At 34.8% G+C, this 72,089-nt stretch overlaps 2 protein-coding genes and 1 long non-coding RNA gene across 7 annotated transcripts; all 3 read left to right on the plus strand.

The window, feature by feature from the left end:
• Positions 1–19,353: 19,353 nt before the first annotated feature.
• On the plus strand, positions 19,354–48,534 carry LOC123710759 (glucose dehydrogenase [FAD, quinone]-like). 5 transcript variants are annotated; one of them, XM_045662917.1, is made up of 5 exons: positions 19,354–19,647; positions 40,127–40,429; positions 45,806–45,963; positions 46,501–46,615; positions 46,729–48,531. In XM_045662917.1, the coding sequence occupies exons 2-5, from the start codon at positions 40,130–40,132 to the stop codon at positions 48,085–48,087; spliced, it is 1,932 nt and encodes a 643-aa protein (XP_045518873.1). In that variant the 5' UTR covers positions 19,354–19,647; positions 40,127–40,129; the 3' UTR covers positions 48,088–48,531. The 5 variants fall into 5 exon arrangements, with proteins under 5 accessions (XP_045518873.1, XP_045518875.1, XP_045518876.1 ...); XM_045662919.1 differs by having other exon boundaries at positions 19,354–19,642; XM_045662920.1 differs by lacking the exons at positions 45,806–45,963; positions 46,501–46,615; positions 46,729–48,531 and adding exons at positions 40,946–41,103; positions 41,619–41,733; positions 41,851–43,270.
• Positions 48,535–54,054: 5,520 nt separating this feature from the next.
• Positions 54,055–55,225, plus strand: LOC123710635 (glucose dehydrogenase [FAD, quinone]-like). The gene is given in 3 exon segments (XM_045662659.1): positions 54,055–54,087; positions 54,149–54,772; positions 54,775–55,225. Coding segments are annotated over 3 exon segments (1,101 nt in total). The 3' UTR covers positions 55,219–55,225.
• Positions 55,226–63,566: 8,341 nt separating this feature from the next.
• Positions 63,567–69,035, plus strand: LOC123711036. Its single transcript, XR_006753895.1, has 4 exons — positions 63,567–63,796; positions 63,911–64,853; positions 65,566–65,732; positions 68,066–69,035. It is a non-coding gene; the product is annotated as an uncharacterized LOC123711036 (long non-coding RNA).
• Positions 69,036–72,089: the final 3,054 nt, after the last annotated feature.

A 72,089-nucleotide genomic window follows, 5' to 3' on the forward strand; every position in this document is an offset into this window, starting at 1 on the left:
AAAACACTAAAAATAGCCCGTTTCTTTTTCCCATACAATTGTTTTCTAACTAAAGTGTAGATGCAATTTGAACTTTATTGCTATTCAATAAAGTTCATATTAAATTACAACCACTCACTGTTGTCTAAGCAATGTGTGTTCCTAACGTCAAAGAGTCAATTCGCACTTTACTATCGCTGCACGCAGTTCAAATTAAATCATATCTATCAAAACAGTGTGCGTGTTCGCGGAACTCAACAAAAGTGATAATATCGCAAAACCGACCAAATTTACTAGTCAAAAAATGTAAGAGCTATATATCATTAGTACTGATTTTTATTTTCGTTAGCTTCGCGATATTGTTGCTTTTGTTTTAGTTTCGGCACGCGACGACCAGACACTAGGGCAGCCCTCTAGAAAACATCCCAGTCGGGGTTTTTTAGTCTGTCACAGAATGGAGGCTGAAGTTCGTGGAAGCGAAGATACTTTGGTCATCCGAGCTGAACCTCAGACCACCATCATCAACGATGACAGTTCTGTTCAGGAGAATTTTTTGCGCCGACTATAAAATAGGTAAGAACAAAAAACTGCCACATTCCAAATTTGACAGAAGGAAGTCTGTCGGGTCCTCTAGTTGTTTATACAATTCTATCAAAGATACTTAAATTGAACAAGATAATGTTAAACTCAATTCAATGTAAAATTCACAATACAGTCTACACAATAGATTGCAACAATGCATTGTACAATATGCAATTATATCGAGAAAAATATTTATTGCATATATTAGGTCCTTACATATGAAATTGGCGTATTTCGTACTGGGCACTTTAATCACGATGTTCTCCTCTTTGGTAAGGAATTCCAAATTCAAATTTGTACAGCTATTTACTCATATATTTGTGCTTCGATGACCGTCATTCATTTGTTTTTTTCTTCTGTTTTTTTTCTGTTTGTGTCACTCATTTTACAAAATGGAAAACTTAAAGTATCGCATTATTTACGACTACGACTTCCGCCGTGGCACTAGTGCTGCGGAAACGACTCGAAGGGTGAATGATGTGTATAGCGGTCATGTTGCAAAAGAAAACAAATTTTGACCTGCAGAACAAGCCCCGTGGACGGCCTGAGACCCAAGTTGATAATGATGTATTGAAGGCTATTGTGGAAGCGGATCCATCGCAAACCACGTCCGAGTTAGCTGCAGGCTACGGTGTTAGTGATAAAACTGTTTTAATTCACTTGAAGCAAATTGGGAAGATTAAAAAGCTTGAAAGGTGGGTACCTCAAGAATTGACTGAAGCAAACCGGCAAACGACGCTGCGTTACATTACTGAACCGGCACAATAATGAAGGTATTTTAAACCGAATCATTACCTGTGATGATGGAATGAAAATGGATTCTTTACGATAATCGAAAGTGCTCAGCGCAATGGTTGGATCCTGGCCAGCCAGCCAAATCCTGCCCCAAACCAAAATTAACCCCAAAAAAGTTACTTGTAAGCGTTTGATGGACTTGTGCCGGTATTGTTCATTGCAGTTTTCTCAAATCTGGCCAGACTATTACGGCTGATGTCTATTGGCAGCAATAGCAAACTATGATGGAAAAGCTAGCGGCTAAACAACCTAGGCTGGTAATCGCTCCACGCCACTGCTACTTCACGACAACGCTAGACCACACACTGCACAACAGACGGCTACCAAATTAGAAGAGCTTCAATTGGAATGTCTAAGACATCCTCCGTACTCCCTGGACCAAGCTCTACCTCCTCGGTGGAGCAAGTCCAACAGATTACCATGTATTTCGAAATTTGGACAACTTCTTGCAAGGGAAAAAAATTAAGTCTGATGGGGCAGTCCAAATCGCCTTCACAGATTTTATTGATTCCCGTCCGACTGGTTTTTTTAAGTAAAGGGATCAATGAACTACCTATGGCAAAAGTGCATAGAAAACAATGATCCATACTTTGATTAATTAAATATATTATATTTAAAAATATTCGACTTTTTGTTCCTCCCATACAAAACGCCAATTTCATATGTAAGGACCTAATATTTCTATGCACTATTGTTATTAAATTAGTTACTACGGTTGAGTTCTCCCACTCTGGCTAAAAGTATTACTAATAGTACTTGTGACCTTATCAATAATAAGCTATGTAGACAGTAAAGTAATGAAAGGAAAAACTTAAACCATCTCCACGAATTATTGATTAGTTCTGTTTGGTAGTTTATCGCGTGTATACAGACTGGGTTGGTCGAAGGATTTTGGAATAAATTGTTTGTTGACGGATAATTGTCGGAATTCATTAAATAATTTCATTTATTACTTTTGAGGAAGGTTTTGATGTAAGTTTTTCAAAGGTACAAGATAAATGTATCATTCTCTGTGTGCAAAAACACTTGCTCGTCAGGTGAATGAAGATATCATGAGAAAACCAGTCAGCCCTAGAAAGCTTAGCATCAATCAAAAGTCATTCCATAATGGAGGGTTTGGGTACATACGATCTATATGTATCAGTTCAGATGTGTTCCTCCTGGTTAAATAAAGCATATTATGAAAATACTACATTATTTTTAGTTAGAAAATATTAATTAACTACACAAACTCTTATGAAGTACCAAGAGAAATGTAGTTCTCAAATCATGAGCGTGAAAAAGATGAGAAAAACAGGCAAGAAACTCTCTGGCAGTCTAGGTTCACAAAGGGTAAGAAGTTGTAACCTTTAAGGACATCTTGCTCCACATGATATGGAATGAATCATAAAAATAAATTTAACTTCTATTAGCTACTGCAAATTGCTTGCCTCCTGGCAAAGCGAAATAGGAGAACTTCTACCAGTGTTTCCCAACGTGGGAACCCTATAGGGGTTTATGTGACTGTTAAGTTATTCGAAAATTTACTAAAACTATTTAATATTTGAATTTTCAGTTTATCATTATATTTTGTTTTTCGATAAAATAATCCTAGAAATTTCTTCCTAAAACGTTACATTTAATTAAGTGGTATTTTAAAAATTATGTATGTTACATAGGAATTCAACTTTTAGAAAGGATTGGAAACACTGTCTTGTAGTGAGAATAAACGAATTACCCTTTATGGATTTATTTATTAATACGTGAGACAGTATATAATACATACACAATACATTTGTACATACATATTAAATATATTATTATCGTCGCCGTTTCAGATGCCAATCCGCAAACCGAATAGGTTTACTAAGCCAAATATATTATGTATTAGGCTTATGGTTATCTTGATATATCTACTATATGTACACCTTAGTTCTATACCTAAAATACCAGTTGTATCTACGTATTCTAGTATAATAACTACAATACGGGAGTATCATAGACAAAGTTCAGCTGATGGTTTAGAAATTTATCGTCTATCATTCCTAAGGTCGTGGGTTCGAGCCCCGGCTGTGCACCAATGGGTTTTCTTTTTATGTGCGCATTTAACATTAGCTCGAACGGTGAAGGAAAACATCGTGAGGAAACCGGCTTGCCTTATACCCAAAAAGTCGACGGCGTGCGTCAGGCACAGAAGGCTGATCATCTACTTGCCTATTCAATTCACAAATGATCATGAAACAGATACAGAAATCTGAGGCCTAGACCTAAAAAAAGGTTGTAGCGCCATTGATTTAAATTGTAATTGAAGCGTTATTAAATAGGTCATAAAGGACTTTATTCGATGTCTGTCATATTTCATTGTTGGATATTTTATAACCCGTTTTATATCGCGCCCTTTGATACTTGTAAAGAACTGATGTAAAGAATGATACTAAAGATATTCGAGACTGTCTGCTCCATAAAGTCTATGCGTATAAAATTTACAATCCGAACATATAACGTCTTGAAAATATGAAAATCATTTTTACATTTTGTTATATATGTCGAGTTATTAGCACCCACCGAAACCTATTGACAATCCGAGATTTTTCGAGATTACGTGATACCCTAAAACTCGGTAACTGAAGATATTCCGACAGCTAAGGATGTATGCTTTCAAATACAGATACGTATAAAAATCTGTTATAGAAAGGATATACATATATAATTCGTAATATTAACTTGTTTAATCAGTTCAAAAGGGCATTAAAGATATACCTGAATTAGCCAAGTAGACTAAAATTAGGACGGCTGATGGACGTGTATCTCGTCCGTATATATTAAGTTTGTCGTGTAAATAAAATATTTTGGAGGGAATAATATATATGGAGGGACTTTATATAGTACAACTTCCTAGTCTTTCCTCCTTATAGATTCGAGAAAGAGCAGCACCTTCCATGACGAATTATTATTGATACGATTGGCAAATTATGATTTAGTACTATATTATTCAAGGCCCAAGAGGACGTTAAAAAAAATACAACCAATATTCGTTTAGTAGGTAATTCAAAGAAATGTTACTGCATTAATTTCCACACTAGACTCTTTTGATTGTATAATAACGCCACTTGCACAAGCGCATAATACTTAACACTTATACCCTTCCAACCTTATTTATCCATATAACCCGTGTCACCTTGACCTCTGTCGTTCCACAACTGAGCGTTTTTGCCGCACACTACCATTTTGTTGAACCAGCTGCCCACTGAAGTATTTCCGAATGAATTTGGTTAGAAAATATCGTATCTATTCTTAAAAGGCCGTCAAAGTACACGCGAGCCCTCTAGCATTCAGAGGTGAGCCTCCAGCCCGTTTACCCCCTGTACTATAAAAAAATATAAGTAAATAAAATAATACACAACTTTACTGTTAACAGTTTATCTATATTTACTTCGGAATATCAAATGTTTTATATTCAATTGTTCAACTATATATCTGACAGACAAAGCCTGCTACAATTTTCGACACAGGGATATAACATAACCAAAGACTGACCTAGATTAAGATTTAGGCCTTAAAATATGCTATATCAGCAAAAATCACTCCAAGTGTGAAACCGGGGCGCATCTGTAGTGAAATAAATAATTTATGCACTAGATAACCTTTGTTTATCGTTCAAAGGATTCCTTTTTATTGCCATTAAAGCTACTTTTAATTTGGTCTTCAAAAATTATCAATTGCGTTATTTGGGAGTAAAAGTTCTTTCGAAGAGTTCATGACACTCTTTTATTTCATATCGACTCTAGGCCGATTTCAAATGTTGAGGATTTGTTCTCCGTCATGACATCTGTGAGGATATTGAAAAACTAACGAAGTTGTATACAATGAAAGAAAATATCTGTATCATATTACATTTAAATGAGCAGACAATATTTGATCGATATTTGTTATGTAAATAAAGAAATATAATCAAATAATACTTCTCTACGGCAATTAATGTGCGTACTTTATTCACTTTACAGCAATTGTCATCAGCGGGAGACTAGCAGATACCTATTTAAAATTATGATTACTCTACGAAATGTTGCCACCGCCATCTATTGTCTTTGGTTAACATAGCTAAGACAATTTTTGACCACGCACGCTGTAAAGCACGTGAAACGTCGGAGAAAATATATGCTATATTATATTCATTATTATTCACTTACATATGTTTTTATTCAAGAGTCATATGTTTTAGAGTAAATGGGTTTTGTTGAAACGTCAAAATCTTGAAGGCATTGACGTTCAAAGTATGAAATACGTTATACATTGGCTATATACAAAATCCTGTACATTTAGTGGACTTGACAGTTCGCCTAAGGGGAATTTAAACCCAAGTGCAATCTAATTGAAGGAAAGACTGGCAGACATCGACTGACTTACAGACTGAAAAAGGTTTACCTGTATAATAGAGCCCACAAATGGAGTATTTGAATAAGGATTTGTAATGAGGAACTGTTTGTAATGTAGATTCTAAACTAGTTCATTGAATGATGATATCGTACTTGAGGGACTATGTGGCTGGGTCTACAATCAAAGCCATCTGTTCTTCAGAGTGGTAGCAAGACCCGACCCACTAAAAATACCACAGCCACTCGCCCTTAAGATGGGGCGTCTGGGTTCGCCAAGGAATTAAACTCAAGAGAACGTTTAGCATGCTACATTATCAGTGAGTACATAAGATTATTTATATCCAAAATAAAAAAAATGAGAATCTAGTACAGAGATGGAACATAAATACATCTTACTTTCGTCACGTGGTATTTGACCAATGCAACGAAATTTGTTGATAAAGAAGGAATATCCCTGACGTTTAATTTGAATGAGAAGGTTTTTGAAACATTCACTTGGAAATTAAATATGCATCTCAAGTTCCACACACCCGAGCGTAACACTTTTACAAAATGTTAGTTAATAGGAAGGCTATAGATGTATATTAAAACAACAAGCCACCGATTATCGATACAGGGTTGGACACACTGTAATTCATGTACACATTTCTTAACCATATCATATCCTGCTCAATCTTTATTAAGTAACTCTTGTATTACTTATTCTTTTGTATTGCAATTCATTAATCCGTGAGGTAGCTTTTTGGTTTTTGTTCTATTAATATTTTTTTATATTATTTTTGATTTAGGTTTTATAATTTTACCCATTATATTTTTTATTTTAGTATTTCCCTTACCAGGGTTGGAAGAGATCACTTGATAGCGATAAGACCGCCCGTCGCATCCCATATATATTTTAAGAAATTATTTGTTTTTGTATAAATGTAACGAAGTGTGAATAAATAAATAAATAATGTAGTGCACGGCGCTTCGTCTCGTTCCTGAATGTTACCCATAATCCTAATTAAAGCGACTTATTTACTTACTTATATTCGTACTTATCTTCCATTAATGATTACAAACTATGTAAACAATTAAAAAATAATAAAGTAAAATCAAATCAAATGAATTATGATTCCTATAAGTCATGGTATCTCATTGCAAATAAAACGTGAAATTTCTTTATGACCTAATTTTTCGAAAAATGATCTACTATATGCAAATCTACAGAAATTGGTTAAATAATGTGAAATAAGATAAAGTTTAACAAAAGGCTTTTATTATACAATTATTTCATTTTACCGTATTACTGCTAATATTATTACAGAATTTCATTAATTGTAATAATGAATTATTACTATTATTGTTATCGAATCAACCGTGGTAGAAAGAAAAATATGGCGTGTAACGCAAAAATATGACGCGCAACGGAATAATGTGACGCGTAACCGAAAAACGGTGACGGTATAGAAGTTTCACTTATAAATATATAAAATAACGATTTATTTTTATCAATACGTTATTAATTTGGCAGTGATCGAGATAATCAAAGGCTTCACCCTTTTTATTACTTGATTCAATTAAACAAATTTTTGTTCAGCGGTTATAGTTTTTGTTAAAAAGTAGCTTATATAATTAGTAAAATTAGGTAGAAACGTTTAAGCCTATAACGAAAACAGAGTAAACGATAGTTAATGATAATAACTCGCATTATGCTTCGAGCAAGTTTAATCGATGATTATGCAAATATCCGTCAATGTTTCGATAAATTTTATCGAATCAAGTTAATCGTATTCCGGTCGATTCAATAATGTGTTGTCTGTTGTTTGATTGACTCAAAAATGATTCCGTAAAACGATTAAAGCGTCATAATTTCATCAATCAAAATAATCTTTCAGCTTTATGTTTGTAATGCTTTTATTGTCAATATGCGTTGGTCTAATGGCTTGAGCATGTGACTCCATGAGGTCATAGGTTCGATCCTCCGTGCGCCAATGGACTTTCTACGTGCGTATTTACTATTCGCTGTAACGGTTAAGGAAAACATCGTGAGGAAACCGGCTTGCCTTATGCATATGATGAGATAAAGTCACAGGAGGCTGATCACCTACTTGCCTAATGACAAATGATCATGAGATATATTCAGAAATCTGAGGCTCAGAGCTAAAAAGTTTGTAGATCCACTGATTTATTTTATTTTTATTATAGTCGATATGAAATATGCATATATACATGTAGAACAACAACAAAATTTTATTCAATGTAAATATTTGTAAAGTTTAAAAATTTCATTATGTATTTTTAGACAGCTTTGCCTTAAGAGATTTCCATAGCAAAAGCAGTACAAAGTCGAAATAAACTGATCAAGTGACTCGAGAAGCGAACGTAAGTGTATTTCTTTAGAGTAAAGTTGTTTCATTCGATTTTCAAACTGCTGCTTTAGTTTTGGATTTCATAAAAACTTTTTTGAACGCGACATCTTTATTTAGAAATTGTGAGATGGCGACCGGAAACTAAGCTGTCATGCAATTTTTAAAAGTGGAATTTATTTCTACTACATAAATGTATGAAACATCGCGGCCATTGTTCAAAACTATGATGGTTAATTCAAAAATAATAACGAGTCAAACTGTTATGAACTGAGCATGAAACGTAACAACCTAATCAGTTATTATTATATCAAATTTGTTTCTTATCGTGACGAGGTGGGATCATTTTATAGGTAATGTATTTATATCTACAATATTTCTAACATTTTCTCATACTATTTTTTTCTAAAACGATACATACAGTCTCTTAAGGGATTTATTATTGATCTTATCATATATACGTATGTAATAACATGTAAGAAAAAACTAAAAAATATAAAAATAGTTACGAGCTAAGTAACCTAACATTAGTTAAGTAACATTTATGTATATATATTTCAATAATTAAAAACGTATATAAAATCTAAGCAAAGCCTTGCACACTTGAAGCCAATATAAGCCATTTATTTTTATCACCGAGGTCAAAACTTTAATCAAGAGTTCACTGCCTCAAAAATCACCAGGTCTCGACGCGATCTCGAACAAGGTCTTCCGATGCCTCCCGCCCCATTTTATATGCTTACTAGTGGCCATATTCAATTACCTCCTCGGAAACTGCACCTTCCAGGCACAGTGGAAAGAGACCATTGGTATTCACAAACCAGGCATCTCCGTACAAACTCCACCAGTTACCGCCATATCAGCCTCCTCAACACGCTGAGAAAGCTGTACGAAAAGGTACGACCGCTCAATGCGCTATCGTGTAGAAGGAACGTTATCGTCCTCTCGACCCATTAGGGACCGAGTCCCTCAAGGCTCAGTCCTCTCGCCCCTTCTGTTCACGCTGTTCAGCGGCGACGTCCCAAGGTCTCCCAATGTGGAGTTAGTCTCCCCTCTATGCTGATGACACGGCTCTCTATACCACCCACAAAGCTAGGTGTTATCGTGGACAGACTCCAGACCGCAACTACGTAGTTAGGCGAATGGTTTCGGAAATGCAATTTGCCAGGGGCAACCCCGGTGCTCTCGCTTATTCTCAGGAAAATATTGTCTCAAAAAAAGAGGTAGCCCTATACGGGTAAGCCATCCCTTGGCAAAAGTCCAATCTAGGAGTCACACTAGCGGCATGTGTTTTCGTAAGCATATAGCCACCGGTCGCAAGAAGGTCTCTTTTATCTTCCTCCTCCTCGAAGAAGAGCGCACCCGCGGCTTTCACTCAAAACTTGGAGATTAAACAGAGAGGCGGAGAGTTTCTCGCCAGTTCGTGCCCACTCTCCGCCATTGACTTGCAAACTGGTAGTAAATGTAAACTTTGACTCAATTTAACATCTCGTCTATTGACGTTCATAAGTGTACTTGGTTACCTATATGAATATAGCTATTTTGAGTTTTGTTGTGTTGAGTTTTACAAAAGAGTTTATATAGATATAGGTTCATATACACATCACCAGACTAATAAAAAATCCTTTTTACAAAGTACAAATACGCTCAAAGGTAATTAATGTCATATGAACTAACCCTCGGGCTAGTAATTATATAAAGCGAAATAAATACTTTGATAATTTGGTTTCAGTTAAAATTTTCAGTCTCCCTTTGAAGAGTATTTATATGTCACATTGTAATAAATTTATCAACATTACTTTACTAAAAAGAAAAAAAAATATTTTAATTAATTCAGTATTTATTATTGTATCAAGTCCAGTAATTTATTATATTAAGGCAAATAATTCCTAAAATAAACTTAACAATTATTTTAGAATTTATTTTAGATATAGATATTGGTCTACTTACTGCAGGTTACTCGGAATATTGGATTATATAAATATGGTGTTTAAAAAACTTTTAGTTATATTTTTGAGAAATGCGCACGCACACAATTAAAACATTTACAAAAAAATATACCAATAAATATAAACAAAAGATATAATAGTGCGCAGCGTTAATGCGACCTCAGTACCTTCGTTGAGTAGATAGGGTAAGCCTTGTGACCAAAACACTAATTTTCAGCGTGACCATAGAGTATATTTATAGGGTGTCTATTAGCTCTAGCAATTAATTAAAACATGAATAATACTTAAAAACGGAATGACACCGCACATCAAAAGTAAAAAAACATAATCCAAATTCAAATGCAGTGCATTATAGACAAGTAAGTATAAGTGGACAGCATCACGACTTTCCAACATAATATATATATGAAGGAAAGTACGGGATTGACAAAGTATGCCTCCTGCTAATAGAGGACAAATCTTTGTTTTTTTAATTTATTTTATTATTATTAATTACTTAAGATGTCATATGGAACATGGTGTAATGGTTGCAGCTCCTTACAAACGTTGTGAAAATCAAAAAATTGGCGATTAAAACTGTATAAAAATAAATTTATATACATTTCTGTTTTTGTCGTTCGTGTACATTGTGTTACCTATATAAATAAATCATTTTGAATTTAATAATAATAAGTATAGTATTATATATAATTCATATTAAATATTTAATATAAATTAAATAAATTATATATATATATATATATATATATATATATATATAAATTATATAATAGTATATTATTACAGCATGTATGAACATTTAATAAAACGAAATCTACTTGATTTAAATTTCACTGCAAATGAACACTGATTGTTTGAACTATTGTCAAACGTCACTAAGAATTTTACACGTGACAGACACTGACAGCTGATGAATTTATTTAGAGAAATCCCGTATTTATTTTGATAGATTCCCTCAATATAGCAGCGTAATTGCGTCTAGTTTTTAATGTTTGTGTCTTTAATGATTTATTCTGTATCTTAAAACGTCGATTGATGCACTCTTACAATGAATCCGAAAGGTATTTATCACAGCCAATCCTTATATCATAGCAATAATTAATTATACATACATATATGTGTGTGTACACATTGGTGTACACAGACTAGCCATCAAACAGAACAACCATAAACAAATGCCAAGTGGAGGCTGTAGGATACATTATACGGAATATTTTTTTAGTGGCAGCCCAAATTAATAATTGTAGGTAGTAAAAGGTTTTGTTGACTTTTGAGGGATAAATAAACACCAGTTACCTCGTCTATTTCTCAATATTGAAGAATATATTATGTTCTAACCTTTAATCTGATATAATATGGGGCTGCTAATTAATCTCGCATAAGAATATGTATACGAAGCCCCTGAAGGCACCGATACAACTGAATAATATATTGCGACGGGCGTAAAATTAACGAAAAAGTCGAAGCCGGTGAAAAGACGGGGTTGAGTTTAAAAACCAAAAACGAAATTTAGTTTCAGAGAGAGTTACTAGCTATCCTTGTATACAAGAAAGGCTCTGCCGCCAGGAAAGGAAGTGTATAACGACTTGCGTGCTTTTGCGTTTTCTGGACGCTTTCGCTGGGGGACGCTCATTTAACCCCTTAGTAAGAAATCCAAAATAATGTCTCAAAATGCTTTAATACCAGAAATAATATTTTTTTCTAGATTTAAGGACTGGACTGAGATAAAACAAGCAAATCAAATGGCAAAGGACTGTTCAGTGCAGTTCGAACTTTCACCCGAGTACGTCAGACTTCCTATAACTACCTATTTATTATTATTATATAAAAAGAAAATTTTCTTGAATGTAGTGTTCAAATAACAGCCTCGGTACACTCCTAACATAATTGATGCCTTTCAGATTTTACAAGACATTAAACTCAAAAGAACGCTATCATAAGTCTTAACAGGATACTTTCTGAATATTTACATAGATTTGTTTCAAATAGCCACTTTAATTGCGTGTGCCATGGATGTGTTAATTCTAAACTCCACTTAGTACTTAAGTTACCAAGATCAGCCCGAGGTCAAAAGATATGTTCTGCTTAACGGTTCTTGGTTAAATAGTCTTCAGCGTTGTAAAAGCTGGGTGCAAAAGGTAACAATTCATACAAAAAAGAATACGGATGTGACCTACATTATCTTTTTGGTTTAACAATGGGCACGACCATTTTTATAAACAGTCTTCAGTTTACAGTACTACCAATACCAAAGTGTATAGAAGGTATCTTCCAAATGTGAGAATCATTGACCAGTCTCAACACTGGCGACCCAAAGTCCCATGTGGCAAGTCGAGATCTTGTTATGAAATTCATAGATCAATTAATGATGCTTAGTTATTATAGATATATAATCATTATATGAATTGTATATGGACAAAAATATTCAATTTATTTTTTGCTTAGTGTTAATTTTTTGGAGCAGTGGCTAGTGGATTCGTGTGACTCTCATCCCTAAGTTCCCTGTTGTAAACCAATGGAATTTATTTCTATGTGCACATATAACATTCGCTCTATGGTGAAGGAAAATATTGTGAGGAAAACGGCTTGCTTCAAAAAGTCGACGGTGTGTATCAGGCACAGGAGGCTGATCATCTACTTGTCTATTAGATTGACAAATCATCATGAAACAGATTCAGAATCTGAGGCCCAGACCCAAAAAGATATTTTAAACACTATGGTTAAATGTTTAAATAAATTATAAATATCTCTTATACATTTACCCTCTCATATGGTCTATCAATTAAAGTGTAAATAAACTATAACCATATTACTCCAGGACCTAAATACATTACACCCCAGGCGTCCGATACGTCCCAATAAGGTAGATCAATACCCCCGGCTGGGACCATCAGTTACTTAGCAATATCGTACCTTAAAACAACCCTGCCTTGAAACTTCATTTGTGATTCGATTTTATTGAAAATTTTATCCATATCACCTGTATGTCCGTCGCTACTAAGTTCTTAATATTGTTTACGCGACAATTATACACGAGATATTTTATTTAAATAAGGTAAACCACATCAAGTTAATAAAAAAAATATTTTACTTAATATGCATTCCTATCATTCTTATCGCGAAATCGTTTATAATACGTCACTTTGTAAACACTTTGGTTCGGCATAGGAAGATTAAGAGCTGTGTTGCTTGGTTCCATATTCTGGCTGTCAGGCTCGTGAAGGGGTCTTATCCCGTCCAGAAACTCTTCCGCAGTTACCCGTCCACTTTCTGATGCCAATGCTTCCTTAGATCAGACTTTTTTCTTCATCTTAAGTAGTACCATGCGATCCCGGTGTCTGTGTATTAGTAGATCACTTACCACCAGAGTTTTACATTTTGATTTACATTAGTTTGACATTTTAGTCCAGAAAATGGTTTTGCCACCTTCCTGATCATATCAGAGCAGTTCTCGAAGAACAAGGTTAGAATACACACATACAAATGAAATAGTTTTTTGCAATTTCTTCTTTGTACTTTATGTACACGCGATAGAAGTCATACTACAGAGTTATACTATAGAAAAAACGACACTACCAATAGAATATAATATTAAATACTGAATAAATTCAAAGCTTTATTATAACGCATTATCCAGTAAAATAAAGTTTATTTAAATATCACAAAATAAAATGTTGACTATAGCTAACTTCAGGGTGTCGGTTGTTTATTACGGTGTGCGTCGTAAAAATGTATTCTCATAATTTTCCCTAACGCGCCAAAAGAAGTATAACTTAAAAACTAAACAAAACAACAAAAACGCTTTTATTAAAAAGTAAGAAATATGCTCGTTATTTTGTTTTTAAACTATCAGGTACTATAGAACTATTGTGTGTGCTACGAGAACTCTAATTGTTTGTGCTCTGATGTTAAGTGCTCTGCTAACTTCACTTCAAGCGACATCAGCGATACGAATATTGTGAAAACTATATCGAAATTTTATACAACGCAGAGATTTCTATTGGAAGTTACAGAGTACCGGGGCAATGCATAACTAAATGAGCATGTTCTAGCTCAGACTGTTTTGAGATATACTATTAATCAATACATTTAATGTGTGTATGTATCATGCTCCGACTTCATCCGTCCCTTCTCAATATGCGATGCTCTGTTTAACATAAGATACTGTTTTTTATAGGATACGATGTCGAACAAGTCTATGTGATGCCCAAAGGGGGCATTCATAGCAGACGATAAATATCCATTTTAATGAGTGAGTTGCCAGACTTTGAGGGAGGAGTATACTTTTGAAAAAATTGGTGATCGTGTCTCTTAGGGAAGACCTCCACCGGGAGTCGATTCACATAGTTGGTTGTTTGCGCTTTAATCAAAGAAATCATACAATTCGAACAAACCTCTTTACACAGTTTGTAATAGTTATTTCAGCTTTTATACATATCATATGAATATATTTATGTAACGTAATTTTTTTGTACGGTTAGGGACTTAAGTAAATAAGATCGTAAAAATTTTAAGCTTTTTCGTATATTCTAGACATTGTTGCGGAAAATTCACACAATGTAAGGCTAAATTGAAATGTTTTATGTTTGAATCAAATTTCAATTTGTGTTTTATATGCAGGTGTGAAATTGTCATACAAATTGCTCTATTGTACTTTGTTGCTATTAAATTTTGTTTTTTTACGTTTTATATTAAAACAATGTTGAATGGCTTCAGCGTGCGACTCTTATCCCTCAGATCGTAGGTTCACTGTCCAGCTGTGCACCAATGGACATTTGCACGAACGGTGAAAGAAAGCATCGTGAAGAGAACTTAGACCCAAAAATTTCACGTGTCTCGGGCACAGAAGGCTGATGACCCACTTGCCTATTACATTGACAAATGATCATGAAACAGATACATCAATCTGAGGCCCAGACCTAAAAAAAGGTTGTAGCGCCACTGATTTATTATTTTGTATTAAAAACCTACAAAAAAAACACATTTACAAGAAATATTTCTGTATGTCTTTCTTGATATATTTTTTAAGAGGCAGAAGTCTGTTGTTCCTGGGACATGTCATCTTTTCAGATTTTTGGGCATGCCAATTTACCAACGATGTTTTTCTTATTCAAACGGACGAACGGTTCAGTCGCGTGCGTACTCAACATAACGGAGTAAATTTTTATAATTTTATTAAGGGACAAAATTCAAGTATTAAACATCAATTTTATACACTACAGTGCGAATTAGATTTGGTTTTAAGATATTTTTTATGCGCACATTAAAACTGTATCGTATACTACAACCCTGTTAAATTCAGTACTATTTTATTTGAGGGTACTTACATCGATAATTGAATTTAATCTTCATGATCCGATGTAAGATACTGACGACACGCTTAACGAGAGCGATCAAAGACGTAGTCTAGGAGCAAATGCTTCATATTTTTGTAAAATGCAAAGTTATTAATATTAGAATAAAAATAGCTTGGTAATATTTATAATTTTGAGAAAGGAAGAAATGCCTACGTGGTGGCAGATAAAGTCTTAACTAGCACAGTCCATGAGCAGCTTTTTATCAATACGTCGGTGGCCTTTGAGAGAAGATTATCTTCTTTTTTTAAGTTAAAGGTTACCTTAGAAAGGGAACCCTCTATATTGTGAACATAAACTACGTTTTGTACCCTGGTTTTTTCTTTATTGTTGGCAGTAGGGATGTCTACCGATACAAATTTAATAATGTGGAAAGAGCGATACTTGTATCTTATATTCTATAATAAACAAATTTTTATAATACTGTGTTAGCTTCTAATATTTATTTAATTAAATTCTGAACATGTTTATAAAACATATTCTTAAGAATCTTGCTACAAGTGCGCATGTGCAATAGTTATTCATTTGACTCGTTCGGTTGTTTACGAAGAGTTACGAAATGACTTGAAAATCGTCCCGAAGTGGGATGGTCGAGTCGGAGTAGGGAAGTTGTGATTATAAAAGAGGTTGTGACACATGCGATCGGGCTATGCCTTTGTACAAGTTTGAAGTCATACAGTTCACGTTCACGTTAACGTACAGGTAACGCCCAAGAGGTATGCGATATACTTTTTTTCCATTTTGTGACCTAAAGATGTAGATACAATTTTTTTTATTATACTTTTGAGGGTACATTAGTTACATTTGTTATGCTATCAAAAGTAGCTTACGAGTATAAAGTTATGTTCCTTTATTAACGGAAGTCTGTGCTATTGCGTAGGAAGTGTGGAACTGTGCTAGGTTTTAGGATTTTTAAAGCTTTTACCAATTATAACCTCTCGGTCCTGTCTTGTCGTATTACTTACGTCGATATATAATCAAAGCTTCCCAACTGAAGGCCTTGATACCTACCTAATATATATGAAAGAAAAGAAGTCCTATACTAGTATAATTTCTTGTTTAATTGTAGATATGTTCTTGAATTGTTTGATTTCTTTTTAACCCCCTAGAACGCAAAGAACATTTTACGTTATTTTTTAATTTTTTAAAAGCTGTGACATTATATATTATTATAATACTTACCGTTTGTATGAAGTCAAAATAAATTTAAAAAGTATATTGGAAAGTTTATAATCTTTATTTATAAGAGGTTATTAGGGTAGTGATCGTTTATTTAGTTATATAGCGGCGTCATGTGAACTAATATATAGTATTTTGCACGCCATGGGTGTGAACTGAATGCTATAGTAATTTATAAAATATTCTTTAGTTTAATAGTTCATCCGAGATAACGTAGGGTTCTAATCCTAAAATAATTTGTATAATTGATCCTGTCAATCCATCCAGTTTCGGAGCCTATTCAAAGCAAACAAACAAATCCTGTCTTCTTATAGTATTCGTATTTTTTTATAAAGTTTATTTTTTACAGAAATGATTGATTTTAATAATTTTAACCATTATTTTAAAATTTACCTTAATTATATGTATAATAATTTAAGTATTTTTAGAAGTTCCAAGTCACGGTAATATTTAATATTATAATAAGGTTTTTACAGAACTAATTTATTTTGTTTTTTTTGTTTATTTTAATGGATTTACCATTTTTAGAGATTCTTAGGTAAGGTGAATATTGTTATATAGTTTATTATTTGCAGAAATAATAAATATTAATTGTTATAATATATTTTGTTTAACAAATTTTATAAAATCTTAAGATATTAAGGTATTTACATAAGCATTTTACATTAAATAATTTTACCATTTTTAGAAGTTCTCAGTGATTTTAATATTTTGATGTGGTGTTTAGAATTTTTTTACTATATTTGGAAATTCTGAGATGAGTCGGATATTATAAAAGGTTTTTACACAAATAATTAATATTAATTGTTTGTTGTTTTTCTTATTTGTAACGTTTGTTTCTAGTATGACGAGACGCAAAAAGAATCGAGGGTTTTAGTGCTGAGTTACGAAGTGGTTTTAGGGACGAGGCATATAGAAGTCGAACCTCATGGTTATTTCATTGGTGAGACTAAAGCAGCTCGCTTCCCAATGCAGTAGGAGCAGGACTATAGGGCAGTCCTAAACTTACCTCAAAGCTGCAGTACTATACACAGTACTGCAGGGCTGCGTCTAGCATCCTCCCATTCTTGTTCAATATTTTATTGAACTGATTTAAGCCCAATTCAGCAAGGAAACAGTTAAAATTCATTATACAACTTTCACTACAGCTATAAAAAATGAAATCTACTAATATCAAAATCTTTTTACTATTACATACTACCTTAACAATATTATAATATATTATCAAACCAGTTAATATACATTTTTTCAGAAGTGGAAGGTGGTAAATAGACAACACAAATGTATACATACTGGCCCACAAAATTAAACCTAGCCCAAATATCATCAACGTTGCTGCTTTCATATTCTGATAAACGCGTCAAATGGGTGGTGCTTTTGACAAAATCATAACACCCCGTCCAGGACGCCCACGGTCTCTACGAATAACAGACCCGTCACCATCAATAACTTCAGCGTCACATACAGAACTATCCAGATTTGTTTCTGTTATAGCGACTATTTGGACTCCGATAACCGTTATAAGGTTCGTTCTGAATGTTAGTAATTTCGTTTTAAGGCCTCTCACGTTCTGATAATAGGCAACCAAACTTGATTTTTCATCCTCATTATATGGTGTATTAATTACGGGAGTCCTATTTCTCTTTGGTTTACCTTTGGTCTTTTCCAAGGCCTGACGCATATTTTATCTGCCCAGTTCTCTTTCGCCAAACTTCGCAGGAACTCCAATTTTAAATGATGCGTAGTTTCCACGGGCGTTACGAGCTTCAACAGAGATGTCTTTGCTGGTACAGATGTTTTCAAGGTGCTCACGAACCAGTTCAGTGTTTGTCCCATATTTTAAATAAAACAAATGGTAATAGCTTATTTTCTCTGAAGCCTCGAAACTTGTTGATCCCGGCCGTGCAGTACCTCGCACAAGATATGGAGTGCTCAATTTGTTTACGAAATGGGATTGCTTAAACGTGTAGACTGTTGTTGACCATGACTAATAAGTAGGAGTCATTATCACACTACCTTCGGTGTTGTTATATAGAGTTTACACTGTATTTACAAATTTAATATTTATTTTATAATGTTCTGAATATGGAAGTGGGTCGTTGCGTTTTTATGAAACTAACTGAGCAATTTTGGCATATCATTTCATCTCACGTCAATAGAAAAATATATTCCAGGACTTTTTAGGTTCTCAGTGATATATAATCTTCTTACAAAATTTCCTTTTTTTGTAATCGTAGAGTTACTTGAACTAATAGTCTTATATACGTATACGGCTCGCTTATCTGCTACTTTCAATGGTCCAGTGAATAGGCTATTGGCGCTTGCAACTTAATTACAAATATTGATGTGTTTTACAACAGTCTACCAACTTACGTGACTTTGTTTTGCAGGCTCTTAATGTGGTTTAAGTTTTCATTTTGTTTGTTTGTTTATCACTGGTTTTGTTGTTTTTTATCTTTTAGTTTTATTTATTATTATTATTTCTTTTTTTGTTGCTGTTTTGTGTTTAGTTTTTTTCCTTTGATATATTGTTTATGTTCTAATGTAATTGATGTGTATGTGTGTTAAATTTGGGAAGTCATATTTTTTTGTATTTTTAGGCATACACATTGTTTTAGAATGTATATAAATAAATATGTTCTGCCAGGTCCGCGCCATATGCTCAACTATCCCCGTACGTCTACAACTCGAACTGAAAAACCCAAGAAGTTGTACCTGCAAGCAGACCTCATATGGTCTGTGAACAGTGAACTTGTTAACCAACATAGTAAATATTGTCAATTTTGGATCTGAAAAAACAAAAACTCAGGTTGGCCATGTTTTTACTATACTAGCATATTTAAGTTTAGCTTATAGAAATAAAATCCAATTGTGTACGTCTCATAACTTCGGAATTGCGAATCTAACTACTTCCCAAGCAAACGAAATAGCCATATGTAAGATGGTACATTTACATCTCAAAGTTAGATGTAATAGGCGTGAGAGCTTCTGAGCTACGTTTTTATAGAAAAAGGGGAGAACGTCTTACACCTGATGTTAAGTGATACCGCCCACGAATATAATTGAAACACTCGTTTCTGGAAGGAGCCTCAATCGAATTGGTAAGGTAAGGTAAAAATATGTCGGCACATCCTAGACTATGTTAAGGAAGCTCGTTAAACGGAATTGCTAGGGTTTATGAGATTAACACGTGGAACTTCTTACGGGCCATAACTCAACCAAAACGCTTAGCTCGCTTATAGTTACGATCAACGTTTATGCAGTAGCTACATATTAGTAATACCACCATCGCTTGTCTTCCAAATTTGAATATTATAAAAATCTAACACTATCCATATACCTTGCGCCATGACTGCTACCACCTCTTTCAATTAATTATAATTGGATAAAATCCAGGGTAAATGGCGTGTTGGTAGAAGGAAAACATCATGGCTTTTGTAATTCAAGTATTTTTATTCTTTTGTATTGCATTGTAATGGTTTTACAAAGTACACCTTAAACAGCATGCATAACCAGGGCTGGATTTGGAGGTCTGGAGGCTCAGGGTAACAAAAGAGTGCAGGCCTGGCTCCAAATTATTTTCTAAATAAAATGAACAATTATTTTCAATCAATAATTTATTGTGAAACCAAGTACATACCTTTATTATTTTTCAAACATATCAAAAGAAAAGTTGTTTACTGGTAGGAGTTTAAAACATTTTTGTTCTAAGTCTCTATTTGGGCCCAGTGGCTGTAGCCCCGGTTGGCCTCCCCTAAATCTAGCCCTGTGCTTAAGTAGACTTAATATAAAATAAGAGGAAACCAAGCTTGGTTACAAAAAATAAACAAAACATTGAATCATTTAATAATATCTTTGTTTTTATTTAAGAGTATAAAGTTCTTGTTTAATTTTGTGATATATAAAAAAAACACGACAAAACTGCAATAAGTATCATCTAGTCTTCCTTGTACATCTATTTATATCAATTGCTAAATTGCGTTCATTTACAATTCTACACACACGCGGTATAAGTTCGCACCGAATCCGTCGGAAAGGCGGAAAGAAAGGCTTACCTTTTTGAGATATTTATTTTACTCAGTAATTGGACAATCAATTTGGTTTTGGCAAGTAATAATGAAGTCTAATAAATCTAGTCGATGCAGGGACATAGGCCTATACGTTGTTACTGTAGGTAACACATTTAGAAGTAAGGCTAAAAACACGAACAAGATTCCAGGTATATCTCCAGTCTTAAGGTCGCAAAATGTAGTCGCCCTGTAATTTACGTAGTGTTAGCGAACCTGGCTGTTATAATTTTCTTCATAATGTCTTTAAATGTAGAAAAAAGTATAAGTATATGGGGCTATTTCTAACTATGGTTCCCACGGTTGCAAGATTAGTACTATGTATTGTTGAAACTACTCGCATTGGTATACAAAAATTTGCTATGGAAACTATACATCTGACTTAACCAAAAGCTTGACGTGTATACACAGGTGGTATTTACATTGAACACATTTATATCAATGTTGTACAATCAAGTGTAATTTTATTCGCATCAGGCGTTGCTAACGAGCTTAAGCTTGGCAAATTACTTGAATAACGCCAACAGAAAATTATGTTTGGATTTGTTTGCCTTCTGTGTCAATAGAGGTGATATTCGCTCGAGTATTCGATTAAGAATAATACAGAATATTTCGTACAGTAAGCCTAAAATTGTAGAACTACGTTTTTCATTGAGTACCATCTCCATCGTTCCACAACTGAACGGTTCTTAAGGTAGTTTTTACCGCGCACCACACCACACCACTATGTGAAACCAGTTGCATACCGATTCATTTCCGAACCAACTCGACTTAGGGTGCTTCAAGAGAAGAGCGTAACAATTCTTAAACGGCTGGCAATGAACTTGTGATCTCTCTGGCAATGTGAGTCTCTGGGCGGCATCACATAACATCAGATAAGCCTCTTGCCTGTTTGCCTCTTAACCGAAAAAATATATACTAAAAGAGTTTCTTTCTGTTATCGTGTTTAAGCTACTTTTAGCAAAATGAGATAGAACACGTTAGTTTAGTAACAGCTACTAAAATGTACAAAAATCTTGTGTAACGGTGTGTGAAGGCTCCACCAATTTTTAACTAGTTTTTTTATGAATATTATATAAAAGTAGGAGAAAGAGCCGTAAACTTTATGAAATACCGTCAGTGAAGAGTAATGCAAAACTTACCTTACTTTTGTCAAACAAAGTCAAAAACCACGCTACGCATAGCAATCATGCTTTGACGGCCTTTGAAGAATTGGTACGCTCATTTCTTGAAGGACTCTAAATCGAATTAACCCTAAGTATTGTAAGCTTATTCCAAATAAATATAAAGAGAGACGTGGCAAACGACATTGACATATGTCAGATTATAATTAATCATTCAGATACGTAAAAAATTGTTAGTTAGTCTCTCATTTGTCATATAAATGTAAAATGTTAAATACACAAATAAAGTATTTATACTGTTCATAAAGTGCTGTGCTTCTGTATTTAATATAAATTGTGTTATTTACATGCCACTCAAGGTTTTGACTATATTAAGTTTTCTCCAATCGAAAAGTTATTTTGAATATGCCTACGAGTTTGATGTTAACTTTTCAACAAAATCATTAACAAAAAGTAATTCATTGTCTGTTTATATGGAATATATGCAACGATAAAAGAAATCGACACAATAATACTAAAATATGCATTCACATTGGGGGCGCTTAAAGAAGTCATACAAATAAAAATAAAACTATATTTTTCAATAACATGAGTATTGGCCTAGTGGCTTCAGCGTGCGACGCTCATACCTGAGGTTGTAGGTTCGATCCCCGGCTGTGCACCAATGGGTTTTCTTTCTATGTGCGCATTTAACATCCTCTCGAACGGTGAAGCAAAACATTGTGAGGAAACCGGCTTGCCTTAGACCCAAAAAGTCGACGGCGTGCATCAGGCACAGAAGGCTGATCACCTACTTGCCTATTTAATTTACAAATTATCATGAAACAGATACATAAATCTGAGGCCCAGACTTGAAAGGGTTGTAGCGCCATTGATATCATTATACTTTTCAATACTTGTATACTACCCGTACTAACGTATGGATCTTAATCTTTGGCGCCCACTAAAGCGCATCAAATAAAGCTACAGGCGAGTAAATGAACGATGTATGATAGGAAAGAAAAGAATAGATAAAATAATCCATCATCATTTAGAAGAACAACTAAGGCAGTAGTTACAATAAAAATAAACTAAAGTGGAAATGGGCGGGGCACATGGCAAGAGGAATAGAAAAAAATTGCAGCTGAGCAGTGTTGGCATAGTGACTTCAGCATGCGACTCTCATCCCTGAGGTTCTAGGTTAGATCCCCGGCTGTGCACCAATGGACCTTCTTTCTATGTCCGTATTAAACATTCTTTAGACCCAAAAAGTCTACGGTGTGTCTCGGGCACAGAAGGCTGATTGCCTATTAAATTAACATATGATCATGAAACAGAAACAGAGGAAGAGAAAAGTGGAGCAAAAAGTACTAAACTAGAATAAAGTCAGGATAAAGCTATTAGTATATGGCAGAGAGTGTGACAGTGCAGATAAGAATGGCTGGATTCGGTGGAGGCCTTTGCCAAAAAAGGGCTCACAGATACCTAAAAGCAAGCAAAAAGGGGTTGGGTTTGGATCTATGCTTCTACGGTTCCCAGCACGACATGCTTGCATTAGCATGGTAGCATAGGTGCAAACCCACCCTACCACATCCTTCTGATGGGTAGGGAGGCGTGGTCTTGGGGGTAGCGCAGGTCGCTGTGATCCCCAAGGCAAGTTTGGTGGACTAACCTTCCCGAGGTTGCCAACCCTGTTTTTGGTCAAATACCCTATGTATTAGACGTAACTAAAACCACCAAGCGAACTTTTGCAGGGATGTAGAGGTCATGTCCTTGCGAGTTCATCATCCAAAATAAAAGGACGGTGGACAGTAAATGACCTCCCGCGTGTTTGTGCCGTGCGCGGGGACCCGTACGGGGGGATGAAGGAGTCCTGGAGGTTGAGTGGAGTAGTGCGCCGGTACAGTTGTGCGCTATACACAACACACCTCTTTGGTCTGGATTTCCCCTCACACGGGAGGCCGTGGATTAGCTGACCACGGTCAACTGGCTGTGGTATCCCGTAAGAGGGCTACCAAGCGAGAGTCGGGGTGTGGGGGGGGGGCGTCGGCGTGGCACGGGACTCGGGGTGAGTTTGCGTCATCGTCTCGGGATGCGAACAGCTCCGTACTCTCTTGCGGCGTGCGGACGCGCCTGCCCCTCTACACGCTGACTCTATACCGAAGGAGTAGCTCTGACGTCGCTTGCTGAGCAAGGGACGTCCCCGACTTGAGGGCTCCGTGGCGGGTGGAGAGCTCCGACGGTGAATCTATTTCATACCACCTCATGGATAAAGAGACAAAACACACAAACCAACAAAAGGCTGCATCCACAGATGCGCCTAAAACTAACATAAACAGGGTTGCGTCGCAGGACGTGTCGAGGTGCAAGTCACCAGTGACACGATACTCTGATGCCCCTATCTCGCAAACGGATGCACCCAATAGGGCAGCGTCCGAGGCACCAAAGGAGGGGGCAGCGGCTGAGGAAGCGCCAAACCGGGATGCACCCTTAACCGTGCCCACTCCAATGGTATCTCATACACTACCACACAAGTATGCGTCCACTGTTGCGGCCAGGCTGACTGCGTCGGTCGAGCAGAAGATAGCAACTCCGAAGGATGATACAGCAATGTCTGCGTCCATAGGGGGGGCATCCGAAGCAAGATCGATGCGGAAGACCGAGGCTGCGACGGTGAGCACGTCCAGTGCACAAACCTCGACCATGGACATGTCGGCCCTGAAATCCGCGATTCAGGAATCGACTCCCAGAATGGTCCTAAGCTCCTCAAAAAGGCGACGGCTCAGGAAGGCCAAAAGAGCGACGGAACAGCAACAGCTGATTACCGGCTCTCAGAGGATACCTGAGAATCCTGGAATTGTCCCCGCGGTTACCACAACTGCAGGACGCGGGAAAAGGACACCGAAGCCGACTAGGTCCTCTGCCGCGCTCAAGCCTATTGGCTCTAGGTGCGGTAAAGAACCTAGAGGGGGTTACCAAACCAAAAACCCAAACCAAACCAAACAACAAACAAAGGGCCAGAAACGCGATCGGCCAGAGGAAACCGTGACACCGACTGGGGAGAGTAAAAGGGTTAAACCTAACAAACTCCGGCTGGAGTCAGGGACCTCGGCCAGTTACGCGGAAGCGGCAGCATCCTACAAAGCCAACGAGCTTTGTGTTGCCGTGATGACTGAGCCCTTTATAGACATGACACAAGAACAGGCAGATAACATCCGCCTACAAATCGAGGGTAAAATCCAAGATGAGCTCATGGCGGATCTTGAAGCTACCCTAGCAACTGAACCCAACGACATCAGATTCCGGGGAAGAGCCCACTTCTCAGATGGTGTCCTCAAAACTTGGTGCGAGGATACCTACACGCTGGGATGGCTTACCGGAGCATGCGATGTCATCAACAATCCGATACCGGACACCAAACTGGTGGTACGGCCTCAGTCAGACATTCCGAAGAAGGTGCCGTGCTTACTGCATGTTCCAGAGTTCACTGGTAGCACGGAAATTTTACGGAAACTGATCACCAGGCAAAACCGCCACCTAAACATCAGATCTTGGACCCTGACTCGCGAACGTAGAACACAGGACCCGACAGGCGTATCTCTGTTCCTTCGTGTTCCGGAATATGAGATCTCAAAGATCAAGGCACACGAACGCCGCATCTACTATCTGATGGGGAACATCTATATCCGAATTCTGGAAAAGGATGAACCCTCAGTGGTAGCTGCCGCCACAGTAACCACTGCCAGTACATCGGGGACGGGATCCTCGGGGCCAAAGCCGCCCTCGTCAACGACGGAGGTAGCCGCGGTTGCCGAGGTAAACGTCCCCATGGAGACAGTTCAACAACCACCCTCACCGGTGCAACTAACCTCGGATGACGAGTTCTTTCAGGAGACAGGGGGGAGTGAATTCAGCGACAGCTGTTTGCGCTCCTCCCCCTAACCAGACTGACCTTATCCAGACCAACCTCCAGCACAGCCAAACAGCGTCGGCTTCACTACGCAGACTGCTGGAGACCAACCCGAAGACCATTGCCGCGATCCAGGAGCCGTGGATAAGGAATGGCAAGGTATGCGGCCTGGGTAACACCGGTGGTAAACTTTTGCTGGATACCTCAGTAAGTAACCCAAGAACCTGCATTATCATACCTAAACATGTACCAGCATACCTAATTAACGAACTGTGTTCAAGGGACCTTACAACCATTAGGTTACCTAGGGACGCACATCCAGACATCGTCCTGGCGTCCGCCTACTTACCGGGTGACGAGGACGTGCCCACTCCAGAACTCGGCCTTCTGGCTGACTACTGTGAGAGGGAGAAACTGGAGCTTATAATCGCAGCAGACTCCAACGCGCACCACACGCTATGGGGTAATGCAAATACCAACGCTCGAGGTGAGAATATGCTTAACTTCATTCTTAGCAATAATCTTATCTTAGCAAACAGCGGCTCTGAACCAACCTTTATCAACGCACGCTCGCAAACCATAATCGATCTAACAATGGTGACCTCTGGTCTGTCAGATCACATACAGGATTGGCATGTCTCCAGAGAGCTATCATGCTCAGATCACAGGTGGATCCGCTTTACAATCAAAGGGGAGCTACCTAAACCACAACCACGACGCATACCTCGGAGAACTGATTCAGTAAAATTTTACAGTATAATCCGCTCAGAGGTAAGCAAACTAACAATACCAACCACCATTGATGTACAAGACATAGACAAACATGTAAATAACCTAACGTCCCTACTCCAGACCAGCTATGAACGGTCGTGTCCCCTTACCATGCCTAGGTGGGGGAGTAGACATAATTGGTGGTGCCCCGAACTGGAGAGACACCGAAAGAAGGTCAGGAAGCTGTTCAATAGAGCAGGAAATACCCGTTTACCTGCCGACTGGGACAAGTACACAATCGCGAGAAGACGATTCAAAAAACTTTTACGTTCTAGGAAGCAAGAGTGCTGGAGACACTTCTGCACCAGCATTGAAAGCAACAACCAGGCAACCAGAGTGAAATCATGCCTCTCTAGTGAGCCTTATCACTCAATCGGTTGTCTTAAAAACCTGATAAATCATTTATAAAAACCGATGCAGAAACATGTGAACTACTGATGGAAACACACTTTCCAGGCTGCATAATTGCCAACGACCAGGCATGGCAACCCTACTCAGAAAGAGCCACCACCGACTCAGACTGGAATGTAGCTCACAAAATAATCACAAATGAAAAAGTAACATGGGCAATCAACTCCTTCCTACCATTCAAAGCGGCTGGCCTGGATGGCATCTTCCCAGGCCTACTAAGATGGAGTGGAAACCTTTTGGTGGACTATCTTGTCTCAATCTTCCGAGCATGTATAGCCCACCGCTACATACCTTTGAAATGGAGGGAAGTGAAAATAATATTCATCCCAAAACCAGGCAGAGAGGACTATACCCAGGCGAAATCCTTCAGCCTCCCATAAGCCTCACATCTTTCCTGTTAAAAACAATGGAGAGGCTTGGAGATCTGGAAATACGTAGCCAGGTATCGCTATCCAAATTCCTGCACCCAAATCAACATGCCTACAGCCCAGGCAAATCAACGGATTCATCATTCCACAACGTTGTGTCTCGCATTGGCGACTCCCTGAAGTTAAAACAGTCAACCCTTGGTGCATTTATTGACATCGAAGGCGCTTTTGACAAAATAAACTTCACGAGCATTACCAGAGCACTCGTTACATGTGGGGTATCATCAACCCTGATAGGGTGGATAAACAACATGCTAAAACAACGAGCTATACAGTTCACTGTTAATTCCACGACACGGGGCATTGTCAGCAGAGGCTGTCCGCAAGGTGGTGTCTTATCGCCGCTACTGTGGAACCTCGTAGTTAACGAGCTCATCACAGAACTCAACGCTGGCAACCTCTACACAGTGGGTTATGCGGACGACATAGCTATCTTAATATCGGGAAGCTTTGAAAGTACCCTATGCGATCTCATGGGTAGGGCTTTCAAAGTAATTGAGAGATGGTGCAACAAGCACGAGCTATCTGTCAACCCATCAAAAACAGAGTTAATACTCTTTACAAACCGGAGGGTTCTGGGACCACACAGGTTTCCAAAACTCTTCAACACACAACTCAAACTCAAAAATGAAATAAAGTACTTGGGTGTGATTCTGGACAGTAAACTGCTCTGGAACAAACACCTAGAACACAAACTGAGCAAAGCAACGATCGCCTTCTATCAATGCAAAAAGATGCTAGGCGTGAAATGGGGCTTATCGCCTAAAATAATATTATGGCTATACACTGCCATAATCAGGCCAATGCTGACCTATGGAGCCCTGGTTTGGTGGCCAAGATCTGAACTTCAAACGGCGATCACGAAACTGGGACGCTTCCAAAGGCTTGCCTTGTCCGCTGCTAGCGGTTGTATGAGAACAACTCCGACCGCAGCAATGGAGATAGCCCTGCAAATCTTACCTCTAGACCTACACATACAACAGGAGGCGGCACTAGCGGCCTCCTGCTGTCAGGCTTATGGTATTGGACCTATGGGGAAAAAACCACTACAGTTCACACACAGTGATTCTCAACAGGGCAATAGAGTACCAACCTCTTATAGCTGCGCCATGTGACAGAATCACTAATCAATTAATATTCAACAAGAAATATCTTATACAACTGAGAGAAGAGGAGCAAGATCAGTCACCCCTGAATGAGCTACGTATATACACTGACGGTTCAAAAACAGGGTGTGGCTCAGGCGCTGGTATTTTCTCCTTTGATCTCAACATCAACATACACCTACCTCTGGGCACACAAAGCACAATCTTCCAATGTGAATGTGTCGCTCTAACCGAAGCAGCCAGAGCCGTACAGCGGATGGGAGTCAATGACTTTTACATTAAGCTCATATCGGACAGTGCATCCGTGCTGATGGCGCTCGGTAACGAAAACACAAACAGCAAATTAATACTGGAGTGTCACGAAGCACTGGAGGCAATAGCTCTAACAAATAGAGTTACCTTACAGTGGATTAAGGGACACAGTGGCTCTCTCGGCAACGATGCAGCCGACGAGCTTGCGAGAAGAGGCTCTGGTATGATACCTGCTGGCCCGCATCCGCTCCTCCCCTTGCCCTTCTCGCTAGTTCGAACCTGGATTCACCAGAGATCCACTGTACTCCAGAATCACCGATGGTCGCGAAGTGTAGATTGCAAACAGTCCAAAATGGCTCTGCCGGCTGTGAACCCGCAACTTACTAAGCGACTTCTAAACCTGAACAGAACCAATCTCAAAACAATCATAGGGACAATCACGGGCCATTGTCTCCTTAACAAACATCTTTTCGTCCTAGGCGCAACAGACAGCCCCTTGTGCAGAGGCTGTTTCAGCGCAGAGGAATCAGTCACCCACGTAGTCCTGGAATGCGAGGCTGTGGCTAATCAACGTACAAAAATCCTCGGAACAGTGAGGTCGCTCCGCGAAGCCTGTGAAGTGCCCTGGAGACTTCTGTGCTTCTGGAAGGAGTTGGGCTGGCTAAATTAGCCAGGGCTTCTACGCACAACGGACCGACTACGTGTCTAAGTGCGGAAATTGAGTCCACCCTACCTACCTACCTAAAAGCATGAGATAAAAATATATATATGGTAACGGGTAAGTATCTGATATAAAAGCCTATTATTATTATGGAATATATATAAATAATTTCTTCGAGAAAACCAATTTTGAATCGACATTGTATGTTCAGCCCTAACTCCTTCGTTTGTTGAGCGATTTCGATAATGAGATAAATTATTGTATTAGCTACAAAGCAGCCCCTAAGAATAGGTTAATCAGTTGATATTTCAGAATATGTCGTAATAACGTTGTGTAATGCAACAAAACTTGGCGATTAAAGTGGTGAAGAGGTTTTTGCCAGTTCTTCTCTTCCGGTCTACGTCCTTGGCAGTAAATGTAAAATTAGAAGTATATAATTTTTTTTCCTTTTTTATTGACGTTCATAAGTGTACATTGTGTTACCTATATGAATAAATGATTTTTGACTATGACTTTATCACTTACTGATCGTGCTTGATTTATCAACCGTTATACATTCTTTCCCCACGGGGACGGATTGGGGAGTTTTTTGTTAACGTCGTAATTGTTATTAAATCTGAACAATGCATTGAGAAGAATCTGAGAAAAAAAGGGGAAATGGAAAAATATAGAGGAGACTTTTACTCTACCTTTTAGGCCATACAAAAAATAGCTATTTTTTACTATTTATACTCATATAAAAGGTGAACTCACCAGTTTTTGTTTGGATGCACTAATAAAGTTCAAATAATAATACAATATTAACTTATTAATTGAGCAGCGAATATATTACATAATACATGGGTAAACATACGTTACGCTTAGTTCAATAAAAAATCTCTAATGGCAAAGGTTTGGAAAGTATGAGTTGTATAGAGGAATTTTCAACTTCGATGTAATCTTGAGATTGAATAAAACATGTCAACGTAATACTTATAAGACTTACACTAACTTATAAGATATATATATATATATATATATATAATGTTGTGTGTTACAAAATGTGTTACTTAGCGTAAAACTACAGAAGGACCGGGACCATTTTGTGTCTTTTTTTTTTTAATATTTCTTGATTATTTTTGGGCTGAAAAATATAGTTTTTATTAATACTTAGGTCTTTTCGGAAATACAACAGCTCCTAAGTAAAAAAAATCATATTATTAAAAAATAAAAATAAATTACGAATAATTAAATAAAAGCGTTCTTCGATTCTCTATGGGAAGTCTGAAGTCTTTGTTTGTCACGTATGACACACGCTGACGTTACACAATATATCCTAAACATTTATAACATTTTTTACTAACTTTCGTGTGGCAGTAATTGTAACTAACATTTACTGACCTAGCGAATAATGCATAAAAACTAAAGAGAAAGAAAATGTTATACATGCGTAGTAGTGGTCCGCAGGCGGCTTCGCTAAGCCTTTCCGGTCACAGTGCAGCCCTGGTATTTTGTAACTTCCGATACGAACTGATTCCAACATTTTTGTAAGTAAAAAAATAGTAAGAAAAGTCATCGTTATTGTTTTCATTTTTTTTAAGTCTCAACGATTATATAATAACTTACTTCATTAGTACACACACACACTATATTATAAAAAATTTCATTCATTGTCAAAAGTAAACAAGGTTCATTATTACAGATCTCTTGAAACTAACTTTCCGACAGTTGCATCAAGTATTTAGATTCAGTTTTTGACAGTTCGAACGCATCGTTACCGCTGTTTTAACAGTAATGTTTCGTTTTTATATTTATTCGTGGAACGTAGCCTAACTTAAGACTAATAACTAATTTAAGTGTAACCTAATTTACTAATAAGGATATTTAACATAAGAAAGTGTCCAATAACACTACTTACAGTCTCCAATAAATGGAAGACATTTTGTCTTGTGTTCTATTTTTGTTCTTTTTCACTTTCCACTGTTTAGCACTTAAGACTAATGTGCACTAACACTAATTCACTATTTCAAATGGTTTTGTCCTTTAGAAATAATATTGAATAAAATAAAAAAATATGATACTATGTAGTTAAAATATAATCTAAAATTATAATTCATAATAGTAGGTAATTTTTTCTTTTGTTTTATATTTTTATACAAAAAGGACTCCCTTTTATAGTTGTATGTTTCAACAAATTTTGATAAAATATTAAAGACATGCGCGGTTAACGCCTTCTGTAGTAAATATAAACATACACTCAATCGGCATTAACCTTAAAAAAGATATTATAACTTACACTTTTTATTACAACAACGACAAAAGAAAATAACGGCTGACAAAATATAGTATACAACATATACACTTTTATTTGACCGTAAAGTATTTTAAAATTGTATCCTTATTAAAAGTATATCCTAATGGTAAGGCAGGCGGACTTTCAATCCTTGAAAAGGATTTGACTATCTACCTGTGCAATTAATAATTGCTTTCATGTTACGGTAAACAAACAACTGCATCTAAAACCAAGCGTTGTACAAAACACACCAAGGGTTGTCACGCCACTGTTATTTGTTTCGATATTAAGAAACTTCAACCCTAAATGATAACGACTATACATATACACTTGCTGTTCTCGGTGGTTTCCCCAACATTAATTAAGGACCCGTCAAACGGCGCGCATTTACACCATTATTTTGTTGCGATATCAAAATGCATTTATGCCAATTAAACCCTTCAAGTTGATAATTCAAAAACTTATATTATTTTTATTTACAACGTAAAATATATATAAATTGCATTCTGCATTCACTTAAGTACAAAATGTAAATTATGGAAAATGTTACTAAAGACAGAGAGTCTTAAGTGGCATTTAACACGATAGTTATAAAAACGATTTTCGAACAACGAAAAATAAATGAAATTATTATTGAACTAAATTTAATTAACAATTTAGTTCAATTTGGACAAATGTTAATGAATCCGCAGTTAATAGCCGAGTTCTTTACAATGTATATGCTAATCTCATTGCCTTTTACATCATCTACGTGGTATTAGCAACAATAACTTAAACACGTACTTAATTAACTGAAATATGTGTTTCTTAACAGTTTTTTAAACTATAAGACTCAAGTTATTATCTATTGTTTTATCTCCTTACTCGTAAACGTAGATATGTATTTTTTCCCTTTTTAAATCTGAAGAACCTGATGTTATGTGATACCATGTTATTGCCCGGCACAATAGGACGGCTAGAAGGCTTGGGATTGCGCTGTCGGCCTTTTAGAAGTTGGTACGCTGTTATGTTAAGAATTTGTTTTAGTAGGCTTTTTCACCAGCTTGGAGCAATATTAGAGATCCAAAGATCATCAATATTGCTTTTTCATGCTCTAATATTGCTTTTTCAGACTCGACAAAAGGCGAGCTTTCTGGCAATGTATGTATCCATGGATCGTGGTATCACTTAACATCAGGGGAGTCTTTTGCCCATTTTCCTCCTATTACATAAAAATAGAATGGAAAACAAAAACGACATTTCATTGGTTTCAATGAATTGCTTGATTAAATTTTTTGATTTTATTTGTTTGTATTGGATATATCAAATTATTAATATTCAGCAACATTGTATAAATAAACAGGAGTGAGAAATACGCAATTTCACAATTTTGTCATTCATATTAAATTCGAAATTAATTTCGGTATATCAATTCAAAAATTGTTGTAATCTGTGACCAATATTCTATAATCAATTCCGTCTTCTAATTTCGATTAGTTATGGTTACTAAAATTAATTAGTTTAAGGTATGCAAATTTATATTAACAACGAAATTCTATAGAATTTATTAATATAATAGTTTTGTGATGTCCTTGAAACTCAATTATTATAATTATCCTTAAATAACTGACGAGTTCTATAAAAATCACGTACAAAAACAATAGAACCAGATTTAAATTAACTGTGCAAAAAATTAGTCGTGTTACTTACTAAGCTAAGAATAACTGTGTTTTGACTTGGTACGTTTTAATTCTCTTATATATTATTATAATCGTCAAAGTTAAAGGGAACTTTGTTGATAATTTCTCGGTTGTAACGTAATTTTTTAACGGATGTCAAACAGCTTTTGATACTTTGATGTATATTTTGAAGTCGGTTACATAAAAATATAAATTTATTAATATTTAATCTTAGTACAATCTCAGACATTTGTTCGTATGTTTTTACTAACTCTAAGATCAGACGAGTATGATATTACTCGACGTCCGTCATTCCACAGCTGATCGTTTTTAAGGCATTTTTGGCCGCGTACCACTACTATGGAACCGGCTGCCCGCTGAAGTATTTCCGAACGAAGTCGACTTAGGGTCCTTCAAGAGAAGACCGTACCAATTCTTAAAATGCCGTCAAAGGCACCTGGCATTGAGTGTCCATGGGCCTCACTGAACATCAGATGAGCCTCCTGCCGGTTAACTCCCTGTTCTATGAAAAAAAATATCTGTATGTATTTATTTATGTACACGCGATAGAAGTTATACTTCTTTGGCGTAACAAGATAAATTCTTTTAAATGTTTTTATTTTTCGCCTTATTCTACGTTTGTAGAAAAATCTACACTAAGAATAGAAAAAATGTATTTAATACATTGAAAGTTTAATAACACATTAGTTAAACAAAGTTTATTTGAATGTCATATTTTTTTTAAGATCATACATAATTAAAGAAATTGATATTTTTTATTTCAAAATGTTGAATCTTCAGGGTGTCGGTTTTTTGTGACGGTGTGCGAGTTTCGGTTTTTGTGACGGTGTTCGAGCCCATGATAAAAATTACTCTCATTGTTTTTTCCTAACGCGCCAAAAGAAGTATAACTCCAAAAATCAAATACGTTTTAACACGGTAGAAATATAGTTAGTTAACGCTAAGTCTTGACTTGGTATTTTGGGTGTATCGGTTTCCTTCAACGTACGAGCGAATAGATACGCGCATACAGTAGTACATTGGTACAAATTTAAAAACATATATTCTCATTTCTTATGCCCATGAACACTCACAAATCCAGAAGGTTCGCAATTGCGTAGGCCTTTTTTGCCTTTCTAAGGCACAATTCAGATAAGGTACCTGGTTTTTCTTAATAATATATTTTTTTTAATTTGATCCACTCAATTCCAAATATATCAAGTTAGATTAAATAGATTTGTTATTAAATCCAAAAAACAATGCTAATTTAATTCATAAATCCAATGCAAATATAAAAATGTAATTTTTAAATTGGTTATTTCTGAAGCGCCCTTAAAAATAATTAGATTCTGAAAACGTCTCTTTTAACATTGTAAATATACAGCTACAATGTGTTAGAATATAATTAATTAATGGAAAATACACCGAAATAACGGTAGATTGTTCTACCGAAATGCCTTGGTTGAATTCCTGGTGAAACAGTATCATTTGAAGGCATATACTGCTAAGGAAAACAATAAGAAACACGAGTCGAGACTAAGTGCAAAGTGTCAAGTCAAAACCCGTACCTTGTTGCACTATGAATCACTATTATCAAATCACTACTAATAAATACACTATAGTATTAGTATTATTAGTAGTAGTTATAGTATTAACTCTAAGTAAGTAATAGTAATAATAAAAGGCAATTTGAAAATGTAATATATATATTTTAAAATCGAGATCTTTAAATTTGTGTTAGACCAGTGAGAATTTAACCGTGAATTCAATCCAATCAGAAATCTTATCGTACCACCTTTTAAGGGTAGTCTAAATCCAAAATGGCGCCTTAATTCGTCTGGTGTCTATTTGATTTAAAACCTTTTTATGTTAATAACTAGGCCAATTTCTAAACATTTTTACCGAATATATTACATTTTTACTGAAATAAATGTGATCAAAGTAAAACAGAGATTTAACGATAAAAGCTATTGTTTTTTAAACGAATTTAGCGCATACAATAACTTATTATTAATATGTTTTATTTATTTGTCTAGCACGTCGTTACATTGCCTAGTAAAATTACAACTTTAATAATTACGACGACAACGCAACGCAACCTTATCAATTTCAAGCATTCTCTTCCAGGATTTGTATCACGAATTAAACTCTGTGAAAGCTCTTAATGTTCTTTTCTGCATACTGAAGTCTTTATTCGTTCCTACATTCCGTTCATTAGATTCCATAGTGATTTATAAGTAACTAGCGGACCCGACAGCCGTTGTCCTGTCTTAAGTATGAATATTGATTTCGAATTGGTATAATTAACTGAAAATGCTTTATGATATATAACATTCTTTCTTTCTTTTTCTGGCGCGTATATAAACAGTTTTGTTGGTATTCCGACACGGGAACAGGCGTCATATAACTGGCCATGTGAAAAACATGGAATTTCAAGATTAATGCCACAAAAAATTGCGACTGTAATTATTTTATAATAATTGCAATCGAAGCATAATGTTTTAAAAGATATTCATTTTTCTTACATCCTCTTTGACGATATTTGCTGCATTCACTCTGTCAATGTTATGTCAAACGCCATAAGGTTACATGAAAAAAAGTTTGAATTGTAAAAGCGCTATGCAGTAAAATATAAATTTGCTATCGTAACAAAATCTTAAATTTTCAAATTTTCCGCTCAATTTTCCTTATTTTTTTCTTTCATAAGAACCTCCTCCTGACAATAACAAACACAATAATAAGAATTAGCGAAATCGATGGGAAAAGTCGTGACCAAAGGAAATAGGGATTTATTTATATATATAAATATAGATTTATCGTTGTTTTTAAATCAAAGTTCGAACCTGTAGCAGGCCTTAGTTGAGCCTAAAATTCTATAAATAGGTAGATTTGTCTTTGAACCTTCTGCATGAAGTAAAAGTTTGTCAGTTATAGTTGACCCAAAATAAAAAACGCAAAACCTGACCTAATTTGGAACGGCTCAACATTTATTTCTTTAAATATTTTAAAAATAGTCTATATTAATCAAGCATGTTGCAGGACTCGTGGCGTTGCGGTCTAATTAGGGGACTGCACCGATTGGGATATTAGGTTCGAGTCCCATTAGGTTGGTCTCTGCCTCTGTATGGTGCAGGCTTAGTGGCTAAGCTGTACATGAATATTTATATCTGCATCTAATCTATCAGATCTATTTTGTCAAGATTTTCTTTCGTATATGACGTAATGCTCTGCTATATTTACTGCAGAGAACCGGATAGACTGTGATGGTAGGAGATCGCCTACCCGTTGGTCTTACTAAGTGACAATTATGGGTCTCAGCATCCCTAATACCTTAGACTAGCGAAGGATAAATGTCGATGTCCTTCCGTTCAGGGGTCACTATGGAGCTCGATCTACATACCACACATAGAAACGATTTCCATTGGTGAACACGCATGGTGTTTTACAAGGCTAACATATGTGAAAATACTACCTAAGAACTAATTGGTACAATTAATTAACTATGTATTTTGAAAATACTTTGCACTGACGTTTAATTAATGAATTCCGATAGGTTGACAATGTTTTTGTTCACTTTACGGTTACAGTGAGTTGATTGCGCAAGGTGCGGTGTTTCCAATTAGTCGCTTTTCAATCGGGTTACGAAGTAAAAACATATAGTAATGTGGCTATAATTTCAGATGGAAATAGGTCGATTTGGTAATTAAGTTTAGATAAAAAGTTATATTAATATTTCGACTTAGGTTATCAAAATACGATTTTATTTATTGAAATTTATATACACGTCGGTTTCACAACTGAGAGTTTTTAAGGCAGTTTTTGCCGCGCATCATTGCTATGTAAAACCTGCCCACGAATGTATTTTCGAACCAATTGAAATTAGAGTCCTTCAAAAAAAGAGCGTACCCATTATTTTTAAAACACCGGCAACACATTTGTGAGACCTTTGGCAATGTAAGCGTTTATTGGCGTCGGTATCACTTCTTGCGAGTCCGTGTGTCAATGTCAGTGACCCTCCTAATGATCAGATGATGATCAGATGTGAAGTTTGCCCCGTTATATAAAAAAAAACGGTACATACTATACTATATATACAACGTCTATTTATCTTACAGTTTGTAAACCATTTCCATAAGACCTATAAGTATTCCATTTTATACTACAGTGGCGAAGTAAAAGTATCATGTTTAACATTATTAAGAACTAGCGGTAGAGATAGACATAGTCTCTTAAGTATGTAAATTGATTTCGAATTGGTATAATTAAATAAAAATGCTTTTTGAAATACAACATTCTTTGTTTGGTTTTCTGGCGCGAATATAAATAGTTTAGTTGGTATTCCAACACGGGAAAAGGCGACATAAAACGGCGGTGGCCACAAACAATTAGCGCCTGTAATTATTTTAACCTGTGATTATAATAACTCCAATCGAAGCATAATGTTTTAAACAATATTCGTTTTTCTTACATCCTCTTTAACTATATTTGCAGCACGCATTCTGTCAATGTTATGTCAAACGCCATAAGGTTACATCAAAACAATTTGAATGAAATAAAAAAGTATTCATAAATTTTCTAATTTTCATAACCTTTTCCTGACAATAACAAACGCAACAAACAAAGAATTAGCGAAATCGGTCCAGCCGTCGTGATGCCGTGACCAAGAGAAATAGGGATTAATTTTTATATATAAATTATCAAACTAGACCAACTAACAAAAATTCTTCCACAAGTTTTTAGCATCTTTTAATCACGTGTATCATTGTTATTTATCCCTCCTAAATCAAAACGTGTGTCACCTTAAACATTGCGCACATAATTTAATTCGGGTGTCAACGTAAAATGTGTTCACTGCCTATTAGCGTCCTAAAGATATTAAGCCAGTAGAGTTTGTGATTGACGTAAACAATTTAGGCAAATATTGCTTTTTAGTAAGGTAATTTATAAAACATATCCAAATTTAAACATGCTAACTAAAAATACCAACTGAAAAATAATTATTTTAGATTACATTTTATACAGATATGACGATAATACTTATGATTTTTAGTTAGGTATAAATTTCACAACTGTCGTAGTAATCGTTTGTGAATGGAACGTGTTAGACATAACCTAGATGATTATTTGGATATGCGAAAGCTCTGTTTAAAGTGGGTGCCGCGCGAGTTCACTATCGAGCAAAAACAACAACGTATTGATGATTCTGAGCAGTGTTTGAAGCCGTTGAATCGTAATAAATCCGAGAAAGCTCTCTCTGATGTTTTGTGCCGATGAAGAGGTAATCACCGAAATCGTACCCTGTTTGAGGCTCATTGTATCGCACTTGACGGGAACTATATAAACGATTGCTCTGATCCGTTCAAATATCGCCCAATAGCTATGACCTCCTTGTTCTAGAATATAATCGAAAGCACTATTAACAGCCAGCTCCTGAAGTGTCTAGGCCACCAGCTAATTAGCGATTCTTAGTACGGCTTTCACCGTGGTCGTTCAGTTGGTGACCTCCTTGTATACCATACCATTCCGACCTTAAACCCGTAAATGCTGAGGTCCCACAATCCCCTCTCTCCTATCCCCAACCCTGCTTTCTGCATATCAATGATATGTTGCAACTTAGCAACATTCATTGCTATGCGAACGACAGCACTGGGGATACTTTTTACACTGGTCGGGCAGGTATTTCTCGGGCAGTTGTCGATGAGAACCGGAAAAAACTTGTGTCTGAATTCGAAACTCTGCTATTGGAGTTTCGGTCTGGGGTAGACTAAATTTAGTCCAATTTAACCCCAAGAAGACACAAGTTTGCGCGTTTTCCGCTAAAAGAAGAGGCTTTGTCGCTACTTCTACTACTCTTCGATGACAATACAGCCTCAGCTAGCATCGGGATACTGGTCGTATCGAATGACGTTCAGTTTCGCGCATAAGGGTTTCTTATTTACATAAAGACCGTCTATTTTTTTATTAGTATAAGAGCCGAAAATGGCACCCTTTTTTAGTGGATACGTTGCCGGGAGTGTTAAAAAAATGACATACACATCCAGGCATACTCCAAAAAAATATACAAATGAAAGAATCATGCATAGTATTCTAAGACTTAATGACGTCAAATGTACATTTAAGGATAACAACTATGTTATGTTTCATACTTGAACACGTACATAGTAGATGTTCAATTATATTTTTATAAGCTACGCCGAGGCTTATTATGTCAAAGCCAACAAATGAAATCAGTTAAAGTGAAGTAGACATGAAAATCACAAGCAAACAATGTTCTATTTGTTGCGTAAATACAATATTCTTCATCAGTCTAAGTGCATTTTTACTAAAATATACGTCCCCCTTATTGTGTTTATGCTGTGATTAAAAAAGAGATAAAGCTTGATTTGATTAATGTATTGATTTATTGTATACAATAGGGCACCTTATTTAAATGACGTAAAGTTAATAAGTTGTACAATACAACCAAAAGTACAATATTTTTCACTATAAAGTCGTTCGTTACCTTATCCCTATTTCTTATGTATTTATTATTATCATACCTCAAACATTAGGTCCACAGTTAAGGCCCAAACAGTTTTAGTATGATTAAACTTAAGAAGGTTTAAATTAGACCATACACAATCATTTTAGACAAAGAAAATATAATGTTATCGTGTTAAACTTTTACGTCAAAAAATACATCTATCTATAAGCACAAACACCTAAACTAAAATTACGTTGATTATGAAAGAAAATTTTATGATTTGACGAAATAATTAGACACCGCTACCACTCGAGCATTATTATTGCCTTATGTTTATACAAATGTGTACTTTTTATAACGTAAACAAATTAAAAACAATTTTTTTCCATTGGGTTTTCATCTAATACCTACTTGAATGGGACTTTTGTATCTCTTATTCAAAGTTGTTTCGGCGGAAATCGAATTTAATTTTCACCATTACAGGAAATGACGTGGGTGCCGCCAGACATAGGACCAGTGTGTGCGTCCACACAAGCGAACTTAACAGCGTGTTCAATGGGAGTCCTATATTTGTCGTTACTTCAGCAATTATTCCGAAAGCCTGCAGATGAACAAATAAATTATGAATACGTAATAAATCCCATTTTAGGAAAATTTGGCACCAATAACTTCAGAAGGAAACATGTTTTGGGCGAAACAAATCAACATTACGATTTTATAATCGTTGGTGCTGGTTCAGCTGGATGTGTCCTCGCTAATAGATTATCAGAAATAAAACAATGGAGGGTAAGTGTGAAACAATTTTCACAGATAAAAATATTTAATTTCATTAATGAATTACATATTTGATAATATTTAAGGATGATTTTGGCGCTAAATAATAAAGTCACACAGAGTGACGAATAGATATTTTATGTAGTTAAGAAACAATATTTATTATCACAATATTTGAAATTTTAAATAGTTTATAGAATTTGTAAAAAAATATATTAATATTGACCTAGACATTACAAAACGTATTTTTACACTATATATACTATTTCATTTTTATGGGTTAGGAAATAAGTGCTACTTACCGCTTATACCTGGAATACAAGGAATCTTAGCATTTACGTAATAATATGTGTAAAACTAAGTACAGCTTTGATTTTGTTCCCTTTGGAGTAGAGACTCTAGCGCCGTGGGGTTTATGTGCACAGGCGCTAATTAAAGATTTAAGTTGGCGCCTGGTAGATAGTACCGGTATCCCCAGAGCTGGTGCACTCCTTATTTCGTATATTTTTTAGTAATTTATTTTTACAGATACTACTCATAGAAGCTGGTGAAGCGGAACCTGAAGTCACTAGTATACCTGGTGTTGCACCATCATTATCAGAGTCAAATATAGATTGGAAATATAAAACTCAGCCAGATGGAAGAACCTGTTTATTGCAAAAAGGACAAGTTTGCCCTTGGTTTAGGTAAATTTATAGCATTTATACCGTAAAAATTCTAGTATTAGACATTTTTAATGAAAAAAATATGGTATTGTGGTTTTATCAACATTGCTAGTTGAAAAACGAATAATCAATAAATGAACACTTAACAATACTTAGGTACTATTTAAAATAAATTTAAAAAACTTCAAATTGTTCAAGTTCGTGTAATTTTTAACTTACTCTAAATAAATAATTAAAGCATTTATTTCAATTTTTATACAAAAATTTCATTTGATTGTATTATTTAATCGATACCTTATTTTTCTAAATCTCGAAAAAATGCTTTTCTGTGAATTTAACTTAAATGGTCAGAACTATTTCTAAAAACTGTCAGCATGTGCATAGCACATAATAGTTCTATTGTGTCTATGCTATGCTACTAAAACTCCGATTCTTTTATTGGTGTTTTTACGGCATGTTACTACGAAGGTACATTCTTACTAAGCCATTGCTTGAAATAAGTATACATCTATTATTGTTGTTATACAATGTTACAGGGGTAAAACGATGGGAGGATCGAGTGCAATCAATTATATGGTGTATATGAGAGGTAGTAGCCATGACTATGATGGGTGGGCTGCCGAAGGTAACGATGGGTGGAGTTATGAGGAGGTAATTCACGAAACAATTACTTGTTACAGTTTAATCCAATATTGTTCTTATTTTACCAATCAAAAAAAAAAAAAATTACCAATCATATAAAGTTTACAAGTATTATTTTCTTTGTAGGTCTTGCCGTATTTTGATAAATCGATAAACTTACGCGATTATGAATCACTAAAAAATAATGATTATCATGGAATAGGAGGTGAACTGAATGTTGAACGATTCCGATACCTTGATGGACCTTCAAAAATATTAGTCAAGGGATTTCGTGATAAGGGTTTGCCGATAGTCGACTTAGGTCTTGAAAGTAAAGTTGGAGTCAATATTAACTTGTCGACGTCTAAAGATGGAAAAAGACAATCAACGAATCAGGCTTTTATTAAGCCAATACGAGATGAAAGAACAAACTTACACATAATCACAAATGCTTTTGCTACAAAAATATTAATTGATCCGGCGAAGAAAGAAGCTTACGCCATACAATATTTTAAGGATGGAAAATACTATAATGTCTTTGCAAATAAAGAAGTGATTGTTAGTTCAGGAGCACTTAATTCGCCAAAATTACTTAAATGTTCCGGTGTAGGTCCACGGGATGAGTTGGAAAGTCTAGGTATTCCTATAATCGCAGATTTAAAAGTTGGTTATAACCTTCAAGACCATGTTACAACAGATGCTTTGATAATAAAGTTTTCTAATCAATATTCAACTGTAGTAAACGATAGTAAACTTCTTAATGAAGTTATAAAGTATCGCAATCAACCCGAGAAAAAGTCTGGACCCCTATCATCAACGACATCTATAAATAGCATAGCTTTTATAAATACGAAGGGATCTAAAGATGATCCACCGAATATACAATTTCATTTTGATGGTAGACGTGCTGCTGAATATATGTCCGATCCAACAAATTATATGGCATCTAATATTCTTCCAGTATCATTTTATGATAGTGTTGGTGCAAGGCCTTTATTACTAAACCCAAGAAGTAGGGGTAACGTTTTGCTTAACAAATCTGACCCTATCTTTGGACCTCCTTTAATATATACTGGATTCTTTCAAGTCCAGGAAGATATTGATGATTTACTAGATGCTATCAGGTTTGTTATTAGTTTAGATGAGACAGAAGCATTTAAAAAGGCTGGTGCTAGTTTTGATAAAACGCCTGTAAAAGGATGCGATCATAATGAATGGGGAACTGATGACTACTTTAAGTGTTTATTAATGAATTACACAGCAACTATTTACCATCCTGCTGGAACGTGTAAAATGGGACCAGAATGGGAAGAAGATGCCGTGGTAGATCCAAGATTTAAAGTACATGGAATACGAAGATTGCGAGTCGTTGACGCTTCCACTATGAGAACCATAGTTCGAGGTAATTTGAACGCACCTACAATAATGATGGCCGAAAAAGCAAGTGATATGATAAAAGAGGACCATAGAATTTTTTACTAATCTTTTCCAAAAACATTATTAGTATTTCTAAGGTTATTCGTACAATTGTTGTATGATAATTCGAAAAATAAAAGTTGTATTACTATGTGATGTGTCCTACATGCATCAGCTTGATGCTGATTTTATATACGTAGCCTATGTAGAAAATCATTATCATCAGGAAACAAATACAGAAATTTGCAAAAATCAAAGGTACACTTCAAGTACCTATTTGTTTCTCTCGAACCTGCTAATCTATGCTATATTTATATCCAATTTACCAGTGTCTGAAGACTTCTTTTTCCATCTTGATGGCGTTATAACTAATTAAATAATTATACTTATTGGAACAACAAAAAGCAGAGGAGAATAATAAAATTCAGAAATCTAATAAGGAAAAGTTAAAATATTAGTGATTAGCATTTTTATTTATAGTAAAACGAAGAACCAGGCGGCGGCGTATCTTGCACTTTTTACCTTTATCGCATATTCCTAATGAGGTTTTAGGTGTGTAATTAATTATGCTATGTTTAAATACAAAGAATAATCGTTGAAGAAGTCTCTAGACTTCGGTAAATTATACTAATACAACTTATAAATATTATTAAACATACTTTGTGCAATTATTTGTAGTTACACTGAAATGTTCATTTTTTCGTTGTCGTGGTACGAATAGGCGATGCATCTCAGTAGTAAGATGTCATTGGGCTTGCAATAAGAGCTCATGGTAGGCCCCTAGGAAACTAATTATTACTAAAAATAGCGTCTCAGTTACATTAATATTATAGAACAATAGAGCATAGTATGTATTACGCAAATATGGGTAACATATTTTATTCATTTATCATTGTACAAATTTCACTTATTTACCATAAATATATATAATAATCACATTTACCCGTTATAAACAAACAGATAATATTTTATATCCCGTGACCTTTACACATAAAGTAATATTTTCTATACTTTTCTTGTATCATTATCATAAAAGGGTGATAAAAATATATGGGTAAGTATTATATGTATTTTTGTTAATATTCCTAAAGCATCCGTGAATTGTCAATAAATAAAAAAAAACATATTGCTTACCTATGTACTCTTATGAGTTGATGAATATTTAAATGAGAGGACAGTCTAAATTTACATTTACTACCAATTTGTTGACTTCTTTTCGAAGAACTAAACGCAATCATGGTATTGCGCATAACAAAAAATCAACATTGAAGTTTAAATCGCTATCGCTATTGTTAGGTACAGATTACTGCCGTTGGTGCTGCTCTATCAGGAAATCAGAACCATGCTGATTAATGTCCCGGACCGTTTTTCTTCTATTATGTTTGGTGTTATATGAAGCTGATATCAACGCAAAAAAATAGTTTTTGTTTGAGTGCTAATTAAAGAGTACATAGATAAGACAGTATTTTTAAATATACCGCGAAATTCGGAGGCCATTACTAGAGTATAAGTTAGGAAATAAAATAAACAATAGTAATAGTAAATACTATAATTAGTAAAAGGAAAAACTTACATCACATATCATATGCAAATAAAACTTTGTCAACGACAGTGGTTTTAAAATAACTCGCTTTTTATTTAAAAATATAATTTTAATAAAAAAATTTAAAAAAAAATGTGGACTCCAACGGATATAACTGAAGTGTGTGCGTCCACACATGGTAATTTAACACAGTGTACATCTATCGGTATAACATATCTAACACTGTTGGCACAATTATTTGGAAGATCTGTTGATGGTACAAATTCAAGAGGTGATAATCCATTCATCTATTCAACGGTAAATGATGGATTTGAGCAGCGGATTAATGTAGAAAGCAAAAATATTAAAAGAAATGAATATGATTATATCATTGTGGGCGCCGGCTCAGCTGGATGTGTCCTCGCTAATAGATTATCAGAAATAAAACAATGGAAGGTAAGTATGATAAAATTTTCACAGATAAAAATATTTAATGTCTCATGATATCTGAATGATGTTTTATGTAGTTAAGAAACAATACTTATTATCACAATATTTGAAATTTAAAATAGTTTATAGAATTTGTAAAAAAAAATATATTAATATAGACCCAGACATTATTGATAATATAATTTTTATGGAATAGGAAATAAGTGCTAACTACCGCCTATGTACACCTGGAATACTAGGAATCTTAGCATTTACGTAATAATATATGTAAAACTAAATAAAGCTTCGATTCTGTTCCCTTTGGAGTAGAGACTCTTGGGCCGTGGGGTTTATGTGTACAGGCGCTAATTAAAGATTTAAGTTGGCACCTGGTAGATAGTACCGGTATCCCCAGAGCTGGTGCTTTCCTTGCTCAATGAATTAGCACTAAGGGTACAATACTACACGTACAAATTTTTATTTTCTATTTTGAAATATATTTTGTTATAATGGTTCTTACTATGAAGGGAATAAAGTACATAGGTAAATATATTTTCACTGTTCTATTAATTTGGTAATTATTCTGTGACCACATGTTACATCAAAAAGCACTTAAAATGTTATTAAACACTTTATTTACAGGCACTGTTGATGCTAATTTAATGCACTTCCGTTTTTAATATATACAGTTGGCCACTCCTTATTGCGTATCTTGTTAATAATTTATTCTTACAGATACTACTCATAGAAGCTGGTGAAGCGGAACCTGAAGTCACTAGTATACCTGGTGTTGCACCATCATTATCAGAGTCAAATATAGATTGGAAATATAAAACTCAGCCAGATGGAAGAACCTGTTTATTGCAAAAAGGACAAGTTTGCCCTTGGTTTAGGTAAATTTATAGCATTTATACCTCTATATATAATTCATATATATAATTCTAGTATTAGACATTTTTAATGAAAAAAATATGGTATTGTGGTTTTATCAACATTGCTAGTTGAAAAACGAATAATCAATAAATGAACACTTAACAATACTTATGTACTATTTAAAATAAATTTAAAAAACTTCAAATTGTTCAAGTTCGTGTAATTTTTAACTTACTCTAAATAAATAATTAAAGCATTTATTTCAATTTTTATACAAAAATTTCATTTGATTGTATTATTTAATCGATACCTTATTTTTCTAAATCTCGAAAAAATGCTTTTCTGTGAATTGGACTTAAATGGCCAGAACTATTTCTAAAAACTGTCAGCATGTGCATAGCACATAATAGTTCTATTGTGTCTATGCTATGCTATGCTACTAAAACTCCGATTATTTTATTGGTGTTTTTACGGCATGTTACTACGAAGGTACATTCTTACTAAGCCATTGCTTGAAATAAGTATACATCTATTATTGTTGTTATACAATGTTACAGGGGTAAAACGATGGGAGGATCGAGTGCAATCAATTATATGGTGTATATGAGAGGTAGTAGCCATGACTATGATGGGTGGGCTGCCGAAGGTAACGATGGGTGGAGTTATGAGGAGGTAATTCACGAAACAATTACTTGTTACAGTTTAATCCAATATTGTTCTTATTTTACCAATCAAAAAAAAAAATTCCAATCATATAAAGTTTACAAGTATTATTTTCTTTGTAGGTCTTGCCGTATTTTGATAAATCGATAAACTTACGCGATTATGAATCACTAAAAAATAATGATTATCATGGAATAGGAGGTGAACTGAATGTTGAACGATTCCGATACCTTGATGGACCTTCAAAAATATTAGTCAAGGGATTTCGTGATAAGGGTTTGCCGATAGTCGACTTAGGTCTTGAAAGTAAAGTTGGAGTCAATATTAACTTGTCGGCGTCTAAAGATGGAAAAAGACAATCAACGAATCAGGCTTTTATTAAGCCAATACGAGATGAAAGGACAAACTTACACATAATCACAAATGCTTTTGCTACAAAAATATTAATTCATCCGGCGAAGAAAGAAGCTTACGGCATACAATATTTTAAGGATGGAAAATACTATAATGTCTTTGCAAATAAAGAAGTGATTGTTAGTTCAGGAGCACTTAATTCGCCAAAATTACTTAAATGTTCCGGTGTAGGTCCACGGGATGAGTTGGAAAGTCTAGGTATTCCTATAATCGCAGATTTAAAAGTTGGTTATAACCTTCAAGACCATGTTACAACAGATGCTTTGATATTAAAGTTTTCTAATCAATATTCAACTGTAGTAAACGATAGTAAACTTCTTAATGAAGTTATAAAGTATCGCAATCAACCCGAGAAAAAGTCTGGACCCCTATCATCAACGACAGCTATAAATAGCATAGCTTTTATAAATACGAAGGGATCTAAAGATGATCCACCGAATGTACAATTTCATTTTGATGGTAGACGTGCTGCTGAATATTTGTCCGATCCAACAAATTATATGGCATCTAATATTCTTCCAGTATCATTTTATGATAGTGTTGGTGCAAGGCCTTTATTACTAAACCCAAGAAGTAGGGGTAACGTTTTGCTTAACAAATCTGACCCTATCTTTGGATCTCCTTTAATATATACTGGATTCTTTCAAGTCCAGGAAGATATTGATGATTTACTAGATGCTATCAGGTTTGTTATTAGTTTAGATGAGACAGAAGCATTTAAAAAAGCTGGTGCTAGTTTTGATAAAACGCCTGTAAAAGGATGCGATCATAATGAATGGGGAACTGATGACTACTTTAAGTGTTTATTAATGAATTACACAGCAACTATTTACCATCCTGCTGGAACGTGTAAAATGGGACCAGAATGGGAAGAAGATGCCGTGGTAGATCCAAGATTTAAAGTACATGGAATACGAAGATTGCGAGTCGTTGACGCTTCCACTATGAGAACCATAGTTCGAGGTAATTTGAACGCACCTACAATAATGATGGCCGAAAAAGCAAGTGATATGATAAAAGAAGACCATAGAATTTTGACGAAAACTAATCCGTGTAATAAGTATTAATTAATCTTTGTCAAAAACATTATAAGAATTTATGTGTGCAATTATGATAAGATTACTATAAAAATTAAAGTTTTGTTACTACGTATATGTGAAAACTTTTCAGGAGATATTAGATATAGATTTAGTACACATTTCAGAAAACATTGAGAGAAACCCGGCATACTAGATTCAAAAGTCCGTAATATATTATTATTTTAAGACAGTTATTTTTAAATAAAAAAATTGGTTTTGTGATAGTAGTACATTAAAGTTAATATTATATAAAAGGTGCAACTATGTTACTTGACCTACCACTATGTTACTTTTATGTATCTAATATATACGACTAAATTTTATAATATTATGGAAAACTGACCCTTGATTTCAGATTTTCCATCTACTATTCAGATTACGATATAGTATCATCGCAATGTCATTCTTTTCATTTATTTATTTTTATTTATTTATTTATTGTATAAGTGTTCTTAATATAAAGGAAGTTGGTGTGGTGGAAACACAAACTGTACACAGTTTTTCTATCCACCAGGACGTCGAACATATTTAAATTATTAACATATATATATAATAAGGCCAGTGACATATAAACTGTAAATTTATAACAATCAAACCATTCAAACGATTTAAAATTGCACGTAAAACGTCATAAACAAATCTAAACACTGACGCGCCATAGATAGCCGATGCAAGAAACCTGTTCTTGTCGAGAATTCTCATCCACATACAGAATGAGTTCCTATATTCGAATATGTTTTAATGACGTATATGGCATAATTTTTGTTATGCATAATTTATAATTGTTTGACTTATGTAGTATTTTTTAAATTTAAATTTAATATTGTTTCTTGTTATATTAGTAAGAAGTGTAGCTAGTATCGAGTTAATTAAATTTTGAATAATATAATCTAATGTTTTTTTCCCATATAAATTATTGTATTTGGGTAATAGAAATTCGTTTTTTAATTTTCTACGAGTTGAATAGTGATAGTGAGTTTTAATTGTTTTGAGGTAATTTTCTGTAAAGTAGTTTTCATTTAACGTACACTGTATTTAAATAACATAATACTGCTAACATTACTTAATATAACAAAAAACAATAACTTACCTTAAAATATAAGAACTAAAATATATTATGAAAAGGAGTCCCTTTATGCAAGGTTCCAAAGATACTGGCAGCGTTCCCCCTTTGAATAGCTAGACTAAGTCTTTGTCCGAGGTAGCTGCCAGCTCTACGGTCTCCTGTGATGTCGACTAAGATTAATATCTAATAAAAAGGAAATAGCCTTAAAAAGCCTTATAGCGCTAGAACGTCACGTACCAAGGGTCTCGACGTCGAATGGGACAAAATCATATTCGGAGCCTAGTCCTCTGTATTTGCATGCTTTAGCCTTTTCAGCCGCATCACAAGCCACACCAGTTCTTTTTTTGGTTCCATTTAGATGGGAAAGGGGCCAGTGTGGCTAAACAGGTTGCATCCCATACCAGCACCCGTGCCGCAGCCCATCTTACAATATTCCATGGAATCAAACTCATACCGTCCGGTCTTTTGCCATCGTCTCTTACAATTCCAGTCGGCTCAAGTAGACTTGGCACGTTGACGGTGGCCAGGGACCGGCCTATGATATCGTTAAGTGCGACATGTCTCGAGAAGCGGCCTGCACTTTTTTGGTATGACAGTCCGTGATGTCCTAGCTTGTCGACATCGCTGCGACAGGGACAGCCGTAGACAGTTTGCGATTTGGAGCGTGTCAAGCTCAAGGAAAGTTTCTGTATTTGACAAAGGCTAAACGTGAAGCCAGTAGCCGGCCTCATGCGTAACCAAGGCCAGAAGCCTAATTCAGTAGTAGAATAATTCAGAAGCCTAATAATTTCAGTCGATTTAAGTAATTTATAAAGAAAAATAATTTTGTTAAAACATAGAAAGTAACTAGATTAATAACTAAATTATTATTAGTACTTAAGAATAAATACTGTAATTCCATGTTAATTTTTAGTTTGTTATTAATATTTTTTTTGTACTTAGATTAAGAATTTAGGAATAATATAACACTAGCGGACCCGACAGACTTCGTTCTGTCAAAAAGATTTAAAATGTGGCAGTTTTTTGTTCCTACCAATTTTAAAGTCGGCGCAAAAAAAAATCCTGAACAGAACCGTCACCCTGATGATAGGGTGATGTGTGAGGTTCAGCTCGGGTGACCAAAGTATCTTCGCTTCCACGAACTTTGGCCACTCTTCTGTGTGTCCCACTAAATAACCCCGACTGGGATATTTTCCTATTAGTAGGTATGTATTTAAATAATTTAGCACAGTTAGGGATATTAAATTAATAATAAAAAAATGAAACCCTTTTTTAACGCGATTTGTTTGAAAGATGTAATGACGTGAAAACGTCGCATGCCGAAGTTAAATAAAATAAATAATATCGCGAAGCCAACCAAAATAAAAATCAGTACTAATGATCCATAGCTCTTACAATTTTTGACTATTCAATCTGGTCGGGTTCGCGATATTGTCACTTTTGTTGAGTTTCGGAACGCGTCAAAATCCTCCTACGCGACACGCAAAACAGTGTGTTTTGATAGATATGATTTAATTTGAACTTTGTGCAGTGATAAGTGCGTAATAAAGTGTGAGTAATAAAGTGCAAATAGACTCTTTGACGTTAGAAACATACATTGCTTAGACAACAATTGAAGCAATGAGTGCTTGTAATTTAATATGAACTTTATTGAAAAGCAATAAAGTTCAAATGGACTCTACATTTTATTTACAAAACGTTTGTATGGGAAAAAGAAAAGGGCTGTTTTAGGGTTTTCCCGGAAATTATTCGAATTTTTCTCGCCGTTAAAACCATACTTAGATTTCAACGAACATTAAAAAAAATAATTAGTACAATTAGTCCTGGCGTTGTAGAGTTATGCGCTTACCAACACATTTTGCGATACATTTTTATATTATAGATTAGGTTCTACATTTCTTGCACTCATCATTTTTCTTTTTTCTCTTACTAGGGTTGCCTGGAAGAGATCATTTTATTAGCGATAAGGCCGCCCGATGCACCCCTTGTAATTTTTATGTATAGCGTTATTTGTGTTTCTTTTATTTTTGAAGCGAAGTATGAAAATAAAAAATAAATGACACAAGACTGTATTTTGATATACTTTGGCTGAAATTTGCACTCCTTTTTCATAAAATGTAATTTTAATACTTCTTGATAAGACACGCACCACTAAAACCATCACGATGCAGCATGATGACCACGTTGTACCTTTCCGACCACTTGAGCAGCTTCTTTAGAACTGTGAACGTAGATAGACTTTATCATTTTGCTTATTGCAGTGTTCTTCAATAGTGAAATTTTTTTCATGGGTAAAGAGGATATTTCTGTGCATTTCACCTGCGTATCGCGACAGAAGGCGTTTTGATCGATCCAATCTTTTTAGTTGTAAATATTGATTTTGGGCATGTCCTGCAACGAGCTTCAAGTCATGTTTTATAATACGCAACAGAGTCCTAGCGGGAATCTTCAGTTCTCGCGATAAGAATTAAACTTCCTAATGGAACGATGGAATTTCGACGTAATCTGGCTTAACAACCTTTGTAGAACTAACAGCACGCGGCCGCTGCGATATTTAGCGATGAAGTGTTGTTGTATCTGTTGATATTATGATATACGAACATACGGCTAATACCAACATTTTGAAATGTCTGGAACATGACCGACGGCTCCATACTCACTTTGTCCAATGCGATCACTGCAATCCTTTTTTCAATAATGAACACGAAAAAATATGTGAAATGGCGCATAACCGAAAGAAATTTTTAAAATAATATACGTGTTCCAAATTTAAAATAATTAAAAAAATTGAAATAAAATAACAGTTTTTATATTATTTGAAAAAAATATTTTAAAAAAAAACTTCATATAACGATAGAGCATAATATATTATATGTATTGTGTAAACAAGGGTAACACATTTTATACATTAAAAATTATTCAAATTTCACTTACAATACAAATATGTAGTATTTAAATATTTATTTAGCTGAAATTTCTGGATCTTTTCAAAGTATTATCATAAATATATATAATAATCACATTTATTCGTTATAAACAAACAGATAATATTTTATATCCCGTGACCTATAAACATAAAGTAATATGTTCTATACTTTTCTTGTAATATTATCATAAAAGTATGTGCGATAAAAATATAATAATTACATTTTCTCGTTATAATCAAACAGATAATATTCTATGACTAAGGTCAATGACCTTGGTAGCACATAAAGTAATATTTTGTCTACTTTCCTCGTATAATTATTATAATAGTATTATAAATATATATGGTTATATATCATATGTATATTTGTTAATATTCCTAAGGCGTGAACTGTCAATAAATAAAAAAAAACATATTGCTACTATTACTATGTACCCTTATGAAATTCAATATTTTAATGAGAGGACAGTCAAAATTTACATTTACTACCAATTTTTTAGGTCTTTTCGTAGAACTGAACACAATCATGGCATTGCGGAGAAAAAATAACTCAACATAGAAGCTGAGATCGCTATCGCTATTATTAGATAACTGCTGCTCTGTCAGGAAGTGCATGCTGATTTATGTTTACCCGAACCGATTTCCTTTTATTCGGTTGAGTTTTATATGGAGCTGATAAAAACGCATAAAATACTTTTTTTTGGCGTCCTAATTAAAGAATATATAGACAAGCAAGCATTTTTCAATATGCCGAGAAAAGCGAAGGCAATCCCAGAAGTATAAAGTAGCAAATACAATAAATAGTCTTTGTAAAAGCAAAAACTTATATCACATATCATTAATATGCAAATGACACTATCAGTGACTGTTGTTTTAAAGTAACTGGTTTTCTCTTTAGTACGCTTAAAAAATTATTTTTTAAATAAAAACATTTAAATAAAAAATGTGGACTCCACCGGATATAACTGAAGTGTGTGCGTCCACACATGGGAATTTAACACAGTGTACATCTATCGGGATTACATATTATCTAACACTGTTGGCACAATTATTTGGAAGGTCTGTTGATAATACAAATTCAAAAGGTGATAATCCATTCATCTATCCAACTATAAATGATGGATTGGAACAGAGGACTCATGAAGAAAGTAAAAATTTTAAAAGAAATGAATATGATTATATCATTGTGGGGGCTGGGTCAGCAGGATGTGTGCTTGCGCACAGATTATCGGAAATAAAACATTGGAAAGTAAGATATCGGTAGTATTAAATACGTATTTTTAATTCTGTACTCTCTTTTTCTTAGTTAACAGTGACTGCGAAAATTCTTTAATTTAAAAAATAAACTGAAGTTAACTCAGTGCCTTGTGGTGATGAATGATGATTAAACTTTTATTGATATCACGATAAACATTATATATATATATATATATATATCAATAATTAGTTAATTTTAGAAAAGCAATAAAGTATAAACCGACATTATTTTGGTAGATTTTGTTGCTAGAGGCTGGAAATGAAGAGCCAAACATCACAAGTGTACCGAGTGCTGCTTTAGCACTTGCTACTACGAATGTAGATTGGGCGTACTACACTCAACCTAACAAAACAACCTGTCTAGCGCAGAAGGGACAAGTTTGCCTTTGGTCCAGGTAGTATATATATTTATAACATACGATTACTTTTTTTCATAACATCTAGTACTTTAAACATAGAGGCAAAAGATAAAAGCAACCATTATAATATATTGACAATAAAAAATTAACGCGATAAGTTATCTGAGGGTGATGCCACCTTGAAATGTCACAATCACATAATATTATCCCTCATATCAATAACCAAATAAATATCCAAAGCAGCGCTTACATGATTAATAATACTTTAAATCATAGGGGCAAAACTATGGGAGGATCGAGTTCTATAAATTATATGACGTATGTGAGAGGCAGTCCAGCAGATTATGATGGATGGTCAAAAGAAGGGAACAAGGGGTGGAGTTATCGCGAGGTATCGTTATTTTTTTTACTTATATATTTAAAATTTAAAAAAACCTGCAGGTGTTGCCGTATTTTGAAAAATCGATTAATCTTCGCGATCAATACGCAACCGGTTCACATGGAGTAGGTGGTCCACTTAACGTAGAAAGGTTTTCATACAATGATGAGCCGTCAGATTTCGTAGTAAAAGCATTTCAGGAGAGAGGAATACCGTTTGCTGACTTAGGACTAGAAACTAAAGTTGGAGTAAACATAAATCTTGCAACAGCCAAAGATGGTAAGAGACAATCTACTAATGCTGCATTCATAAGAACTATACGAAAAGATCGCTCTAACTTGCATATCATTACCAATGCATTTGCAACAAAAGTACTAATAAATTCGAATACAAAAGAAATATATGGTGTAGAATATTTTAAAAATGCATCATATTATAAGGTTTATTCAAAAGGTGAGGTAATTATTAGCGCTGGATCAATTAATTCGCCGAAAATCCTTAAATGTTCCGGTATTGGTCCAAAAGACGAATTAGAAAGTCTTAAAATTCCTGTTATAGCAAATTTAATGGTTGGTCATAATCTTCAAGACCACGTAACTACAGATGGTTTGATATTTTCGTTATCAAATAAAACTTCTACTTTAGTCAGCAACGAAGAACTATTAAACTAAGTAAAAGACAAACAGATAAACAGCCTGAGAAGAAACGAGGTCCCCTATCATCTATTGTAATTACAAACTTAGTGGCATTTTTAAATTCAAACGGATCGAAAACAGCACCTCCAAATATACCACCACCACCTAAAAAAGCAGGTGCAACGTTCATTAAAACTCCCATAGATGGTTGCAAGCAATACAAATGGGGTACCTATGACTATTTTGCATGTCTATACACACATTACACAACAACGATATATCATCCGGTTGGAACTTGTAAAATGGGACCACCGTGGGATAAAGATGCTGTTGTAGATCCAAGATTTAAAGTGTATAAGGTAAAAAAATTAAGAGTCGTAGATGCATCTGCTATGAGGAACATCGTTCGAGGTAACACGAACGCACCAACCATAATGATGGCCGAAAAAGCGAGCGATATAATTAAAGAGGACAAGATATTAAAATGTAACTTGTAAATTGCAATTCTTTTACAACCAAAATTAATTATAATGTTAAACAATACAATTGCTATCAAATATGTACCAATATTAATTAATTGATATTCAGTTGTAATTAAACAATGTAGTTTTGCTGTATTATTTGTAAATTTCTATTTTCGATTTATTATGTCGTCTGTTTACACAGAGCAGATTATTCTCAAAAATGTCTTGCTCAATTAAAAGGAGTTATCTACAATTTTAATTAGCCTGTGAACATATATGTATATTAGCAATATGTTACTAAAGGGTAACGCTTGCAAAGCTTGCCGAAATAAAATATAATCTAATAGCTAGATATTTATATTATGATATTACGAGTTATACAGTAAACAGATTCAAAGATTGTGATTCAATTCTTTAAATTGAAACGTCCATAACGGATTTTACACAAATCTTTAGAATGTGGTTTTCATACACTCGAATAATACTAGTCTATTAGGGGCGAAATATCACGTGAAAAATGTTTGAGGCGATACCTTTACAAATGGTACCTGTGGTGTAAGGTAAAAGTTTTCTTATATAAAATATATATATTAAAGTGATGTAAGCATTTAAGTACAAAGGTCTGTTTTAAAAAAGGTACGAGTATATCATTTGTTACACCGCGAATTTTTAGTTTTAAGTATTTGAAAATTAATATCAATAAATGATGGTCGATTCAGTCTTGAGCTTATAATGAGAAAATTAGAGCGGATTTATTATTTTAATTTTTTTCTTACTTTCATCACACTGGTCGTTTTATAAAATCGTGTGAATTTGAACCATCAATGAATCTTGCGCCTCGCACAGCTGGATGGACAGATCTTCCTCATTCCGTGTATTTGGTAAATGGATGGTCTCTCATTAAGGTACCCATTATCTCACATTAACTAGAAGATAATAATAATGTTTCAGAGGAAAATCATAACTTTTCGTTTTGATTGTATTAGTTTTTACAACAAACTCTATTGTTGTATAGAGAATTATCACTAAATAAATTCAACGCCCTCGTTAACCGTGAAATAATCAATAAAGCTTTTATGAATTTGACGAATATTTAAATGATCCTAATCCTTGGGATTGATTTGCCCTAGTTCAAATAGTTTGTATGACTCAAATCTTAGCGATTAAAAAGAGTGGCGGAAAGTTTCTTGCCAGTTCTTCTTACCCGCTCTACGCCCTTGACTTGCGAACTGGTAGTATATGTAAATTTACAATTAATTAAACTTCTTTTGTATTTGAGTTTGAACTCCGTGAAATAAATTCACAATACAAATACCACACTAACACACAAGAACATCCTGACATTTTCTAAATGATTTAATAGTTTATATTACAACTGGACTAATTCAATGTAATGCGCAGAAGAGAATACGTACAGACCAAATATTTTCGCGTGGCAAATCAAACGACTTTATTACGCACGGGGTTTTGAAGAAAGGGGGTTTAGCTTGGAGTGAGCACGGATCATACTGCTCCAATGGGGTGAAGTCCGAAAATATTTGGAAATACCACAGCGCGCTGTAAACTTCTCGTTTCGGAAGACAATTTTAGTAAAATTATATAAGTTTGCTTGTCCAAATCATGTTTAGCATTTGATTTATTCGATTTATTACTATAATATTAAAGATCATTTCATAATTAAGCGCAAACAACAACAAACGTTATATGTAATTAAAATGTCTTTGTCAAACCAAATTACATTAAAAATCCTTACATGAGGGTTATATAATAATAATTTTAAGTAATTTAAACAAGTAACAATGTCGTTTTAATAAAATCTATATAAGGAAATCGTCTAAAACTTCAGGACTATAGTTTAAAATATCTGTCTAACGCACAGCGCATTAAACGTATTTAAAACATTTATTTTGAAGTAAAACAAAAGTCAAACCACCTCAACAAAACCTCCCAACCTTGTGACCTTTACTGATACACACTTATTATCATCTTTGTAGCATTACGGTGCCCTGGCGGCGGTCTCCATTCGTCAGTTGCCACTAACCGTCATATGACAAGAGTTCTTGTAGAGCGTATACGATGACGTCGTGGTACTGAAGAGGTTCCTAAAAGCAAAAATCAATGATCTGCGTAAATGACAAATCTACCCAAATATGAAAAAGTTGCTCGTAGACCGTCCAAATATCATACTGCGGTGTTCCCACCCGTCTTTTGTGTTCTTCTTATCCGGTACACTCTTGACAGAGCGGTAGTGATCGCTACGAGGTAGTGGCAGATGTGATGCGCTTCACGACGTTTCGCCATCGTTGCCTATAGAGGTCATCCTGCTACACTAATTGAGTGAACCTCCTACGTCCGACTTGATCTGGTTAGTCCAACGCGTAGGCTAAATCAATCACGGTTATAAAAATGAGAAGGTTTTTTACTGCAAATGTTCTTCGCTTTTCACATGGCCCATACTTTAGTTTCTAGTCAGCCCCGCGTCCGGTGCAGAGAATTGATCTGCTACGTTGTGGAATAAAATATTTTTCGCGCGCCCTCACAAATCATTCGCTGGATTAGATTATTTAAAACCGCTGCACTGTGCACTTTGATTTCTGGTTTGTTACATACGAGGTCTCATATAAAAGAATAGTGAATTTTTATGAGGATATTTCAATGTTATAGAAAAAAATATTTTTATATTTGTAGCTATAAGCAATAGCTAGGAATCCAACTTGTTGCATTTTAGAATATTCTGTCAAAATCTCACTGCCGAAAGTTTTCTTATTAATGCTTGTATACCAATCACTATTTGTATATCTTTGACTATCTGATTTGGCGAACTAGTTTTAATTAAATAAAACAATAAAAACTAAATAAATATTGAATTCACTACTTTTGGAGCAGGAAAGCTGTAGCCGTTTGGATGTGCTCGTGTGTCGGTTTCGGAATTTCCGCTGTGGGACCTTTAAGCCTGATATCCAGGCAAAATCCCGCCCGCAGCAAAAATGCCTCAGTTTCAGTAAGAAATGGTAGCGGACAATGTGGATACTGGGCCCCGTAACATTTGTGAAGTTAACGGTGAGTGTGTGGCCTTTGTTAGTTTGGCCCAAGGTCGATACATGACGTATTTAAGTTGGTAGTTAACAAGCGTTTTTATTTTTCTACGGTTACTTCTTTAACTCAACAATACGAACGGCCTGTGTGTCTACCTCTGAGTGCTGATTGGGCTATTGTTTAAGGTCGGGAGAGGAATTTTCCACCGCGGACGCATATGGCGTTAACCCCTTATTCTGCACCGTTTATTTCTTTCGGGCTTCAGTAATCTGACACACCGTACTACAAAAAGTTGATCTTGTTGTATAAGTTTTCTGTGAGACAGTGGTACGTGCCTGCCCATTTGGCTGATATCCGAAGGCAATGCATGACACTCCTACTAGGAAGCAGGTTACGTGATTATGCTGGTGATATAACCTCTGCCACAGGGGGTCGTCACGTCCCGACGCCGGAAAATTCGTTCTTCAATTTGAGGGGCGAAATTTACTGCTGCAACGGGGATGACCATTAAATGATTGGAATTTCTTTTAATTCTTTTTTTTTGTAAATTTTAATAATGATTTTTTAATAGGATGGATACAAATACAACAAATCAACACCTTCCTGCGTTTTGATATATTGAATCAAATGTATATTTACTGGCACAAACTCGACTTTGTTTTATATGTTAAGATTTAACAGCTTTTATTTGTATGCTAAAGGCTAATCTAAAGCTAGTAGTTAAATTATAATAAGAATAAAATAATATATTATTTCCATAAAAAGTTAATAAGTTTAAGAACTTATTACATCAAGTAAGCTTGATGATGTGAAAAAAATATTTTCAAGAATTATTTACTTCACGAACGTGTTTTTTCTCAAATCCATTAAGTAGACAAATGATCCAGCAATAAAACAGAATGTTTCTCCCACGATTCAATATTGCAGTTACAATATCGGGTTTCCCGGGACAAACCCAAACATATTGATTTAGTTGAAGTACCATTGAGAGGTCGATAACTTCTTTATACAAGTGTTGTTATGAAAATTTCGACGATTTGCAAGACATTTTTGAAACTTTATTTACTACATGAAAATATATGCTACAAGTTAGCAGACAATGATTATATACATATATTAAGATTAACCTGGCGTTCCGCAGCAGAGCTTTAACGTCTTTTATGGCATTTTGTGTCACGCACCTGATTGTGGAAGCACCTGCAGTAGAGTAGTTCTCAAACCAATATTAGGTCTTCTTAGAAAAGAGCGTTCCCTCAGGGGCCAGCAACTCCGTAAGCCTCAGCGTTTCTAATATCCATAGGCGGTGGTTTGAAGTTTATTTAGTGACTCTTCTCGTTTCCCTTGTGGCGTCCCAACAAGTATAAATCCTCAGAGTATCCAGGAAACTTCTGAGCTCCTGGAGATTGTGTTTACGCTATACTGCACTCTCGTTTGACCCCTGTCCTAAAAATAAAAAATAAAGTTAAATATATCACTTAAGGGGTTTATGCTGTGTCGGCGCAAGATTGTTTTTTGTTATTTGGATGTTATTAGGTTTTCTACTACATATTATCACGAAGCCATTTACGGTATCTGTCTGTTAGTTATACTCTATAACTCAATAACAACTGGACAGGTTTATGCTTTGGAAGTGTGTTCATGAGGAAGAGTAACACTTGAGGTCACGAATGTAAACCAGTGTGAATTAGTGTGTGTTTATTAATATTTTAATTCATAAGTTATGTTAATTTGTTTTAACTCATGTTTGTAACTTATATTATATAGCGGATCCGATAGTCCTTTACACACGTCTTGCATAAAAAAAAACATCTAATATTGTAAATCATTCTCGACTCCACTTGAACACACAAAACATTTCATCAAATTGTATCGTTTAGGAGTTTATTTAAGAACACAGAAGATTTATATAAATACCAACTGTATATTTGTTGTATAGATAAATATCCTAGATACCGATAACAATATTTCTTATTATTCCCCCTACAAAAACCTAGGAGTCCAAGCACCTCTCTTTCGAATTCTTCGCAATTTTAAAGGATTGAATAGTGCTTATCCGGAGCTGGATATATTTAGTAGTGGGCTGATCGATTTTAAAAAAAAACATTGTTGGGTTCCTATCTCGAACATAATTCGCTGTTTTGCTGATGATTTTTTATCTGCTTTACCAAAAATTTCTGGTAATATTATTGTTCTTATTTTATCTTGTTGTTTTAATAATATTTTTGTAATATTTTTTGAAACACTTATGCGTTTACTTCAATTGTCATACATTTTAGATGGAAGATTTTGTAAAATATGCCGTAGATTTAGTACTATGTTTGATGTGGTAAACTTAATAAATATATACTTTTGAATACAAATCACTAATGCTTTAATACCCTTTTTGGTAAAACTCTTGTCAAGATGTATAAATTGTAATAATAGAACTGTTCTACAAAATTTATTGTTCAGTAAATGATTGATTTAATATAAAACATAAATACAGAATGTTTTTCATAGTTTCTGGAGTGAACTAATTGTAAATCTTTACTTCAGCAACTGTTTACTACTGTACGGCTGTCTAAGAATTTGTAAAACATTTGTTGGTTACACATTTAATATTAACTTTTTAATCGATTTTAAATGAACCAATGAAACAAATTTTCGATCAATATGACTTTGGGGCTTCAATAGTAGCGCATACCATATATTCAAAGGCCGCTACCACACATGGTGCAAATTGCAGATGAAATTGGGCAATTAGGATTGTATAGATTTTCTTTATCTTTATATATATAATTACCAAAATTCACTCACTAAAATCCTCCTAAACGGCTGAAGAGATTTTGATGATTTTTTTTGTTTAAGTGTTATTAGATATTATTTTTTTTATGTAAGACGTTTGTACAGGACAACGTCTATCGGGCCAACTTGTATCAAATATATGTATAATTGACTAAAATAAATAATTTTTTATCAAAAGTTAGAGAATATATAGAATATTTTTAACATTGTTCCTCCTAAAAACGATGCGAAGATGGCACTGTAATAAAGCCCAATTTCTATAAAATTGACCCAAAATCCGAAATCCTTGCAAAATTTGTATGTCATGGTACCTCATATGACCTGGTAACCAGGACGACATCTAAGTAATAACATTATATTTTAAATTTATTCCACACAGGGTCGTCAATATATGTAGCGTGTAGCGCCATTTTCTGTATACGTAGCAATGATCTAAAATTCACTAGGTTTACGTTGGGCGCCTCATCCATCTTAATAATTGGGCTGCCTCGCAGTACGATTTATCAGGACTAACTCGTTTACCTCTATTTTTCTAGAATAATATAATTTTAAAGGGAAAGTTGCATTAAAGGAACAAACATCTTTTTGTTGTAAGTCTCTGTCACTCACTGGGGTTCTGTGACCTTAAAAGTGTCAGGCCTCCGAAACGAGAAACATTCAGCACTCCCTGTCCTGTCCCGCGTTATACAACCATATTAGAATATTAGATGACGAGGTTTCGTGGACGTATTTCAGCGTATGACATTCCACTACATGTAAACTTTTATAAAACACTTTTAAAACTGAAACTAAAACTTTATACTCTAAGTGCGACAGATAGGCCATGTGCAGAGGCTGTTTTATAGCAGATGAATCAGTCTCCCATGTGGTCCTGAATGTGGCTGTGGCTAAACAACGTACAGAAATCACGGAGCAGTGTGCGCTCCGTGAAACCTGCGAAGTTCCCAGCAGACTTCTGTGCCTCTGGAAGGAGCTAGACTGGCTTATGGTTATCAGTACTTTACGCACAACGGGCTTAGTGAGAGTCTAAGTGCGGAAACTGAGTGAACCAACCTTTAAACTTTCTAATTTTTGATGTGAAACTTTTTAACTTAACTTTTTTAGGCGCCTGAGGGTAAAATTTTGACGGAAACGTCTCGGAGATGTGCAGCAAGAGCGAGTGAGAAAGGGAGATCGAGAAAAAATACACGGTATTGGTTGATGTATTCGTTTACATATGAGAACTTTAGATGGCAATTCTGTCGCATAACGTCTTGTGCAGTAAACGCATTTTTTATTTATTTATATCATCATTAGCTTGTTTACAGTGTGAATATATATACTGTATATTTATACCTTAGTAATAATTAATGTACAAAGAAGTTTCTCTCTGAAAATTGTACTTTGTATGCACGCACTTTTTATTTTGTTTGTAAGTTTTCCATCACCGTAATGTTGTTTATAACGTGAAGTTGTTTATATATTTATGTCGTATTTAAACCCCGGTAACAACTTTATTTCTTATTTTACTGTTTCTTAATTACTTTTAAAAACCGTGATCACCATCATTTTATAAAAAAATTATTAAGTGGAATACATCTTAATAACTTTTAAAACATTTAAATTTGATTTACATAACAATGTGGTCTATAGTAAACATTTAATCCTGTCCATATTAAATACTGGTAATTGATACAAATAAATGAGAGCTCTACGAGTTATGATAATTGTGTATTTAGCTTGAAAATTAGTAAATATTTGCTGGTCCGTCACACAGTGCACTGTTGTTGTAATAGAAATTCCGCAAAAACTATTACTATTCTTCAAAATCCAATCGCATATAGCGAAAGAAGGAAGCAATGGATTTGGTCATAGACTGTAAATTTATTAGTAGAAGTGACTACTGCTTTCTTTTGTTAACATAGCATTTACACATTAAGAAAACACTTTTTAATCATATTGAAGCTATGTACTATTATTATATACTTATAATTATATACATTATAAGAAACGTCGTAAAAGTTTAAATTTAAAATTATGTAAATAATTATAAATTTATAATAATAATACATAGCTTAAATCCGTTTAAAAAGTGTTTTCTTACTGCTAACACAGCCTTTCAGCAGTAAAAAGTTGTGAAACACACAGCATAATTAATTGTATATAATATTATCAGTATAATATATAAATTGGTTAAGGTACAAACAATAATTTTAAAAAATATTACAAGACATGGGCACGGTGTAGTCACCTGAGCTGTTGACTGTCTCATCACTTCCCTTTGTGCTCATGTTGCTGCATGCTATTTTACAAATGTAGATTCAGTTTTTAATACGAACATACAGAAGGCAAGTTAAAAAAAAAAACAATGGCGGTAGTTTTCTGTATCTGTTTCATGATCATTTGTTAATCAAAGTAGGTAATCAGGCTTCTGACCACCGTCAGACACGTCGTCGACTTGTTGGGTCTAAAGGTCGAAAGGCAACAAGGCATGGTGTGTTAAACCATCGTCTTAAAATATAATGACGCTGATGTAGGATGCCTACCGACATATCCTCACTGAGGCATGTACGTACGTTTTCTCTAAACGTTAATACATATTCTTTGACAAGTAATAGTTGTAGAGCAAGAGTGTATATCGCTTTTTGAACGTTGCCGTGAAATTGCGTTCTCTCGGAATATTATAAAATATGATTTATTGCAACCAGGCCTTTGTTCAAGTTTTATTTAATGTTTTTAACTGCATACTATTGTTGACAATGAATCTTGATTCTTTGTCCATATAAGAACTTAGGAAATGTGATGGATAAATGTAATTATGTTTCATTTATAATTTTTTCACTATTATATTTTTATTATATATTTATTATTATATTTATTTTTACAATTATTATATATATTTATATGATATTGTATATTATTTCAGCCATACCTTGGGTAGAGACGTTGTGAACTTGGACCCACTGATCGTGGTTGGTAAGAAAGAAAACAAAATATCATGGGGCCGTTCGCTAACAACTGAACAAATGAAAGGCTCATCGTCCAAAAAACTGTACACAGTTATAAGAAAGGTGCTTCCTTGCTGACCACGACGTTCAGACATGATCTGCCGATTCAATAAAGATATTTAGATAACAGGGGTCAAACAGGCTTTATCTTACCCCCTTGGGTAGAATGCCTGGTGAACCCCGAGGGCCGTGTGAAGGGATGAGGTATTTTAGTGGGTGGGGTCTCACTATCCCTCTTAATAGCAGAGGGATTTGAGTGTAGACCCAGCCGCACAGTCCCCGCGTTAAGCTTGACACCATGCGTAAGCGCATTTTCACCTCATTTAAATTTAAAAAATAATTAGTGATACCCAATTCAGAAAATACTTCTGGCAATGTATCTATGGATACAGTATTTTCTTAAAGAACCCTAAGTTGATTTTGATGTTGAAGTCCTTTATCCCGAGGGAGAGTAATAAATGGTCGTCTATGGGTACTTTTAAGTTGTTCCTTCTCTAGTGCCTCCTGGATTTGACCATGCTTTATAAAATCGTTATTTAAAAGCTAGGTAAGAATTGAATTAACTGTCTTACAAAATATACAACTTAAATGCATTAACAATTTAGTTTATAGTTTAATTAATATGATTTACAGTTGCACTTGGCTTGTACGACATGTTGAACGACGTGTCGGACATCCCAAACGCACGTTAAAACTTTGTATTTATTTTTCGTTTATTCAATTAACCGTCATACTTTCTATATTAGTTTAAGATTTTTTGTGTATGTGAGCATAGCTCCTCCAGCCTTGGACCGATATAAAACGAGCCTACGGCACGCCTAGAGGTCAATCATCGCTGCATATGGACACCCATCTTAGTGGGTGCGTTACCGGCCTTTGATGGTGGAGTATACTTTTTCATTAAGCACGTCATATCTCTCAGGGAAGACTCCACAGTTCGCTAATTTGCATAAGAAACTTATAGGTATGTTCCGTGACCTAACCGCGACGGCCCAAGCCGAGTTCCGTGTCTCGCAGGAGTCTCTAGCTCTGGTCGCGGGAAAATGCCCATTCCGCAAGTCCGCCATCCTCGAACTGAGCTGTAAAGAAAAAACTCTCACAAAAGTGTAATTTTTCTTAAGTCTATCATTATCGACCTAAAAAGTCTATAAAATCTTATGTATACATTAAAATGCTTTTCGGACCCCTTCGACTGCTATTAATAAATAATATTTTACGACACAGACAAAAAAAAACGTAGCTTTTAAGTTGAATGTTGAAAAAATTGAACCCTCACGCGATAGGAATGTGATATAAACAGATTTATGAAGGTGACCCCTCAGTAATGTGGGTGGAACTAATTCGAGGTATTGCACTAATGTCCCGGCGAAACGCGATCTGAATACCGAGCGTTGATTTAATGTATGCCGGACAAAATATGTAAAAGTTTTACTGGAATAAATCGGTTTTTATTACGTCTGGATTTAGTATTGCCTTTGGTTAACATAGCATTTACACATTGAAAGAAAACAATTTTTTACCGTATTAAAACTTTTTGTATTATTAAAACTTATATTATTTTACATAATTTTAGATTTAATTTTTTCCGACGTTTCGCGTGCGTGAGATGTGGCCTAATGGATCAACAAAATACGAATTGTTGAAGAATTACCGATTTTATAAATCTGCTTTATTACTTAGTAAAATATTGCCGAACGTGGGTGGCTTGATGAAAATAATGGTGTCCCCGAGGGAGTTAGGGTAAGTGTTTAATTAGTAATCGTATTATATATTCTGATAAAGGCACAACAGATTTGCTGTATTACGTACTCTAGTTAACGAATTACCTAGGTTGACGGTCCTTTTTTATTGCCCGTTGAATGTACTGACAAAAGTTATATAGGCACCTATGATTAGTATAGTAGTTTTTTTTCATGTGTCATATTTGTTATTGGTTATGCATTCTTGTCGTGTACCTCTCGGTTTATACCCCCGTTGTATCCAACTTGTACCCTAAAGGTTCTATTAATAAACGAAACATAGCTCGAAGTCTATTATAGTATATATATAGTCGACTTACGGGAGTCAAAATCCAATATATTCTTGTCGTGTGTATATTATATTTGAAAATAAATGATTAAAAATAAAATCGGAACTACAGCGATTATCGTTGAATAGCTCGCATCAAAACACGCGCTTTGCGGGCCGATGCTAAGTGATGATAATTCTCTAAAAAGCCCTTTTCCAAAAAAACATTAGTTTCAACATTGAAACTAAAGTTTACCTTAGGGAGAGGGAAAATGAAAAATGGCGTCTTAAGGCCTTAAATCGCGTTAACAAAAAGCGTGAGGAATGGGGCGATCATGGTGCCCCTTTGAAATAATGGCTCGTGGTTTCGCACTATTTGTAACCGTCAACCTGTCATTATGGATTTAAACTTGGTTGTATTGCAACAAGAACTGGTGTGAATGTTGAACGAAAGACGTATTTATAGTGATTGATTTGTTGTTGATTGCATCTCTAGTGAATGTACTGATTCTTTTATTTTCCTATATTTGTAAGTTAATAAAATGATAAAAAATAGGGTAGTCTCCATTATTAACGACTTATTTTTGTCTTAATAGTGTTAGCTTCTAATATTAATTTCATTAAATTCTAAACACTTTTATGAAACAGATTCTTAAGAATCTTGCTACAAGTGCGCATGTGCAATAGTTACTCATTTGACTCGTTCGGTTGTTTACGAGTTGTTACGAATTGACTCGACCATTTGCCCGAAGTGGGATGGTCGAGTCGGAGGAGGGAGTTGTGATTATAAAAGAGGTTGTGACACATGCGCACGGGCCTTTTCTTCGTACAAGTTTGAAGTTATACAGTTTACGTAAAATCAGTGAAGTAAATTATAGTGAATTAAGTCATCATTGAAGCGTTTAATTTCCTACCCTAGAACTAAATCAACTACCGCTAACAATACATTGTACACCATTTATTTTAGTTATAGATGGGCTCCATCCCTATTGAGAGTAGTTCTTGCAGATCACTTTGTAGTACCAGATGTGGCTGATACATATAATTTTGTTATGTATAATAACAATAAATATATATAATATATACTCGACTAGCTATAGTATACAAGGCCCCTTCTGATCTCCGTACTTTACGCTATCAACTTTGTTGTATTTTTGTGTTATAGAAATAAAATGGCGCTACAAATTTAGTTTTTAGGTCCGGTCCGCAGATTTATATAGTTTATATGTACCTGTTTGATGATCATTTGTTAATCTAATAGGCAACTAGGTGATCAACCTTCTGTGCCTGACGCACGCCCTTTATGGTTCTAAGGCAAGCCGGTTTCCTCAGGATGTTTTCCTTCACCGTTCGAGCGAATGTTAAATGTGCACATAAAAAGAAAGTCCATTCGTGCACAGCCGGGATCGAACCCGGGGGATCGAATCTCAGGGATGACATTTGCACCTTGAAGAAACTATTACATTGACAAGTAATCATGAAACCTAAAAATATTTTTTTATCCTTTTGCTTGATGCCAAGGTAACTTCTCTCCAGTCTCTGTTGTCTAGATTTTATGTTTTGTTTTTATATCAAACGTATTTATATATTTAAGCACAACAGATGTTAATTAAGCCAAAAAACTGATTTAGATAATAAAATTGATATGGTTTCAACAAAGGAATATTTGCATATAACTACGATTTTATTGAAGAAAAAAAATTCAAGTTGATCTTGCATTAAATTAGAAAGCAGAAATCCAATAAACAGTGATACTTTCAGTTTTATTAGCTCTTAACCGTTTCAGAAACTATTTCTTAATCAAACAAATTATTATTTATGTTCGATTATCGGTTCGATTCCTTCGCCTGTTTAAGTGACAATTTCTCAGTCAATCTGTGACTGATGTTAAGCAATTCCCAATCCTGTAGTACTTTAGAACCCCAGTTTGGTATTATGTGTTTTTTCATACTAAAATTATGCTAAAGTAGCAATTTCTGGTAAAAAGAATATAACGTAGTTCTAATAAATATGTCAATCGGAACTTGCTCCACCAAGCATCAATGCATGGATCTATTTTTTTACAGAACAGGGGGCAAACGCAAGAGGCTCATCTAATGTAAAGTGAAATCGTCTCACACTCTCAATCCCAGAGATCTCGCGGGTGCGTTGCCGGCCTTTTAATAATGGGTACCCTCTTTTCTTGAAGAACCCTAAGTTGAATTGGGTCAGAAATACATTGGACTACTGGTGTCTTAAGAAACGCTCAGTTGTGGAACGATGGACGTCGAGGTCTGGGTTGAATTTCTTATTCTGCCTGGACGACGACGAAACTCAGCTGCAGGTATAATTCGGAACATCTCCTCTGAACACTCTCCTGGTAAATGCGGTAGAAGATGCAAAATCTCTCGGTTTATACCAACCCTCGTTGTACCTAACTTGTACCTTAAAGGTAATATTAAGAAACGAAACTTAGCCCGAAGTATAATACTCGTCAAGTCAAAATCCAGTACATTTATGACATACGCTAAGTGCTTAGTTTCGTTTCACAATCTTAACCTAATACTTGAGTATACACACACAATGTACAAAGCAAATTAAATTCATGTAAACGAATCAAAATGAACAAAAAGAAATATCGATTAAAGCGTAGATAAATTCACATTAAATCTTTGTAAAGAGATTTACATCAAAGGTTAAACGCAAGTTAAAAAATGAGCCGGCTTTATGAATAGCACATAATTCATACTCTCAAAATATTCGTACGTTTATGAATTAGAAGGAAAATACCTCGACAAAACCGCCTAAGCGGGCTTACAATTTGTAAAGACGAAAACGTCTGGCAATATTAATAATATGGGTCCTGTATTTGATATTTTTTTGGACGAAAATGTAATTAATGACAGTGTACTGTTTACTGTGAAGGTAAATTTCTGTCTGTGTTGCTTGATCAATAAATAGGTATAATAAGTTAGTGGCTCTACAGTAGTAGTTTAGTTTTTTCTTATTAACTATATGAAATATGTATTTTTGTACTTTTTGTCAACCTCATCTAAGTTAATACATTTTTTCTCGCCGTGGTTGCCTGGAAGAGATCGCTCGAAAGCGGTAAGGCCGCCAGACCCTCCTTTTTTATTTAATTATGTTCAATTTTTTATTGTTATGCAATGAAGTGTTAATAAATAAATAGTATGTTTAGTTTTTCATCCTCTTTTTTATATAGACAAGTAGGACGCCCATACCTCCCCTGGGTTGATAGTCGCAAACTATGCCATCACTTTAAATATCATCATGAAATCCAGTAACCTACTAAGCCAGCCCGTCCCTGTACCCATCAGCGCCTGACATACAGACATATAGTTTATAAATAAAACTTACTAAAACCTATTGCATAACAGACGCTGGTCCTCACACTAGGACATTCCTGAATTGTGGGTTTCCAGACTCTTCCGAGGTACAATAAAGATCAAAAACTTACTAAAATAACAAACATTTAACAAAGAAATTTTACTACACTTTAAGTTAACCGTGATATTGTATGCTCGTGAATGCCTGAATGAATGACCATAAACCAAGTCTTTAATGCATACTAGAAGGTGTAACTTGCATATAGGCTAAAGCCCTATTTATGATTAAAAGAATTCCACTTTATCATGGTGACATAAAATTCATTAAATTTCCACGTTTAAATATTTTCTTAACTTAACGATCTCTAAAAGATACTCTCTGAGCTCACTATAATTGCAGCCTCGGGGTTAAAAGGCGGTAGTGAAAGGACACTGGCCCATAAAACCAGCTGAATGGCACAAACAATTTACATACTACCTATTCAGGTGAAATAAGGCTCAGATTCGTGTACAAAGGATTTAACTATTTACTCATGTAAGTGAAGATTCAGCGTTAAACAACGAACGTACGAATAGGTTTGCTTTTTAAGCTTTTGTACATTTTCCAGTAATTTAGGGCATAAGTTTAGTCTTTAAAAAAACAACATTTCCGTGAATTTTATCATTCAAATACGAGTATTATAAAAAAGCGATTTCACCTTGTTTATTTATTTTAAATGTGTAGTGAACCATAACCATATTTTATCTTCTAAAATTTTTAAGATCTGATAATTTTTTAATAAAAAAATAATAATATTGATAATACATTTTTGAACATTATTGAATGAGCTACGTAAATAGTGAGCAGTGTTGGTGTATTGGCTTCAGCGTGCGACTTAAATCTCCGTCTGGACTTTAGACTTTCTATGTGCGCATTTAACATTCGCTCGAATGAAAACATTGTGAGAAAGCCGGTTTGCCTTAGACCCAAAAAGTCGGAAACGTGTGCCAGGCACAGGACGCTGATTACCTACTTGCCAATTAGATTGACAAATAATCATGAAACAGTTATAGAAATCTGAAGCCCAGACCTAAAACAGGTAGTGCCCCCGATTTATTTTATTTTTAACAAAAATAATAATTAAATATTTATTGATTATTCCCATTATTTCAAGAAAACTATGCATACTAAAAGCTCCTGTACAGAGTTCAACGAAAAATTTAAAAAAAAAATGAAAAATTATTTTCATGTTTGTGTTTTGAAGGCTATAATAATGCCCGACGAAAATACCCGTTACGTTATATAGCTCTATTCACCGCATTCACAAAATATGTAGAAGAAATATTCATACTATGTTGCAATTTATATATATTTTTCGTGCTTCAATTTGTATGCTATTATTACTGTCAACCATTCACAATAAATTAGAAACTGGTCTTGCGGATGGCTGTAAGCTACCCATGTGATTTTTAAGAACTGGGTTTCTTTGTACCTTTGAGATATGTGCTAGGTCAAAGGCCAAGCTTACCATACCAAGTACCAGTCTGTTGCACAGATCCCCGTTAAAAAAGACGTTGCGACCAGTGAATGGTGTCTCCGACATCTTTATATATTAACAGTAAATTCAATGTAGCGAGTATAATGTTATGTCTGTAATATTACGTATTTTGTTATATTCAAATTCGATTAGCATGGATAATGTATGTATTTTTATGAATATATAATTCATGCTTGTTCTTTTAAATGTGTGTCTATTTTGGCTGCGGATACTAATTATTTACATTTCGTTTTCGTTTCGTTTATGACAATTTATTTGTAAACTAAAAGCTAGCCAATTAAAGAGAGTGGCTGAGAATTCTGTGCGAGGGTTTGATCCCTTGGCGTTGCGTAGACATGTAGTTTCTCTCTCCATCTTCTACCGCATTTACCATGGAGAGGAGGTAGAGGAGTTGTTTGGATTAATACCTGCAGCTGAGTTTTATTATCCGACGTCTCTTAAGGCAGTGTTTACCACGCATGACCACTATGTAGTACACTAAAGTATTTCCTAACCAATTCGACCAAGGGTCCTTCAAGATTTTTTTTAAAGGCCGGCAACACACTTTAAAAAAAAAATCTTCTTCTCTCGCCTTCTGGCAGTGTGAGTGTCCATGAGCGGCGGCATCACTTAACATCAGTTGCCACCTGCCCGTTTCTCCCCAGTTTTATAAAATAAAATAAATGTTCGCCGTTGATTTGTGAACTGATAGTAAATGTAAATTTAGAACTTTACAATTCATGTTGACGTTTATATCTATATCTATATGAATATATAAATAAAAAATGATTTAAGCTTTTATATTCCTTTTTAACTATGTTTGATCAAATTTTTCCTTTATATATCATATACTTACAAGCACTATTCTCAAGTTGGGCTTAGAATAATTCATGATGTGCACAAAAGCTTATCTCGAATAGAAGGCTTTATGAATAATTGTTAACAGATTAGCTTGACCTACTTTGACATTACGGTAGCAATATTAACTGCTGGTTAACATTCGAAAGTTGAAAGTAATCCGTTTTTTTAGTATAACTTCTTCAAACACGTTTAATTATATTTGTTTAGCTGAAAACAGTTATTTGTTTGAATTCGACACTAACGTATTAAGCCGGATTTTGTTTTATGTGCCTGGTTCCACAATAATTGTAAACTTTCAGTCTAAACCTCAAAACCATATATTTCAGTTATTGCTTAGAAAGCATCAATTGGTAAATCCGTAAAAGGTTTTAAAGGGTTTTCGTGTT

The sequence above is a fragment of the Pieris brassicae genome, chromosome 6 (genome assembly GCF_905147105.1).
Source record: "Pieris brassicae chromosome 6, ilPieBrab1.1, whole genome shotgun sequence".
NCBI lineage: Eukaryota > Metazoa > Arthropoda > Insecta > Lepidoptera > Pieridae > Pieris > Pieris brassicae.

Bases quoted from the DNA above. Each gene is read 5' to 3' on its own strand.
- LOC123710759 (XM_045662916.1), top strand. From the start codon at position 44,795: ATGTGGACTCCAACGGATATAACTGAAGTGTGTGCGTCCACACATGGT. The intron at 45,098-45,805 runs GTAAGTATGATA...TTATTCTTACAG, and splicing joins CAGAAATAAAACAATGGAAG to ATACTACTCATAGAAGCTGG. The intron at 45,964-46,500 runs GTAAATTTATAG...ACAATGTTACAG, and splicing joins CAAGTTTGCCCTTGGTTTAG to GGGTAAAACGATGGGAGGAT.